Source organism: Humulus lupulus, chromosome 3 (assembly GCF_963169125.1).
Source record: "Humulus lupulus chromosome 3, drHumLupu1.1, whole genome shotgun sequence".
NCBI classification, from domain to species: Eukaryota; Viridiplantae; Streptophyta; class Magnoliopsida; order Rosales; family Cannabaceae; genus Humulus; species Humulus lupulus.
The window spans coordinates 236142329-236214417 of NC_084795.1; the positions used below are offsets into that span (position 1 = coordinate 236142329).

Consider the following 72089-nt stretch of genomic DNA (forward strand, 5'->3'; position numbering starts at 1 on the left):
TGGCAGCCGTACTCCCTTGAGGTCGCCCCCTAGTCCTCCGTGGGGGTGCCTGGACTTCAGTAGCTCATCTTGCCATCTGTTCATTTAGCCGTGTAGCTTCAGCTAACTGTTCACGTAGCCTACGATTTTTGAGCTCAAGTACTGGCACATATCTTTCGAGATTATAATAATCCTGCTCATTAGGTCTAGAACTTTGATTTGGTCGTTCTATAGGCTACAATGAGGCACTCTCCTTATCGGGAATCTGGTCCACCATTGGTTGTTTACCAGACCTTTGAGGATGCCCCTCGGTTCATGGAGTACGCTCCTCAGGGATTTCGGGGTAAAGGTCGCCCACTGGTTCCAAAAATGTTCAAGGAAATTATTGTTGCTAAGCGGGAAGCTTTATGCTAAACGGTAGAAAGAATTGATTAATGCTCTCAATGAGAGCACCAAACTGTTGACGTCGTTTTTCGTTAACTTAAATTATGTAGAGCAATTAAACAATTAAATATGAAGAAAAGAAAAGAAAGATGAGATTTTTACGTGGTTCAGCAGTTAAAATCTGCCTACGTCCACGAGTCATTTTTATTAAAGTCTGCGTTAAAACATCAAGAAAGAGCAATAATCACACATCGTTTCTGAGTCCAATTCTGTGCGTAAGTACAAATGACTAGATCCAGACTATTTATAGACCTGGTTACAATAATATCTTCCCACAAGTTTAGGGAAGTTACAACATATATTCAAATCTCAATTCAAATGAATATTTGAATAATAATAATAATAATACAACGTAAATGCATTATTTAAATAAAGATCCCATAAAAATAGGGATCCAATACATGGTTTAACCGAATCCAAAAGAAATAGGGATTTCCAAACAATTTTTTCGTGTGTATGTTTAATGCGTCTTTGAGCTTGAACACTGCTTCAACACGCTTTCGAGATCACGTTATTTCGAGCTCACCGTTCTAGTTGTCACCACCTGTTTACTCGACTAGTTCTTCGAATTCCTCCTTTTGGAGGAGACTTCTGCCTTCAAGCCTGCAATTCATGCTCGAGTGCTGATGACGTGGCACTGGAACTTCGTGTTTATCTATGCAAGTATAATTCCAATACTTATTAACTTTGAACTTACATTTTACGATCCTACATTTAAAGGCTTTTTATTTATCATCGAAATTTGGGTGTATCAAATATCAGTAGAAGAAATAAGATCTTCTTCCTTGTCAAGAATTATACATGATTTTGTAAATCTTAGAGAATCATAACTAGAAGGTGAAATAACTATAACTACAAGAAAAGGAAGAGTTCCTATTTAAAATAGATAAATAAATAAATAAAAATTGTGTAACAGAGATAGTTAGTTGCATAGTTTTGTTATTTGATTATTGTAAATGTTCCTATGTTAATGCTAATGGATTTTAAATTAAATAAAATATTGGTTAATAATTTAAGTGCTAAAAAATTTATAGTAGGAATTTAAAATAAATAAAATATAATAATTATAAATTTTAATTTCTAAAAATACCCTATCCAATTTTTTAATTAAAAATTTAATTGTTTAAATAATAAGTGATTATTATAAAACTTAATTTAAAAATAAAATAAATCATAATTAAAGATTTTATAAGGAAATAAAGTATTTAAAAAATAATAATATATGATCATGTTAATATCAGGTTAGAAGTCACTAATTAATATTAATTAAATATTTTTTCTTAACTATTCAGTTAATACAATTATTCAAAAGTAATTCAATGATTAAAATTATTGTAATCATCACGGGTATATATTTAGCCTATTGAGTACTCACCCATATATATAGATATATATAGTAGGGTATGAGTAAATTTTTTTATTTTTTATTTTTTTTATAGGATCGTAGAAAGCTAGATATAACAATATATATTTACTTTCACTTTTTTAATATATAATTACTTTCCAAACTACATAATGCAGGAGACTCATACCAGTAGTTGCATTGAGCATTTTTGATATAGAAAATTATGTTATTATCCTTCAACAAATGAAATTCCATTTAGAAATAATAATGGCAACATACCTAAGTACACCTATTTTACAATATACATATATAATACTTTTCAATGGTTACTACCAATAAATGTGTACTAATAATTATAATGAGGTGGCAACATATAGTAACTTGATATAACAAATCATCAACAGGTAAATATATTTTTTTCTATATTAATTTCAAATTTAGTTAACTTTTTTTTGTCATAATTAATGTTGTTTTCAACAAATGAGAGACACTAGCTATATTTATAAATTAACATGCATTTGAAAAATGAAAAATTTATAATATTATATTTTCATAATAAATACATATTTTTCATCAGGAAACTCTTTCAAAAATTTAAAAAAATCAAAATTTATTTTTAAAAATATTAATTAATAATTATAAATATGTAGTATTGATTTTAATCTAATAGTTAATATTAAAGTAATAATTTATGGATATTCATTAAAAGTGTATATATATATATTTATATATATAACTAATAGAGTAATAGGCAAAAGATGATATTGAATCAATATGTGCTTACTGTTATTACCTCAAAAATAGGAATTACAATGAAAGTCCCAAGTATGAAAGTTAAAAAAAAAAAAAAAAAAAAAACTCATTTTTCAAAATAATCACACTCTATAGCTACTGCAACTATATATTGAATAAGGCATTTGATTGGCACGATGAATATCAATATAATATGTATATTTATATACAGATTCCAATACATTTGCAATATACTTCTACAAATTTCATCTACATGTATATATATATATGTAAGTATGAATAATCCACCAAATACGTAGACAAATAATGTATTTCATTGAAGAAAGACAATATTAGAGTACCTATATAATTATTAGTTGACCAATACATACAAATTTATTTTTCTTTTTTTCTTTCCGAAAGGATGGGAGTATATAATCGATTTTATTATTAATAATATATACATATATGGAAGTATACAACGCATTAGACTCAAAATGTCTTTTGGCAAAAAAATTGAATAGAACACGTGAACTACTTATATGTAAGTGGCAGTCCCTTTAATGTATCAAAAAGGACTGTAACAAAACTGCGATGGGGTAATGAAATCCTGTTATGCTAATTCTCGCTCTTTCCATCAACTCTACATTGAGTAAGCAAAGCTTTGCCTCTGCCTCCACTATTATCAGATAAATAGATGAGAAAACTAATGTTTTGTATGGTAAAATTTTTGTTTTTGAATTTTTTAAACACGAAAATGAAAATATTAATTTTATTTTTTTATTTTTAAAAAATAAAAATATGTTTAGCAACTATTTTTGTTTTTTTTTTTTTTAGAAAAAATAATAACTATGTTTGATAACTTTTATTTTTATTTTTTGTTTAACAATATAAAATAAGGTGTTCATTTAAATAATAGAAGAAAAAAAAGTAACGAAAAGTTGAAAACCGTTTAAAAAGAATTTGAAAGTAAAAAAATTATATTTTCAAAATTTATTGAATTTTAATTAAATTTTTAAAAAATAATAAATAAAAATAAAGTTACTAAATACTATTTTATGTTTAATTGTCAAACTTTTAATTAATTAAAAAAAATTATTTTTTTAAGTGTTACCAAACCAATACCTAAATAAATGAGAGAATTTGAGAAAACAAAGAATATGAAAAGTAGATTATATGGGCTGCCACCTCACCTCCCCAAAATAAATAGTAATTAATTAATATTAATAATAAATAATTGATTAAGAATTAAAATAAGATAACTAAACAAAAGTGAAACAAAACAGATTTAAAAATTATTATACCTCAAATTAAAACAAAACTTTACATAATATGTATAGATGTACGATAGTAACATATATAACAAATGTAACATTATTATGTTGAAGAATTAACAAATTAGTTTAAAAAAGAAAATAAATAATCAAAAGAGCAGTAAAAAATAATTAAAATAAATAAATACAAAGCTAAATGATAGTAAAAGAGAAACGTTAGTATCAGTGTTTAGTCCAAAATTTTTCATTAATGAGTTGTAAAAATCTAATTGAAAAATCAAACTTAAATTTATAACATAAAATTTTCAGATCTTACCTTTCTCGCATGCACTAGACAGGGTCTGGATAAAAATATATAAAGAACAATCAATACAAAGATAAAAAATTTACAGCAATATAACTTGTCTTCTTCAATTAAGATTAATAGTGTGAATTTGAATAACCAACATACTTTTATATATATATATGTCATTTGAACTTAGGGAAGACACCAAGAGGTGGCAAGATGATCTATATGGGTAGTTGTGCACATTTTCCATCACTTTCTTGAGAAAATAGAAAATCTGCAACAAAAGATTAGAACGTTATAATAACTCACTCTCAATACTCAATAATATTACTTTGGTTTGTATGGCTAATGAAACTTGGTAGACCGCCATTATATATAGCTTACACTACTTTATCATAGTTACCTTTTGAAATAAAAAAGAACAAAACAAAACTTCTTCATAATCTTAAAAGTCCTGTATATAAATGAATATTTTTAATGAGAATGTTGAAGATTTGCCTCATTTTTATACAGTTGTTGCGGCCTGGATCATGTCTAGTTGCGGCCTCCCATACAAAGAGTAGTGGCTGCAATCAGGATTGTAAGTGGTCGCGGCTTGTGCCCATGTCTCAACATGTGTTTTGGATGTCTCGAGATTTCTGGATTTTATATCAAAAATCAGTTTTAACAAGATTTGTTGATGTCGCTAGTTCTCTTATTAGAGGTATATTTACCCATTTTGTTCAGAAGGTTTGAGATCGAATCTGAGAGTGCATTTTGTAATTGAGAGAGATTTCTAGAGAGAGAGATTAGTTCCAGGGTTTGTAACTTTCTTCTAATTGTTCTTGATACACAATTAGGGTTTGAGAGTGGTTCTTTAGATCTTTGTACATTACATTGGTGGCTGTAATCTCTTCTATTTTTATTGTAACGACCCGGATTTTCAAGACTCGATAATGCGGAAATATAAATGTTTTCATTTAACAAAATGTCTCAAAAACCCATAGAAAAAAAAACTTTTTTAAAAAGTCGTATGGCCATACTTAACATTTAGTTACAAACATGTTTTATAAAGAGTAGAGTGAGCCTAGTTTAGGAAAATTACACAACATTTCCAAAAAATAAAACTGCTTCCCAAAAGGTCGGTCCACAAGTACATTTGCAAGGAAGACTCCAGCGCTCACTGCTCTGCCTTGCCCTTGCTCTTACCTACAACATGAAACAACTAGGTAAGCGAAAACGCTTAGTAAGATCAACCTTCAAACAAAGCAGGTAGAGAAATAGGGATCCGGACCCATCCGAACCCTACACAATCAATTTCAAGAATGCTAAAGCGTCCTGGCAAACTTATGGTCATGCCTGATAACCAAGGATAAATTAATTCATATCTAGATAAAAAAAAATCCTGCACTCAGAAAATCCCAGAACAAGCAGATATATTATATCGCAACTAATTCTTACCAACAATTATATCCCTGCACTCAAAAAATCCCAGAGCAAGCAGATATATTATATCACTATATAATTCGAGACCAACGCTCGACAATTTCCAACAATTCAGGCGTAACGCGCCCTCCAACATAATTGCTAATCTGTAAAAAAGAGAATCGAGTCTCCACACTAAGATCTAGCCAATAAATATCCTCAACAATGGTAACTATCGTGTTACCTAGGGCATCGCTACTTATCCAAGAGTGTAATCCAATTTACACGGTTTTACGGAGACTTCTATGTTAATCATTGGTGCTGGTGAGCAGTTGCCCCTAGGGTGTTCAGCCTAACTCAATCTTGGCAACCCCTAGTATCTCTAGGTACTCTCACTGAATGGCCAATATTCACGGCTGCTATCCGGGAATAACTTATCAGAGCACTTGTTCGGTTTCTAACCGTCCAATGATTAAGTAAGCATGAGGGCCCTAGGTCCCATTTATCTTGGCGCCCCTAGGTTTAACCAGCTTATCCTCATCTCATAGCCACCCGTCGCGGTAATGAACCGGACATAAATAAAATCAAGCAGTGTGACGGGGATCAACCGTCTAGGATATGACGGACTTCTACCGTTCATATTTTCTAAATCAGCACTCACTAGACTAACGTCTCTAAGCAACTTTCTATGACAGCCTATATATATGCATGTATCCCTATACTAACATACAAGACAATAATCATTTCATGTTGCAGCCATACAATATAAGTTGACTTACTTGGAGTCCTTAGCGCTCAGCAGGTTTTCACCCTCCAACGTTCAGTCCAATTACGCTTAGCCAATACTGTAGTTATCCATACAGTATACTCGGATTAATTATGGCACTCATAATTCATTATTATTATTTTGGGCAGTTTGGTTATTTTAATAAAAGTCATTTGTAAGGATTTATAATCCTTATTTGGTTTTAAACCTATTAAGGAAAGTCATACAAAATATTCGAGACTAAACCCTAAGTCTCGGGGAGACCTATCCTAAGGTCTCGATACCTAGGCTCGGGTATCACAATGGTATTTCCCCACAACCCGCTAAAAATCTTATTCTTTCAAGGTATCGCTATTAACCCGCACTTTCGACTAGTCGGTTAAAATATGTAAGATTTTAGCCGGTATTATATCCAGAAAATACAAATAAATTCCTTAATTATTTTTAAAGAAAATAAACTATTTAAATTTTCCTTTTAGTTTTCTTAAGGTTTTAATATCTAAAAACTGATTTAAGAAAATTGCCTAATTTGTCTTAATTAGAAAAACCGTTATAAATTTCTCATCTTGACTAATTAATTTTCCAAAAGCAATCAATCAATTTTTACTTACTAGAAAAATAATTCATTTAATTATTTTCTCAAAATATAGGGTTTTAAACCCTCTTTTAATTTATTAACTATTAATAAATTAAATCTCTTATTTTTAGAAAGAATAAAAACTCTTTAATAAAAATAATTCATTTAAACTCAAAGGGGTAACTTTAGTGAAAATATGATTTCAAGACTTACCAATTTATATCTTGAAATAAGCAAAATTTTACTTTTTACCTTATGTTCCAAAATCTCATTTTTACACTAAGTGTGAAAAACCTATTTTTCACATTTTTAACTACATACTTCGTTAGTTCATAACATGAAATTTACTTACCCAATTGTTACCAAAATTTCTCAATTCCATTTTTGTTATGCCATTTAGGTCTTTGTAAAATCTTAGGTCAAAATGAGCATTTTTGATTGGTGAAATCATTTTCCAACAATGAGGTAAAAATGACCTTATTTTCATGTCCTTATTTTTTCTAAATTTTGACAGTTAATAACTTTCAAACCGTTCAATATTTTATTACCAAATTTTACAGTGGAATAATAGGTTATTCCAGAAATATGTCCACAAAATTTTAGAAATAACTGGGTTCATTTGCCCTATATAGTAGCTGTCTAAACTTGGTTCCGAAAATAAGAATACGAAAAAACAGTTTTTTACCTAAACTTTGAAATAGCATAACTTACTCATTTCTAAACATTTTTTTGTGTTTCAAAAGCTCAATTTTATGTACTCAATCTCAACAACATCACAGTACAATTTAATTTTACAAAAACAATATACAGTGGCTGCTTGACCCCTTGGAAGTCACAGCTCAAAACATGTTTGTTTTAGGTATCCTACAAAACCCTTGGGGGTTTTGGTTCCCATTTTCAAAAATCAATACACATGCATCCTAAATATTATTAAACAACTAACATAACCTCATTACATCACCAACAAGAAACTTTAAGCATTAAATATACTAAATCACGCTTAAAACTAAAAACCCTACAACAAAATCATCAAAAGTAAACTTTTTACCTCTTTGGTGTTCTTGCTTAAGGTTTGGACCTTCCTATAAGCTTTGACTCCTTCAAAACCTTTCAAAAACCCTAACCAAGTTCCCCCAACAACATAGTTAATTAGCTATTTGAAACTCTATGCTTAAAACTTTACAAAAGCCTAGATTAGTGAAACTTTACCTTAGGGAAAAATACTTCCTAGACCAAGACTTAGCCTCCAAGTTTTCCTTGGTGTTCTTGAGGTTGAATATTGAGAGAACACTTTGAAAGGTCTTCAAAAATCAGATGAGTGAATGAGATAGGGAGAGTGGTCGGTTCTTAGTGTGGGGATTGCTCACAAAACTCTTCAAAATATCACAAAGTACTTAAGTGCTTTTCTACCCACTTGCCCACTTGACTTCTTCATTAAATGGGATTTAATATTTATAATATTGGGTTCACACCACTCTAAAACACCACATGGCCGGCCACCCTCTTTATTTTATCTATGTTATATATAATTTTTTTTTTATAAAGGTTAATAAAGGTTTCATAAGAAGAAAAGTCCAAATTGGCTTTTGACACCTTTTTCACTTTTATTAAGTTTTAATCACCAAACTTAACATTAATTAATTAAATTAAATGTCTCTCACATTTAATTTAATTAATCACATAATAAAATTTAACCTAAGGTCCATTCATGGAATAAAATTCCTCATTTCGGCAAAATTAGGCATTTACCACAAAATGCCTTAAAATTTCCATTTTCTTTTAGGTTTATTATTTTTGACCAAACTATAACTTTTATGAATGTATTTTATGCCCAAAATATAATTTCCATAATTTTTCATTTTATTTTCCGAGATTTTTACCCGATCAGGGTTTTTGTGTCGGTCCAGGACCGAAAGTCTTATCTTGACTTTTAAAATCACAAAATTCATATTTTGGCTAGCAATAACTCATGGAATACTTCCAAACAAAATATAATATTATTTAAATAATATTCTTAACCCGGGGGAAAAATCCCGACTCGAGTCGTTTAAAGGTAACCAAAAACGTAGGACGTTACATTTATAGTGAATTTCGTCTAGGGCTTTGCCCTGCCTTGGATGTAGGTAGCAAAAGCATCTTGCTTTTGTCTACTGAACCAAGTAAACTTGGTGTTATGTGTACAAGTTTTTGTTCTGGTTTATTGTGTTCATATTTCATCTCTTGTGATTAGGTTTAATCCTAACATACTAGTATCAGAGCTAGGTTGGTGTAATCGGCTGGAAGATTAAAGTTCTTGGTTCAAAGGAGACTAGTTCTTGGTGTCAAAAAGTGGGCTCTACTAGAAGAAATTTTCATTGAAGATTTCCTGGTCAGAAGATCCTTCAATCATGTCTAAATTTGAAGTAGAAAAATTTGATGGCAATAACAATTTCAATCTATGGTGACAAAAGATGATGGCACATTTGGGAAATCTCGAGTTGAATGATGCTCTTGGAGGTGAGTCCAAGATGGGGGATTCAATTAAGAACAATGCTGAGATTCTCAAGAAGGCAAGGAACACAATCATTATGAGTTTGACCGATTCAGTTCTAAGAAAGGTAATCAAAGAAACTTTTACTTGTGAAATGTGGAATAAGTTAGAACAATTGTATATGACAAAGGCTTTACCAAATAGGATTTATTTGGAGCAAATGGTTTCAAGATGGATGAGAATAAATCCATTGATGAAAATACAGATGAATTCACTAAGTTAGTTTCAGATCTAGAAAATCTAAAAGTTAAAATAGATGAGGAAGACCAAGCTATTTGTCTTTTGAATTCTCTCCCTCAGCAATATGACCAACTCAGGGACACTATTAAGTACAGCAAGGACACTTTGACTCTAGAGAAAGTGACAGGAGCTGCTTACTCCAAAGAGCTGGATCTGAAGGATGATGGCAAGAAATCCAAACAAAATGGAGAAGTTTGAGTGTTAGAGGAAGCTCGGAGAATAGGGGAAATCACAATAAAGGAAAAGGAAGGTCTAGGTCACAGTCAAGAAATGGTACTCAAGGATCAAAGGATTGTTGGATTTGTAATAAAGAGGGTCATTACAAGAAGCAATATCCTCAATGGAAGTCTAACAAGGAACAAAGGTCAGGAAAATAGACTTTTGGAATCACAGCAGCTGTCTCAGATGAGTTCGGTACAGTCGATGTTTTGACAGTCGTTTCAGATGTTTTAACAGTCAGTAATGCATATTCAAAGGATGAGTGGATCTTAGATTCTAGGTGTACTTTCCATATGACACCAAGAAGGGAATGGTTTATTGACTACAAAACAGTTTAGGGAAACAAGGTACTCATGGGCAACAACCAGGCTTGTGATGTTGCTGGTGAATGGAGAATAAAGCTAAAGTTGTGGGATGGTACAGTTAGGATTTTGATTGGGGTTAGGCACATTCTAGGGTTGAAATGGAATCTGATTTCTCTAGGGCAGCTAGATAAATCAGGGTGTTCTTACATAGCTCAAGGTGAAGTTTTGAGAGTGGTAAAAGGCTCCATGGTGGTGTTGAAAGGAGTTCTTGAACACGGGTTGTATGTTCTACAAGGTTCGACCATTTTGGGAGAAGTTAGTGTCTTGGTTCAAAAGGATGATCAAACAGGATTATGGCACAAAAGGCTAGGACATATGAGTGTTAAGGGTCTGGTAGAACTCGCAAAGCAAGGTCTTTTAGATAAGAAGAAAATTTCAGATTTGGAATTTTGTGAGAATTAAGTGTTGGGCAAATCACACAGACTCAAATTTGCTATTGCAGTTCACAAAACTAAGGGAAGTCTGGACTACATTCATTCAAATCTATGGGGTTCAGCACATGTACCATTCTCACTCTCTAAGTCTCAATATTTTATATCTTTTATTGATGATTATTCTAGGTGTTGATGCAACAACTTTTGCCTTTCTATATCTGAAGGTATTTGCCAACGAGTTCTAATTCTCCAGTTTTTATCCGATGATGAAGGTTACTTTGCCGTCCATTGAACCGTCGGGGGTACCTGCAAGAAAGACACTCCGATGCCTAAGTCAGATTTTTTTTTTATCCCTTCATTTGAATAAGAGTTCAGTATTTATAGAACAAGAATGTGAGGTGGTTAGTTGGTTAAGCTAACTCCCTGATTGGTGGGGGAAATAACTGAATTTCCCCCCAAAATGTATTTGGGTCAATTAAATATGCAAAGGTTAGAGGTGAATTTCCCCCCAAAATGTATTTGGGTCAATTAAATATACAGAGGTCAGAGGCGCAGATCGCCTCTGACCCACGGCTTCTGCCTTCGGAGCCTCTGCAAGATCAAAATGACCCGTTTTAATATACTTAAAACGGAAAAGGATTTTGGGCCGATCATTTTGGGCCCAACCGATGCCCCCCGCCCAAGCTTCGAACGGACGATGCATGACTATTCACTCGAACCTTGGGCCGACTCTTCAACGACAAAAATTTCGCCCAAAGCTGTCACTTCCCGTTAATCGAGGCGGGCCGTAGGCGCACGATCATATAGACCCCTGACATGTATCATTTAGAATTCAATGCAGGCACAATTACAAAGTATTGCACTCGATTAAGGCATTTTGTTTCCTATTTTGTTAGTCCAGTTCAAATAACTTCATTTTAGCTTTTCAGAGAAGAACTTAGAGAGAAAAACCCTAAGATCGGCCGTCCTTCTATTCTCATAGCCAACCTCCCAATTCTCCTAACCATGTCTTCACATTCATCTCCTGAGCCTATGGATTGCGAAGGATACAAAGCTGCATATGAACGCATACGCAAGTCGTTTGATATTTCAGATAATGTCACAGTCCGAATGCTCACGGATTTTGAGCTAAATGAATGGAAATTCAAAGATGTGGTCAAGCCCAGCGAGATTTTCATGAGTCTGAGGCACATAGAATGGCTTCGTTTTCCTCTCCCTGCTCTGCTAGTGCTGATAATTTCAAATTCTGGAGCTCACATTTCTCAATTTCTCCCAAATTCTATTCAATCCATAGTTGGCGCTCAGATGATTGGAGCTCTTAGGAATGTTGACATTCAGTCGGATGACATCTATGCATGCTTTACTAAGTCGACTAACAAAGCGATAGAAGGTAAACCCTGGAAGACCTTCTATCTTCCCCCCAAAAAAGACCGAACAATCTTCACTGATTTTGAAAACTCCCATAGGAATTGGGACAAATATTTCTTTGCAATTGGAGGTGCGTGGTACCCTGAATTTATGCCCCAAGAAATTTTCCCCTTGGCCAGGGTTTTCATAAAAGGTGAGTTCTGTCTTTACTTTGTCTCTCTCTTCTTTCGTGTAAGCATATTGCGTCTGAATGATTGTCCATTAATCTGGTCCTATGTACTGCCATTTTATTTTATGTCCCAGATTTCGCGTGGCCTCAGATCAGCATGAGTACCGAGAGACAAAACCTGCTGACAGAGAAAGGGCTCCTTCATGAGTCCAAAGAAAACGCCATTAGCATCAGCGGGGTAATGAACCCCTATTGTATGCAAATCATGACTCAGCTCTGCTTCAATGATCGAACTGATCTTGGTGCTATGCGGGTCAGGACACAGAAGGGCGACATGTCCCTCGCTTAGATCACGGCTACGTGTGCGAAGCAGTTGGGAGTGTTCTTGAAAAAGTCCCCCCTGCTTCTTCGATTCTGTCATTATCAAAAACTGAGTATGAGAGGGCGTGCTCCGAGACCTTTGCCGCATGTGCCAAGCACCAAGGGATCCCTGAGAGCAAGAAGAGAGATGGCTCTGACTTAGCTTCTGCCGCAGAATTTTCCCCTAACAAATCTGCTTTGGCACGCAGGTCTTCTCGTATACACAGGTGGTCCTCTACGCCTTCTGATGCTCTGCAGGTCCAACCCCTCCAACAGGTGCCTCTGCCAAAGGACGCCCTGGGAAAGAGGAAGTCCCGAGAGGAATCCTCTGAGGAAGACTCGGACGATGGAAAATGCATTTCATCCAAGCTTTGGATTTCAAAAGGCTCTGCTTCTGCCGCTAGAGGCTCTTCTCTGACAATCCCCAAGCTTACACCAGGGAAGTTACAAATTGGGCAAGCTCTGTCCTTACCCAAGAAACCTCTGGGGTTTGCCCTCGTTGATTCTTTACCTTCATCATCCTTTTCTTCTACTGCACTGGGGTCCTCCCTGGGGGAGGGTCCAAAAGGCATTGTGCCCCCTGCGGCTCTGCCTCCTGTAATGGTCAAATCGTCAGAGGTGGCGACTGTTACTGGGGTGCATGGTGATTTTCCAGTAGAGGCGAGATCTCCTAGCACTTGTGCGAGGTCACAGAGGTGTTGCCCTCTGCCTTAGTTGGGGGGTCTGACATTGGCCACAGGCAAGGATCAAAGGGGAGATGCCCTTCTTCTGCCTCTCGTAAGAACCGTCTTTTAGAGGATGCTTTCAGGGGCGACTCTGAGTCTATGAGCAGTCTTTATCAGCTAGTCGATGCAGGCCAAGTCATTACACCGGAGACCCTCTTCGTATGTCAAAAATCAGGAGCTATCGAGGTCGCAGGTGGCCATAACTTGGGTGTTGATGTTCACATGACATTTCCTGTAGCTTCTAGGTCTCATTTAGGAGAGGTCATCATTGTATCCCCGGAGGGTACAAGTAATTTTGAGTCGCCAAGTGATGTCTTCTGTAGTACAGACGCCAGTGTATCTGCCAAGTGAATTGGGTGACAATGTTGGAGAAGGGTTTCTTGTACGTCCCTCCATGCCACATCTTTCTGGAATGGGAACGGCTGCTTTGATATTTGATAGCATTATGGTGTCATCGCTAGTGAGAGGCGGGGAACCGGTTGCCCCCATTGCTCCTGTTGCTGCGCTAGCAGGGAGAGAAGCAAATGACAGAGTAGTGAGTGTGCCAGAATATGTGTCTTCTGCGTCAACAGAGGTGATGGAGGAGATGCTGCGCATCAGTAGACCTCATCTTCATGCAGAAGTTGTTGGGTCGTTGAGTGGTCAAGGTGACTTGCTTCAACAAGTGCCTGACCACATATGGATGGTAAGTCTGTGTAATATGAGCATGGGTGCCATGTATGTGCGAGAGTGAGTATCATGTGGTGTCTGTCCTGTTTGATGTTTGACAAGTATAGTTAATGTTTTGCAGAGCTATGTATGCGCTTCTGCTGCTAGAAGGGAGTATGCAGCGGCTGTTTAGAACAGCGCTAAGATGGTTGAGCAGGCGGCCATGCTTGAAGAGGAGCGTGCGGGGAGAAGGATGGCCGAAGCGAACCGTGATGTGCTCGTGGAGACCATAAAGAAGTTAGAAACGTAGCTAGCAGAGGTGAAAGAGAAGGTGGTGGCCACAGAGGAGAAACTAGTAGGTTCTGTTGGGCTAGAGTTAGAGCATGACAAGTTGAAAGCTGACCTAGTGGCTATGAATAATAAATGGATGGAAAAGAGCTAGTTCTGCGCACAGCACGAAGCCCGAATGGAGAAGCTCGATAACATGATAAACGATTTGCAGGAAGATGTAGTGTCATTGCAGACAGATAAAGAGATATTAGAGAAAGAGAAGAAAGTGTTGTAGTAGAAAGTGGGGGTGTTGGAAATGAATGTTGCTGATACTTGGAAGCAAAAGCTGGAGGTAGAACTCCATTTAAAAGATAAGTTAAAGGAGAAAGAGGGAGTCGTCGCTAAAATTGAGCGACAGTTAAGGGAAATGGCTGAGGTGTGTGCTTTATATATTGGTATGGTGATATTATGGTTGATTGTTATGTTGCATGTTTTGATTAGGTGGTGGGTTTGTTTTGCAGAAGGCAGAAGAGACGGCAGTAGAAGCCACGAGGCTGCTCATCCGAGATTGTGAGATTACCGAACATAAGTTCCTGAGGATTGCCGAGGTAGACACTGTAAAATACCTGGATTTGGCACTTCATAACAAGAAGCAAACTCCAGAGGAGAAATGGGCTAAGCTAGAGATGTACTGTAAAAGCATCGACATGAAAGTTAGGGAGTATAATGTCGATCAGTACCTCAATGAACTCGGCGATCTGCAAATCACCTACCCAGCACAGCATCTTGAAAATTGAAGCTGAAGGGCAACGCCTTGTGCTCAATTTATACTGCAAGTGGGGAGCCTATTTAAGAAGGCAATACCGCAGGGCAGGTGTCCTCTGTTGTCGTGTCAGAGGGTGCCAGCCAAATAGTGATGGAGCCTGCTCCAATCACAGAGGCAAGGCCAGCTGGTGAAAGAGGTGCCATAGAATGATCGACACAGTTTTTTTTTATGCTTGTATATGCATGTTTAGCCTTCTTTGTTTGTTATTACTTGGACAATTGTAGATGTAATGTGCAAAGTATTAATACAAATTACATAAATTCATTCATGTTCTTTGCCTGGTTGTTAGTGAATGTGTTTTTCTTAATATATTGTAGCAGGTGAGAGTCAGTTAATGTATTCTGATAAGAGACCTCTCTTTCAAGAATCTAAAAGAACCTTTGCTTTGGCCTTTGGCGGATCCCGACGTCTGGTTTGGCTTCATAGACCCTTTAGGCCATTGCGCGTGACATACAGTAAGAACTCGTACAGATGGTGGGAGAGAATGCTCAGTTAAGTGTTCCATGAGTGATTTGGCATAATGTTGAGGCGATTGTTTGGTGCTGATGACATTTCTGTTTCAGGTGAACATCGTGATTGGGTAAATGTCTCGTTTTTTAGGTGGATCTTTGATAAGTCGCAGTTACTGTACTCGACGTGGGTGTTGAATGAGTTAGTGAGAAGTGGAATCCCGTATTACATCGTGCGAGCGTTATGGATTAGATCATCCGAAGCTAGAGAGTGCGATGGCAGAGTATACACATCGTGTTGAATGGGATTAGATACTCCCAAGATGTGCATTTTGTAAATTATGTTATTTGCATCTCAAGAGGGAATATAGTAAATAAAGTCATATTTTGTAAAAAACTAGGAATCATTATTAATATAACATATTTTGTAAATAAAAGCTACTGATTACTTGTGTTTATTGACAATGTATGTACATCTGATTGTCTAATTTACAAGATTGACACTGATTTTGTGCGTTTATTGCTAATAGAGTCGAGTGCGTAGGTAGTTTCTCTCTTATCATCTGCTGAAGATCATAATCATGGTATTTTTGTGCTCTATGAAGTATTTTCTGTTGTTTTGCGTTGAACCCTTTGCTTTGAGAGATAGTTGTGTCGCGTTCTTATTAGAACTAAGTCGTCCCCTTTGGTGCATGAAAAAGCAATGTAGATGATTTACCATTTGCGAGAGGGAGTGATGTGGTTCAGCTCAGATGCAGAACGCAACATTCGAGGTTGGGCGTCGAGGCAGAGCTAAGAGAGGCAGAACCCTAGATCTGACATCTTTCCAGTGCACCTATACCGAGATGTATGTGGCAAGGCTTGCTTGGGTAGGCTCCCAATCCGACAGAGGCAGCCGTTGTACAGGACGTGGGTGCAACTGCGGGAAAAGTTCCTCCCAGCCTTGGATTGCTAAACCAGTTAGTGTGCACCAGGGGCAGACCCGAAGTGGGGTGTCTGATGGTTCTGCAGCAGTAATCAGGGCAGATTAAATTGCATGGCGGAGCTCATCGCAGCAAAGTAAGAGGGCAGGGTAGATGGTGAAGTGTACCTTGGATGGTCAGCCAAATTCGCATAGTCAGGCTAGATTAGACTGCGAAATGGCTGGCCTTAGCTCCCCATTAGCTTAGTCAAGTCAGATTAGAATGCCTTTAGGTGAAACCCAAAATGTTGTTTGCAAGATAACGAGTGGAGTGGCAGAGGCAACATGCCTCTGTATGTATCTTGCGTGGTCGAAGTTACCCCATTCTTCTTACCATCCATCACTTTCCACATGCTAACAAACATTCCCTTTTTACTGAGGGACTCTTAAGTTTAGGAAATGGCTACATGGGAATTAAAAATTCTTGCCGCGTCTCAGCTAAATGTTAAATGGATGAAAAACCTATAATCACAAGTGTCCCGATGGTCGCTATTTATAGCAGAAGTGGTAGGTAGAGCTAAGCGCGCGTGAATAATGTTGTTTCTCATATGGGTAGGTAAGGATATATTAAAATATGTATTTACTAGTAGCTCTTAGTGCGGAGTAAGTAAAATGATAGTTGTCACATGCGTGTTCTGTTTATGGCACGACAGGAAAGATTCCTCAAGCAAAATTGTGTCAGCAAAAATATATTAGAGTAATGCTAAAAGGGAAAGTTGTTTTATTACTTTCGAATTATAGAGTACAACTATCAACAATAATATTGTTTCAAAGACATTGAGTTCCAAGTACGAGGTACATTTGTGCCATTACGTACATTTTTAAGAGTATAAGATCCTCGCCCTAGCACTTCTGTGACATCAAAGGGCCCGTCCCAGTTCAGCTCCAGCTTCTTTGGGTTGCCAGTGATTTTACGCAGAACCTAGTCTCCCTTCTTAAACATGTGTGAGTGGACCCTTTTATTGTAATAGCGTTCTGCTGCCTTTTTGTATTTTTCGTGTCCTACTTGTGCTGTTGTGCGTAACTCATCTAGGAGGTCAAGGTTCTTTGTTAACTGTACGCTGTTTGTGGTCGGATCAGAAGCTATCTCCGTCTGAAGCGTCAATAGGCCCACTTCTGTTCCATACACCATGGCGTAAGGAGACTCGCCCGTAGAGGACCTTTTTGTCGTTATGTATTCCTATAACACCTTTGGTAACTCTTCTACCCACGCGCCTTTTTTATCTTCCATGTTTTTCTTAATGTTGGCAAAAATGACTTTGTTGGAAGCCTCTGCTTGGCCATTGCCTTGGGGGTAGGTGACAGAAACAAAACTCAATTTTATCTTGTATGTGTCACACAGCTCCTGTACTTCTGCATTTTGGAACGGGGTTCCGTTGTCCACGACTATTTCCCATAGTATCCCAAATTGGCAGATGATGTGCTTCCATATGAAGCTATGGTGTCTGTTTTGCTCACCGTGACGTACGCCTCTGCTACAACCCATTTAGTGAAGTAATTGGTGGCTAACAAAGCGTACCGCTTTCCTCCAGTAGCTCTGGGCAGTTCCCCCACTACTTCCATCCCCCACTTTGCAAAAGGCCAAGGTGCGATGGTGGAGTGTAGAACTTTAGCGGGTTGATGGATGGTGGGTGCAAATCTCTGGCATTTGTCACACTTCTTTGCATAGTCGCGCGCTTCTGTCATCATGTATGGCCAGTAGTACCTTGCTGTGAGTGCTTTTTGCGCCAAGCTTCGTCCCCCTATGTGGTTCCCACATGCTCCTTCATGGATCTCCTCTAATAATCTTTTAGCTTCTGAGGGACGTAAACATCAAAGATAGGGGCCATTATAGGATCTGCGGTACAACGTTCCATGGATAATGGAGTAGCATTGAGCTCGAAGGTGCAGAATCTTCGCGTCCTTTGCATGGACTGGTAATTCAGACTTGGTCAAGTAACGGATGATTGGATCCATCCAGCACTCTAGTTTTGATGAGATTGAGAAAACTTCCATAGTTCCTAGTGAGTGGCTTGCGGAAATTGCGGAGTGCCGAGAACACTCTCCTACAGAGGCTAGTTTGGCGAGGGCATCGACCTTCTAATTTTGTTCCCTCGATACTTGTATGAGCTCAAACTGATGGAATTGTTACTTAAATTCAGATACTTTTTTCAATAGTCTGGTCAGGTGGGGTGCCTTGGTGTCGAAATTACCGACCACTTGCTCTATCATTAGTTTTGAATCTCCTCTAACTTTTAACCGTCTGATGCCCATGTCTCGTGCTAATTCTAAACCATAAATCAGAGTCTCATACTCGGCCTTGTTATTTGTTGCAAATTTTTCCAACCGTATGGCTTCCTCAATTCTCAATCCAGAGGGTGCCTCCAATACGACATTGATTCCAGCTCCTTGAGAATTGGAGGCTCCGTCTGTGTGCATTGTCCACATCCATTCAGCTTCTGATTCCAGTAGTTCAGGTAAGGTATCTGGGGTAAAAGATTGTATCTCAACTAGGAAATCAGCTAGGACTTGGCCTTTCTTTGATTTTTGCGGCAAGAACCGTATATCATATGTCTCGAGTTCAATTGCCCATTTGGATAATCTACCAGAGAGATCGAGTTTGTTCAAGACCTGCTTCAGTGGGTAGTCTGTGTATACAATGATGGTATGACCTTCAAAATATTGTCGTAGCTTCTTCTTTGCCATAATTAGTGCGAGGACCAATTTTTCCATCATGCTGTAGCGCGTTTCAGTGTCTAGTAGCATCTTATTGCAGTAGAACACTGGCTTTTTTCGGCCTACGTCTTCCCGAAAGAGCATAGAACTTATGGCAAAGTGTGAAATAGACAGGTACAGGAAGAGATCTTCGTTGGGGATGGGAGAGCTTAGTATGGGAGGAGAGCTCAGATAGGCTTTCAATTCTTCGAGTGCTTTATTCTGTTCTGTTCCCCAGGTTGTGTTGGTAGATTTCTTGATGCATTTGAGGAAAGGCTAGCAACGATCGGACATGCGAGATATAAACCTGCTTAGTGCTATGATTTTGCCTGTCAGAGCTTGGATGTCTCGGATGGTCCGAGGTTCCTTGACCTCTAAGAGCGAGGAAATCTGGGTTGGATTGGCCTCGATGCCTCTCTAGCTGACCACATATCCTAAGAACTGGCCAGAGGACACCCCAAAAGCACACTTGGTTGGATTCAATTTCATTTTATGGGCATCGAGGATGTTGAAGCATTCAATTAGATCTTCCACATGTGTAACACCTTGTCGTGATTTGACGACCATGTCATCGATATATACTTCCATGTTCCTCGCAAGTAATGAGGAAAAAAGTTTGTGCATCAGCCTCTGGTACGTTGCCCCTACATTTTTTAGCTCGAAGGGCATAACTTTGTAACAGTATAGGGCGCACTCTATGATGAAGGCCGTGTGGGTTCGGTCTTCTGCCTTCATTGGGATCTAATTTTATCCTGAGTAGGCATCAAGGAAGCTCATTCTTTCAAACCCTGCCGTGGCATCTATCATCTGACCAATTTTCCGGAGAGGGTAGCTATCCTTAGGACATGCTTTGTTTAAGTTGGTGTAGTCTATGCATACTCTTTTTTTTTTTCCGTTTTTCTTTAGGACCACTACAGGGTTGGCTAGCCAACTGGGATACAAGCATTCTTCGATTTCTCCTATGTTTAGAAGCCGCTGTACCTCTTCTTGTATGGCCTGGTTGACTTCGGGAGCAAACCTCCTCTACCTCTGTTTGACGGACGGGAAGCTACTTGATATGTTGAGGCTATGATTCATGACAGAGGGGTCTGTTCCTGGTATATCATGCGGAGACCAGGCGAAAGTCCCGACTCTGGTTTTCAGGAATTGGACTAGGGTCTGCTTTTCTTCCTCAAGAAGCTTAGCACTTACCAGCACTATTTTGGATGGGTCATCATCATCTATACAGATTTCTTCTAGATCATCAAGGGTGGTCTGGGGATTTTTGCAATCTTCCTCTACATCTATGCCTTTGAGACATGCTGGTAAGTCATTCTTTGATTGCTATTTGGTGGGGTTATCGTCAGGAGAGGAGGTGCCATAATCATTTATCTCTTTCAGGGTAAGGAAGCATTTCTTGGCCTGCTTATGACACCCTTTTATGTCGATTGTATATCAGCCGTTGGGCGAGTGGCACCACATAACTTGGTGCAAAGTGGAGATCACTCCCTGCATTCTGTGGATCCAACTCCTTCCCATGATGGCGTTGTAGCTTGTGACGGAGTCCACTATGAGGAAGTCCACTGGCAAGGTGCGTTATGCAGCGACTACGTTTAATCTAACGGCGCCTTTCGGGTATACCCTTTAGATGTTAAATCCCAAGATTGGTGCAACAGAGGGTCTGATCTAACTTTCTTCGAGTCCCGTCTTCTAAAAGGCTTCCTAGAAGAGGATATCAACACCACTGCCCCCATCGACCAAAACTCTTCCCAGCTGGCAATGGTTGACCTGTAACGAAATGACTAAAGGATCGTCGTGGGGTAGGTCCACTTCCCGCAAGTCGTCTTCTGTGAAGGTGATTGCAGAGGTTGGATAGCATCTGTCTTCCGAGGCGACAAGGTTGATGGTGTGGCCTAATGACGTGTATCGCTTCACCCTTTCCTTCATTCTCCTATGAATTTTGGATGCCTGTTCTTGTTCCTCGGTGAGCTCCATGATCCCATGTATCATGGGGATTTGTTTGAGAGGCTCTTGTGAGCTTGTGGAGGCCATATTTAGGGAGTCTGCTACTGGTGGTGTTGGGGCAGAAGCGGTGGTGTCGGGGCAGAAACAGTGTTGGGCTGTGAGACGCCGGGTCTGCTTGTCCCTTTAATGTACTGGGTTAATCGTCCACTTCTCATGAGGGCCTGGATCTGATTGTGGAGGTTATGGCACTCGGAGATAGTGTGGCCATGATCCTTATGGAAGAGGCAGAACCTGCTTTTATCCCTTCTTTCCATGGGAGTGGTGATTTTGTATGGTTCTCGCCAGATGGGTCTGTCTTTGTGTTTCTTCGTAGATGACCACCTGAGGGACGGTGTACTCGAAAGAGGAGTATCATGTTGAATCTAGATTTTCTTTTGGTATTTTCCCTCCTTTCGTGTGATCTATCTCTTGTCTTTTCCTTTTGTCGTCTCTTGCAGATGGTGGAGGAGGGTTATTTGCTGGTGGCGTAGAAATAAGGGCTGACTTTTTCTGCGCACGTTCCTGAAATTCCAGAACCCTAAAGATGCCTTCAGTGCGGGTCTGGATTTCTGCCATGTCATACAGTGGCGTCATGACGAGGTTTTCGTGTAAGAGATACCTCACTTGTAGGCTTTTGACGAAGAGGTTAGCCGCGGTGACTGGCTCGACATCGTGGATCTGATGTACGAGGTCAATGAAATGTTGTATGACTTTGGATGTTCATTTTCGCCTTGCTCGATTTGGTAGAGATCTGCCATCGTTTTTGGTGCTTCGCGGTTAGCATTATACTGTTGGAGAAAGGCTCTGCGAAGATCACCGAAACTGTTGACAGAACAAGGTTTCAACTGCCTGAACCATAGCAGGGCTGGCCCAGAAAAAGTTGTGGAGAAGACTTTGCATTGTATGGCTTCATTGTTGGCTTCCAAGGCCATCTTCTGCTGGAATTGGAATAGGTGATTGAGCCGGTCTCCTTTTCCATTAAATGCGGGCAGTGGAGGGATTATGAAGTCCTGTGGTTTGGGCTCATTCTGTATCCACTCTACAAAAGGCAATCTTTCGGTGGTCCTTGAAACCAAATCCATGTGTTCAGTAGCGTGAGCAGACTTCCCGTCTAAGAACTTCTGCATCACTTCTCACAGCATCTCTTCTTTCCAGCTGTCTAAGAACCGGATGGAGGGGGTACGGTCCTCGGCTAGTGCATCTTGCGTGGTCCGTGCTTGGGTCTGCTGGAGCCCCTTCTCAAAGCCTGGTTGGGTTGGTCTCGCGGGCTCTGCACCGGCTCGTGCATGTGCTTCGCAGCGTGCCACCCGTGGCTCCTCAGCCCCCTGGTGAAGACGAGTTGGAGAGGATGGTAGAGGACCTTGGGACCCTTCCCTGACGTGGTGTGTGCTTCTCCTAGGGGAGTCAGCCTGGACGATCGGAGCTTCAGTCCCTTCAAGATGGAGATTCTCTTTGTCTTGGGCCCTTCGTATGGCTTCATTTTCTTTTCGCAATTTGGCGATCATAGCTTCTAGCCTGGCCTGAGCTTCGGTCAGTGTCTTGATAGCTTCATCGGATCTTTGCTGACTAGTTTCCAGCAGTCGACACATCCTATCAATTTGGTCGCCTACATCCGTTGCTAAGGCAACCTTGGCGACGGTACCTGGTGCTCCGTTGTTCTTTGGTGGCATGGATTTTGTGTTTGGGTGAATCTTGATTGCAAGAAAAGATTTCTTAATTTGACGATGCGGTTAGAGAGGGAATAAGCTTCCCACGGACGGCGCCAATTTGTTGATGCAACAACTTTTGCCTTTCTATATCTGGAGGTATTTGCCGACGAGTTCTAATTCTCTGGTCTTTCTCCGATGATGAAGGTTACTTTGTCGTCCATTGAACCGTCGGGGGTACCTGCAAGAAAGACACTCCGATGCCTAAGTCAGATTTTTTTCGATCCCTTCATTTGAATAAGAGTTCAGTATTTATAGAATAAGAATGTGAGGTGGTTAGTTGGTTAAGCTGACTCCTTGATTGGTGGGGGAAATAACTGAATTCCCCCCCCCCCCCAAAAAAAAATATATTTGGGTTAATTAAATATACAGAGGTCAGAGGCGATCCACGGCTTCTTCCTTTGGAGCCTTTGCAAGATCAAAACGACCCGTTTTAATATACTTAAAATGGAAAAGGTTTTTGGGCCCAACACTAGGAAAGTTCAGTTTTATTTTCTTAAAACTAAAGATGAGGCTTTTGAAACATTTAAAACATGGAAAGCTTTAGTAGAAAATCAAAATGGTAAAAGAATACAGAGACTTAGGACAGATAATGGTTTAGAGTTTTGTAATGAAGAATTTGACTCTTTTTGTGCTGAAAATGGAATAGCTAGACATCGTTCATGTCCTAAAATGCCATAGCAAAATGGTGTAGCTGAGTGTATGAATAGGACTATAATGGACAAGGTTAGGTGCATGTTGAATGGTTTGTGGATGCCAAAATGTTTTTGGGCTGAAGCAGCGGCTACAGCTTGTTATTTAATAAATAAATCACAATCTACAACCATTGATTTCAAAGTTCCTGAAGAACTTTGTTTAGCATATGTGCATGTAAGTCAAGGTAAACTCAATCCTAGGGATAAGAAAGGTTATTTTTTAGGCTATCCTAGTGGGGTTAAGGGTTATAGAATTTGGCTAGCTGAAGATAAAAAATGCATTATTAGTAGAGATGTAATATTTGATGAAAATGCATACTATAAGACTAACTTGCAGGTACAAGTTCAGCAAGCCACTGAACAAATCGAGGCTCTAAACAAGTCTCAGATTGAGTTACAAAATCAAAATGCAGGTATGGATGCTAATCAAGGTGGAGCAAGTGATCAAGTTGAAATTGAACAAGAAGGTGACGAAGAAGAAGCTGAAGAAGAAATCATGAGTCTTGAAGAACATTTTGAAGATTATGTCTTATCAAGAGATAGAGTGAGAAGGCAAGTTCACATTCCTATAAGATATGCTCAAGCAGATCTAATAACATTTGCTCTAAATGTAGCTAATATTTTGGAAATGGGAGAGCCAACATCATTTCAAGAAGCTAAAAATAGATCGGATTGGCTGAAGTGGAAACAAGCAATGCAAGAAGAAAACAAATCTTTGGCTAAGAATACGACTTGGGTATTAGTTCCTAAGCAAAAGGGACAAAGAGTGATTGGTTTTAAATGAGTCTTCAAGAAAAAGGTCAGGATATCTGGTGTAGAAGAAGCAAGGTACAAGGCAAGGCTTGTGGTGACGGGATTTTCGAAAATTGAAGGGATAGATTTTCATGAAGTTTTTTCGCCGGTGGTCAAACATACTTCTATAAGGTTGATCTTAGCCATTTCAGCTATTCAAAATCTAGACTTAGATCAATTAGATGTCAAGATGACCTTTCTACATGGTAGTTTGGAGGAAAGGATCTTAATGACACAACCAGAAGGTTATGAGCATTAAGGTGATGAGGAAAAAAAAATTCAACAATCTCCAAGACCATGGTATAGGAGATTTGATGAGTTAATGGCAAGGAAAGGTTTCACTCACAGTAAGTATGATAGCTGCGTTTATTTTACCAAACTCATTGATGGTTCATTCATTTATCTCCTAATATATGTGGATGAAATTCTTATTGCATGTAAGCATAAGCAAGAGGTTCAAAAGCTTAAGGAGATTTTAAATACTGAGTTTGATATGAAAGACCTAGGGCCAGCAAGAAGAATTTTGGGTATGGAGATCTTTTGAGATAGAGACAAGGGCATTCTTACGGTTTCATAAGTGGGATACATTGAGAAGTTAGTTCAAGTGTTTGGACAACAACAAACAAGGCCTATAAGCACTCCAATAGGTGCTCATTTCAAGTTAAGAGATGTCAAGGAAGAAGAAGAAGAAGTGACAACAACTGAAATGAAGGATGTCCCATATTCAAATGCAGTGGGTAGTATGATGTCTGCTATGATAAGCACTAGACCAGATATATCATGAGCAAACCAAGTCTAGAACATTGGAAGGCTGCAAAATGGTTGTTGTGGTATTTAAAATCCTCATCACAGCTGAAGCTAAAGTACGGTAGAGATGAAATGGCAAGTACAAGGGTTGTAGGCTACTGTGATTCAGATTTTGCATATGATTTTGACAAGAGAAGGTTCATTTCAGGTTATGTTTTTTCATTGGGAGGAATACCATCAGTTGAAAGTCAAGTCTGCAGCATGTGGTGGCTTTGTCAAGCATGGAAGCGGAATACATTGCCTTAACTGAAGCTGTAAATGAAGGAATTTGGCTCAAAGGGTTGGCTAGTGAACTCAAAATTGAGCAAGGTAAAAATGTTGTATTTTGTGACTCCCAAAGTGCTATTCATTTGTCTAAGAATAATATGTTTCATGAGAGGATGAAACATGTGGATGTCAGACTTCATTTTATAAGGGATATCATCTCCAAGAATGTAACGCCCTACCACCTTAGAGCCGTTATTAAGTGGCTTTAAAATGTGCAATTAGCTCGCTAGACGAGGTTTTAATAATAAAAGTGTGATTAAATAGGAATCTAGGCTGTAATCTTTAAAAGTACTCTATTTTGTTAAAAGTTTAAGAGTTTAACATTCGGGATCCCAAAATGAGATTTGTAAAATATTTACAATTCAAAACAGATGTTCAGATGACTAATTATAAAAAACATAACATATGCATATCATATAACCACTATAACAGATAACTCATATCTAGTCAGACAATCCATAAGATTTAAACACATACACGGCCATGCTGTCCCAGAAGTGTTACCAAAGCCTGGGATCTCGATCTACACCGTAAGGATATCCCATGTATCCATTGGGGTCTCACCCTAACCACGAGCACTCTATGTGCTAAGTGGTATTCCCGGCCCCACTGCCGTTCTCGGCCCTTCGCTGTTCCCGACCCTTTGCCGTTCCCCCTGCTATTACCACATTTAGTAATCCCAAATAATAATCAAGTATAAAATCATTCATTTAGAGCTACACCCTAGCAACGATACAATCTAGGGCCGCGCCCTACAACAATACTATGGGCCCAAGCCCTGTTCTATGGGTGCTATAGTTTTCTTACTTGTATCTCGAGCTTCCCGATGCACCAAGGTCGTGAGCACGGTCCTCTAACCTGAGCCTCTCCGGAGACCTAGTCACAACACATATAAAACATCCTTTAATACTAACCAATCCAAAAACACTTCCCGGGACCAATCCCACACTCTCGGAATCCCCAAATTCCTAAAACAATTCATCGGAAACATCCCCCGAACCCCCAGAGCAAAAGCTCAAAATTGCAAAATTCCATGTTCTGAAACTAGCCTAGCGCCGCGGCGCCCAGCAAGTCAGAAAGCCTTCCCCTGTCTTGAAGCAGCCTCGCACCGCAGCGCCCAAGAACAGGGCCGCGACGCTCCTTCGCGAACCCAGAAATCTGGGTTTTCCTCTGCACTTTCCCCGAGCTAAAACACTCCCAATTCAACCCAAACACATACCTAAACCCCAAAATCAGTTTAAAACCCCAAATAAACCATTTAACAACCTATAAACATCATAAACCAGCTCAATCATAAGAATCACACCCAAAATCCACCCTTTGGTTTCAAATTTCAGAAACTCAAACCAAGACTTGAAAAACTTAACCCATGCTTCAATATACTCAAACCACACCAGAAACGAAAATTCAAAGGTGACAAAAACTCTTACCTCGATCAATAACTCAGCTTGAGCTTCTTCCAATCCCAGCTTTAGACCAACTCCTCTTGATTATCAAGCTGAATTCTCATAAAAACCAGCCATAACCATCCTTAAATTTCCATTCTTACTTTCTAAAATCAAGCTTAAAACTCAGTAAAACAGAAGCAATTCTTACCTCATAACAAATCTTGATTCTTTTTTGGCTTCAATTACTTCAACCCACCTTAATTCCTCTCCTAAATCTCAGAATTCCCAACTCCCTTCCTTTCTTCCTTTTCTTCTCTTTTCCTCTAGGTTTCTCCCAATTTCAGCATAAACAAAGCATATGACTAAGTGTAATACATATTCCCTTTTTCCTTCAGCTAAAGTAATCTAAATCCCTGCCAAATTACTATCCTATCCTCCCATAGTTATCCTCTCCTAACTAAACCTCAAGGGCACTCTTGTCCTTTCACTTAGATTACAATTCTACCATTTTTCCATCTAAACTTGTTACTCTCAGCAGTTACTAATGGTTACTCAGGTTACCCAATCACCAATAACCATTAACCACAAATTCACAACTCAATTCATGAAATTCCTCAAAGTACCCCTAGGCTCCTCCCGAGCCGGGTATCAAATCCCGTTGTGACTTTTGAGTTATCTAGCCCTCTAGGACCGTCTCGGCACGTGCCTCACATTAATAACACCACACTCACGTGGTGCAAATCACATAATACCATTGACACATTTACGCCCTCAGCGGGCTAAGATTACCAATTTACCCGTAACATACAAACGGAGTCCACATGCATATTTATACCACCTAAACATGCATTCTAATCACATATTCATTCAAATTCACATATATAAACATGTTAACTCATTTATTGCCCTCCAGGCATGCTAATCATGGTCCTAAACCTTATTAGCAGATTGGGGTGTTACAATTATCCCCTCCTTACAAGAATTTCATCCTCGAAATTACCTGAACAACTCGGGATGCCGCTCCCGCATATCAAATTCAAGCTCCCATGTCGCCTCTTCAACCTTGCTGTTTCTCCACAGCACTTTAACTAAGGCGATGGTCTTGCTACGCAAGACTTTGTCCTTTCTATCAAGGATCTGCACAGGCTTCTCCTCGTATGATAAATCCTGATCCAACTCCAAGTTCTCATAGTTCAACACATGAGTAGTATCTGATACATACTTCTGAAGCATGGACACATGAAACACGTTATGAACCCCTGATAAAGCTGGAGGCATCGCCAACCGATAAGCTACCTCACCAACTCGTTCCAGAACCTCAAAGGGGCCAACAAACCTGGGGCTCAGCTTTCCCCGAACACCGAATCGTTTCACACCTCTCAGGGGTGAAACTCTGAGGAACACATGATCGGCGACCTGAAACTCCACATTCCTGTGTCTCAGATCCGAGTAACTCTTCTGACAACTCTGGGAGGCGAGCATACGAGCTCTAATCTTCTCAATTGCCTCATTGGTCTTCTGAACCATCTCATGACCTAAATATCTTCTCTCACCTGTCTCATCCCAGTGTATCGATGACCTGCACTTTCTCCCATACAGCATCTCATACGGAGCCACTCCGATAGTCACTTGATAGCTATTGTTATACGAGAACTCAATCAATGGGAGATATCTGCTCCAAGATCCCCCAAAATCTAACACACAGGCTCGTAACATGTCCTCCAGTATCTGAATTATCCTCTCAGACTGCCCATCTGTCTGAGGATGATAAGCAGTACTGAACCGCAACTGTGTGCCCATTGCCTTCTGCAGGCTCTCCCAACACTTGGAGGTGAAGGTGGGGTCTCTGTCAGATACTATCGACCTCGGAGCACCATGAAGTCAGACAATTTCCTTCACATAAAGCTCAACGTACTGTTCCACAATATAAGTTATTTTCACAGGTAGAAAGTGGGCAGACTTAGTATACCTGTCTACAATCACCCACACCGAATCATGCTGACCCACGGTCTTCGGCAATCCAACAACAAAGTCCATGGTAACATCCTCCCATTTCCACTCAGGAATCCCTAGGGGCTGCAACAACCTTGCTGGCCTCTCTACCACATCCCTCTTCATGCTTGACCACCAGTAAAAAACTTTCAAGTCTTGGTACATCTTCATAGTACCCGGGTGTAAAGAGTAGGGAGTGGTGTGAGCCTCATCTAGAATCTCTCGTTGAATAACTGGATCAATCGGAACACAAACCCGTCCTTTGTACCTCAACAGGCCCATCTCTGAGATAGAGAAGTCCTTAGTCATTCCAGCTAGGACATTCTCCTTACGTTCAACTAACTGGGGATCCATTCCCTGTGCTTCCTTAATCCTCTCAAGGATCGTGGACTGGAGAGTTATGTTGGCTAACCTACCAACCACTAACTCTATACCTGCTCTGGCCATCTCCTCAGCTAGTCTGTCTGATATCTGTCTCGAACTATACAACTGACCTGGGCCCTTCCGGCTCAATGCATCAGCCACTACATTAGCCTTCCTAGGATGGTATAAAATGTCACAATCGTAATCCTTTACCAACTCTAGCCACCTCCTTTGGCGCATATTCAAATCTTTTTGGGTAAAGAAATACTTTAAACTCTTGTGGTCGGTATATATCTCGCACTTTTCACCATACAGATAATGCCTCCACACCTTAAGCGCGAATACCACTGCAGCCAACTCCAGAGCATGCGTGGGATATCTCTGCTCGTACTCCTTTAACTGCCTTGATGCATAAGCTATTACTTTCCCAGCTTGCATCAGCACACATCCCATACCTTGTCTAGAAGTGTCACAGTAGACCACAAACTTCTCATTATCTGTCGGCAGACTCAACACTAGTGCAGTAATCAATCGCCGCTTCAACTCTTTAAAGCTATTCTCACACCGATCTGTCCACACATACTTAGTCTTCTTTCTTGTCAACTTTGTTAATGGGGTAGAAATTCTGGAGAATCCCTCAACGAACCGTCGATAGTACCCTGCTAACCCAAGAAAACTTCTGACCTCAGGAACACTGCTCGGTCTAGGCCAATCTCTCACTGCCTTTATCTTACTTGGGTCAACCAGTATCCCCTCCTTACTAACTATATGGCCCAGAAATGTAACTTGTGGTAACCAGAACTCACACTTGCTGAACTTAGCATATAACTTGTGCTCCCTCAGTCGCTGTAACACCAGGCGCAGATGATGCTCATGCTCTGTCTCTGACTGGGAGTACACCAGTATATCATCGATGAATACAATCACAAACTTATCCAGGTATTCCTTGAAAATTCTATTCATCATATCCATGAAAGTTGCTGGGGCATTGGTTAATCCAAAGGACATAACCAGAAATTCATAATGCCTGTACCTGGTCCGAAAAGCTGTCTTTGGTATGTCCTCCTCTTTAATTCTCAACTGATGATAGCCCGACCGAAGGTCGATCTTTGAGAACACCGTACTCCCTTGAAGTTGATCAAATAAATCATCAATCCTAGGCAGTGGATACCTATTCTTAATGGTCAGCTTATTCAACTCCCTGTAATCAATGCACATCCTAAGCGACCCATCCTTCTTCTTAACAAATAGTACTGGAGCACCCCATGGCGAGAAACTCGGTCTGATGAACCCCAAATCCAATAACTCCTGTAACTGAATCTTCAATTTTTTTAACTCTGCCAGAACCATTCTATAGGGTGCCCTGGAAACTGGCTCTACCCCCGGTGCCAACTCTATAACGAACTCAATCTCCCGCTGTGGCGGCAATCCTGGCAAGTCTGCTGGAAATAAGTCTGGAAACTCATATACCAATCTGGTTTCATTCGATTCCATTGTCACCACCTTAGAAGTATCTACAACACTCGCTAGGAATCCTATGCAGCCTTCCTGCATCAGGTTTCTAGCCTTCAGTGCTGAAATCATAGGCACTCGCGGTCCATTCACCGTCCCCACAAATACAAAAGGCACCTCACCTTTTGGTTCAAAAGTCACCATATGTCGCTTGCAATCAATCGTTGCTCCATACCTCATTAACCAATCCATCCCTAATATCATATCAAAATCATCCATATCTAATTCAACCAGATCAACAAACAGTTCCCTACCATCTATCTCTACTGGTAATGCCCTAACCCATCTCCTGGAGACTACCAGTTCTCCTGTTGGCAACAAAGTCTGAAAATTCCTAGCATACACAATACTAGGTCTACAAAGATGGTCTATCACTCTAGCAGATACAAATGAGTGGGTAGCCCCTGAATCAATCAATGCAGTATACAAAGAACCAGCACTAGAGATCTGACCTGTCACAACTGAGGGACTAGCCTCCGCCTCAGTCTGAGTCAAAGCGAATACTCTGGCGGGAGCGAGACTGTCTCCTTGCTTTGGCTCTTCCTTTTTAACTTGTGGGCAGTCTTTCTTCAGATGGTTGGCACTCCCACAGATAAAACATGCCCTAATCTGGCACTCACCCTGATGTCGTCGCCTGCACTGAGGACACACCGGAAAACTCCTCCAGTTGTCGCCACTGCCCTAACGGCCACCAACAGAACCCCGCACTCTCCTATCAGAACTAGGAGGAGTAAATGAATATGGAACCCTTCTTTTCTGCTCACTGGGGCCACTGCCCCGACTAGACCCAACGAAAAGAGGCACCGTCCTCCTGGCATCGCGCCTAACAGCGCTGTCCCTCCATATCTGATCCTCAGCCCTCTCTGCAGTAAGGGCCTTATCCACCGCTTGGGCATAAGTAGTAGTCTCTGGAATCGATGTAATATTCACATCACGGGCGATCATCACATTCAACCCCCGTATAAATCTATCTCTCCTGGCCGCATCCGTTTGCACTAAGTCTGGCGCAAACTTCGCCAGTCTGTCGAATCTCAAGGCGTACTCAGTAACTGATAACCTGTTCTGGGTTAGGTTGATAAAATCATCAACCTTCGCAGCTCGAACTGTTATGCTGTAGTATTTCTCATTGAAGATACTCTTGAATTCTTCCCATGTCATGACTGCAACATTCCTCCGCTGACTCACCACATCCCACCAGATGTGGGCATCCTCCCTAAGCATGTAGCTAGCACAAGATACTCTTTCACTTCCCTCGACCCTCATAAAGTCTAAGATCAAGGAAATCATGTTCATCCATTGCTCTGCCCGCAGTGGGTCCGATCCACCCTCAAAGGTAGGAGGTTGTTGCTTCTTGAATCTTTCGTACAAGGGTTCCCACCTATTCTCAGTCACAGGCTGAACTGGCACTGGCGCCACATTCTGCTGTATTGGCAACCCTGTAACCTGTGGAGGGGCCTGTTGCCTCATCTGACGGAGTTCTTCCTCTTTTCTCTGCAGTCTAGCCTCCATTTCGGGCAATATATATTGCCAGTTCTGTGGGGCAGGTGGAGGGTCCTGACCCTGATTGTCATCCTCAGCCCGACTGCCGCGGAGTCTAGATGATTGCCGAGGCATTTCAACTATATGCCTGCAATCAGTGACACCGCTCATCAGGCATGGTAACAAGATCCAATTCCACCACTCAATCTCAAGAACAAACCCAGATCAATCAACCCAAATAACATACAAACAACACATAGCACACAACGGGCCTTGCCCTAACATTATGCATATGTTATTTCACTCATCATGCTCTTTATAAACTAAGCAGGCAAACAAGACATTCAAATACATAGTGAAGTATATTAATCAACCATACCAATCAACCCTGAGTCGAGATTTTCAGTGGCAACGTGCGTACATGTTCGGTCAATCTACAGAACCAATAAACCTTGGCTCGCTTTGATACCAAGTTGTAATGCCCTACCACCTTAGAGCCGTTACTAAGTGGGTTTAAAAGGTGCAATTAGCTCACTAGACGAGGTTTTAATAATAAAAGTGTGATTAAATAGGAATCTAGGCTGTAATCTTTAAAAGTACTCTATTTTGTTAAAAGTTTAAGAGTTTAACATTCGGGATCCCAAAATGAGATTTGTAAAATATTTACAATTCAAAACAGGTTTACAGATGACTAATTATCAAAAACATAGTTTAGTACAGCCATTTCTCAAAATGCCCCCAACCAAAGCAGTTGGGCAGGCCAAACATGTACGCGTCGCCCCCACGCTCTCCGTACTCATGGCTGTTGACTTTCTCTTTGCCCTTACCTGCAACACAGAGCACTTGTGAGCCGAAGCCCAGCAAGAAAACTCATACAACACATAACATATGCATATCATATAACCACTATAACAGATAACTCATATCTAGTCAGACAATCCATAAGATTTAAACACATACACGACCATGCCGTCCCAGAAGCGTTACCAAAGCCTGGGATCTCGGTCTACACCGTAAGGATATCCCATGTATCCATTGGGGTCTCACCCTAACCACGAGCACTCCATGTGCTAAGTGGTATTCCCGGCCCCACTGCTGTTCTCGGCCCTTCACCGTTTTTGGCCCTTTGCCCTTCCCCCTGCTATTACCACATTTAGTAATCCCAAATAACAATCAAGTATAAAATCATTCATTTAGAGCTACACCCTAGCAACGATACAATCTAGGTTCGCGCCCTGCAACAATACTATGGGCCCAAGCCCTGTTCTACGGGTGCTACAGTTTTCTTACCTGTATCCCGAGCTTCCCGATGCACCAAGGCCGCGAGCACGGTCCTCTAACCCGAGCCTCTCCGGAGACCTAGTCACAACACATATAAAACATCATTTAATACTAACCAATCCAAAACCACTTCCCGGGACCAATCCCACACTCTCAGAATCCCCAAATTCCTAAAACAATTCATCGGAAACATCCCCCGAACCTCCGCAGCAAAAGCTCAAAATTGCAAAATTCAATGTTCTGAAACTAGCCTAGCGCCGCGACGCTGCCCTAAAGGGCTGCGGCGCCCAGCAAGTCAGAAAGCCTTCCCCTATCCTGAAGCAACCTCGCGCCGCGGCACCCAAGAATAGGGCTGCGGCGCTCCTTCGCAAACCTAGAAATCTGGGTTTTCCTCTGCACTTTTCCCGAGCCAAAACACTGCCAATTCAACCCAAACACATACCTAAACCCCAAAATCAGTTTAAAACCCCAAATAAACCATTTAACAACCTATAAACATCATAAACCAGCTCAATCATAAGAATCACACCCAAAATCCACCCTTTGGTTTCAAATTTCAGAAACTCAAACCAAGACTTGAAAAACTTAACCCATGCTTCAATATACTCAAACCACACCAGAAACGAAAATTCAAAGGTGAAAAAAACTCTTACCTCGATCAATAACTCAGTTTGAGCTTCTTCCAATCCCAGCTTTAGACCAACTCCTCTTGATTATCAAGCTGAATTCTCATAAAAATCAGCCATAACCATCCTTAAATTTCCATTCTTACTTTCTAAAATCAAGCTTAAAACTCAGTAAAACAGAAGCAATTCTTACCTCATAACAAATCTTGATTCTTTTTTGGCTTCAATTACTTCAACCCACCTTAATTCCTCTCCTAAATCTCAGAATTCCCAACTCCCTTCCTTTCTTCCTTTTCTTCTCTTTTCCTCTAGGTTTCTCCCAATTTCAGCATAAACAAAGCGTATGACTAAGTGTAATACGTATTCCCTTTTTCCTTCAGCTAAAGTAATCTAAATCCCTGCCAAATTACTATCCTATCCTCCCATAGTTATCCTCTCCTAACTAAACCTCAATGGCACTCTTGTCCTTTCACTTATATTACAATTCTACCATTTTTCCATCTAAACTTGTTACTCTCAGCAGTTACTAATGGTTACTCAGGTTAACCAATCACCAATAACCATTAACCACAAATTCACAACTCAATTCATGAAATTCCCCAAAGTACCCCTAGGCTCCTCCCAAGCCGAGTATCAAATCCCGTTGTGACTTTTGAGTTATCTAGCCCTCTAGGACCATCTCGGCACGTGCATCACATTAATAACACCACACTCACGTGGTGCAAATCACATAATACCATTAACACATTTACGCCCTCAGCGGGCTAAGATTACCAATTTACCCCTAACATACAAACGGGGTCCACATGCATATTTATACCACCTAAACATGCATTCTAATCACATATTCATTCAAATTCACATATATAAACATGTTAACTCATTTATTGCCCTCCAGGCACGCTAATCATGGTCCTAAATCTTATTAACAGATTGGGGTGTTACAAAGAAGTTGATTGAAATGGAGAAGATTGATACTGAAATTAATCCAGCAGATATATTTATTAATGTTGTTCTCGATAGCAAGTTCTAAGAGGCTTTGGACTTGCTAAAACTTAAACTGGATTAGTTTCAGGTAGTAAAAGGGTGCCTTAGTCGGATGCAAAGGTGGAGATTATTGAAGATTTGCCTCGTTTTTATACAGCGGTCGCGACCTCCCAGTCAGAGAGTAGTGGCTGCGGCCAGGATTGTAAGTGGCTGCGGCCTGTGCCTATGTCTCAACATGTGTTTTGGATGTCTCGACATTTCTGAGTTTTATATCAGAAAATCAGTTTTGACGAGACTTGCTGATGTGGCTAGTTCTCTTATTAGAGGTATATTTACCCATTTTGTTAAGAGGGTTTCAGATCGAATCAGAGAGTGCATTTTGTCATTGAGAGAGATTTCTAGAAAGAGAGATTAGTTCCTTCTCTAGGGTTTGTAACTTTCTTCTAATTGTTCTTGATACACAATTGGGGTTTGAGAGTGGTTCTTTAGATCTCTGTACATTACATTGGTGGCTGTAATCTCTTATATTTTCATAGTGAATTTTGTCTTGGGCTATGCCCTGCCTTGGATGTAAATAGCAAAAGCATCTTACTTTTGTCTACTGAACCAAGTAAACTTGGTGTTGTGTGTATATACTTTTGTTCAGGTTTATTGTGTTCATTTTTCATCTCTTGTGATTAGGTTTAATCCTAACAGAGAAGTTACAAACTTCAATAAAATACAATGTGTTATATATATGTATGAAAGTTATAAACCACTTCTTGGTTTCCTCTTAACTAATTAATTTAATTTTTTCTGTTGTGGAATAGTTTTTATAATTTAATGATGATGTTATTGTTGAGCTATTTGGTGGTTGGTGATTTATAATCTATTATTATATTTGGTGGTTGGTGATTTATAATCTATTATTATTTTTGTGCAGTTACGTTAGAATGACAACTAAAGGTTAGAAAATTAAAAAAAAAATTAGAAAAATGAGAAAATAGATAATGTATAAAGGAAGAAGCTTAGAGTGTCACCTCACCTATTCAAAGCTCTCATTTATAAAGATATACATATTATAAGTTTTTTAAGACCCGCATTAAAAAAAAATATACCTCTACATAGTAATAATTATTTACATAGTCAAATATCATTTTTGGTTCCTACTCTCTGTGTATAAAAATAATTGTATATAAAGATGTAGTAACAATTCTAAAAAATAAATCAATATGCCGAACAACTTTACAATAATTATTAGATTGTTAATTAGAATACAATTAATTTGTTCACAAAATTATTCTCATACAAATGTTTTACTATATAAATTTTATAATTTTTCAATTTCATTTATGTCAATCCAACTGTAACTCTTGATAACTATTTTGGTGGTTTTAAAGCAGAACTACCAAAATCCAACTTTTCATAAAATACCATATAAGGCATTATTCACATATTCAATGCGTTTGGTATGATTTTTGAATTTGTGGGAGTAGAGTTAGGATTTTAGATTAAGAGAATGTGAAACTCAAGTACTTAAAGGAGTTAAGATTACTCTCAAATCAATCTAAAAAATGAGACTCACTTGGAAACACAATCCCCCGAGCCATCAAAAATAAATTTACCAAACATAAGTTAGATTTAACATTTCCATTTCGACCAAAACAAAGCCCCATACCAAACACCCCCTACAAGAGTAGTTGTGACCATTGGCCAAACACACAAACAAACATGTATATATTTACTTTCCTTTAGTACACATATAGAGGAGAACTTGTTATTTTTATAGAAATCCAAAACAACTCCCCAGATCCTCATTAAGATTTACAAGAACTGAAAGAGCACCATGATCACAGAAGTTTGATAAGATATATAAATTACACTTACGTAAAGGCAACCACTTTTTTGCCTCTTATACCTTTATAGGTGTGAAGAAGAAAAAGAAGAAGGGAAAATATTTAAAACGAAAAGAAACAAGGAAGCAACATTCATTTATGACATTTGCAGGACTTGATATGTGTTTCAAAGAAGGAAGATGAGAGAACAAGCTAGCTAGGCATCCCTCTACCCTTCATGACATGCCTCCTTAGACCAGGAATATGGACATTTGTGATGTAATCTGACCAATCAATGCTCTCCACGTCAAACCCAAACTTCCTCCTTTCTTCCACGGACATGATATCCATTAGTCTCTGTGTATTGCTGTTATCAAACCTGGAGCAAAACATATCTGAACATAAGTACAATTCTTAGTATCAAAATCTACTATGTTCATCTGACCCTTTTCTTATTTAAATAGGGTCTTTTGAAGTACAAGCTCTCCTCTATCTAGCTAGTAACACATGGATAATGTAGTTGGTTTGGTTGTAATTATCTTACCTTCCACTATAGAAAGTATATGGCTCATAAATATTAGCCAAGTGCTTTGCTTGCTCCACTGATTTTCTGCAAATGATTTCAAGTTTCCGAGACAGAATTTTATTTGAGGAAGCCATAGACAATAACCCATTTCGTTGAACGGTATCTCTCCAAAGGTGTTCAGAGAAATCTTCCTTTGAGTGGAATAGCTTCATGGAAGGAACATGGATTGGTCTACCATTAGGATCAACACATGGTGAGTTGTTGTAGTGCTCGTAGAGTAGTCTAGCAAGGTCATGAAAGACTAGAGGGTTCACAACTGACGAAGCGATTTGGTAAACGTTAACATCTGGTTTTTGAGCCAATCCATGCTTTGCCATGGCTGCCAAGATTGCATTAACAACCATGTCAGCTGGAACCTGCCAATGGCCAAGTTAAGCGAAGCAGCTCCTTATTAGATTCAAGTAAAGCTGTATAAGTTCTGTGCTTGTTTTATAGACACATAAAAACCTATATTCAAAACATTTGACGGTATTTCCTTTTTTAATTTATTGCTTTCTTAGAAAATTAGAAACATGAACTGAGACTTGGAAATCTCACTCTTTTGCACTTAGCTAAATTCACGCCTCATCAGACAGCTTATTCCTATCTCATAAAATAAGAAAAAAGAGAAAAGGATTTAAAGACATGAATAATTTAATTACCACATCAAGCACTCCATTTGGGTCCACTAGGAAACCTGTCAGCTGTCCTTTACCATAGTATAAGATTATTGGATCCATCATCCTATGAGAAGAGAGAGAGTTATAAGGGTCTTATTTCAAAGCTTATAAAAAAATAAATACAATTTTACAGTTTTGGGAATGTAACCTATTTCCCTCCATCCATCCAGGGAATGGCTCTTTGAAAGTACTTTCAATGACACTGGGTCTGATTATGACTACTGGTACATCTCCCCTCATACTATCAATCATCATTTCTCCCATGGCTTTTGTGAACACATAAGTATCTTGCCATCCATATTGTTGAGCCCTGATTATAATGGTTGATTATTATACAACTCTAAGGTCTGGTATTGTCAATTCAGAAGCTAGTTATGGAAATAAAAAGGGAGAAACTCATTAGTCATTACCTTTCTAAACCCAACCCTTTCATCTTTTGTGCCAAACCATTGTTTTCAAAAGCTTCCTTTGAGTTCAAAGCCAGTTGTATTTCTTTTTCAACATCAAGTATGGGAAGCAATCCTGGTGGCGTTTCAGAAACAAAGTTCTCCCCTGAAATGGTTTCTCCTATACGAAATTGCTTTTCCATAATCTTTCCTTGTCTTTGTCCATTTACATAAGCTGCGTATGAGAAAAAAAGCCTCATTTTCAATTTTGTTTAATAAAAAATTGCAGATGCCATTATAAAAGGCATTTATATGGATTTGTCTCTACATTTACCTGTTGATACTTGCATGAAAAGCTTTAGTTTCTTACAATTCTTAGAAAAGTTCATAAGGTGACAAGGCCCTTTAGTGTTTATAGCCAAAGCAACATCATATCTGAAAAAGAAAAGTAGTAAGTATTTACCATTCCAACTTGTTAATATTGAGATTTCTCAGCACCATAACTTGGCACAAAGGAAACAAAATAACAAAACAAAAAGGCTTTACCTTTCATCAAATGTTGTGTTTGCTGCAGAATTCACAATGACATCTACTTCTTTCGCAATAGTTTCAGCCATATTGCCACTTAGTCCCAGATCAGAATCACATACATTTCCTACTACAGGAACTAATTTGCTCAACATGAATGCTTGATAAGATTTTCCATAGGTTTTCTGGAGACGCTTGAACAACTCTGTGTTTATGATCTAAAGTACAAAAGAAGTTAGAGCAAAGAGAGTATAACACTAAAAAACAAAGTCAACTATTCATTACAGCATTACACCCAAAATAAACAAAAGACCTACTTCATTTTTTAACCTTCCCATAGCAGCTTCCTTGTTATTGGCCTTGATCAAGAGATATATCTTACCAACATCAGGTACTGTCCTTAGCATTTTTTCTACAAGTACTGCATTGTTTTAACAAGGAAAGAGGATTAAAAGAAACACCCACATCAGATAAATCTTTCATATAAAAATAACATAATCCTATATCTATATAACATGAAAGTATAATATAGAAACGTACCTTTAGCAAGAAACCCGGTTGCACCAGTTACAAAAAAGCTTTTTCCTCGGAGAAAACTTACAATTCCAATACCATCATGCATTTCCAGGGAAGAGGTCGATTGTGATCCTCCAAAAGGGACCAATTCCTTCACTGCAATGTTATTCTCTGCCTGGGTTTTCCCATTGGGAGACAAAACCAAGCTCCCATTTTCCACAACCACAGCAGCTCCATGATCTGTGCTCATGGCAGAAGAAGCAGCTGCCGCTGCTCTTGGACTCAAAACAAAAGACGATGATCCACTAGTCTTTATGACATTCCCACCACCTTGGCAACGCACCAAGCTCATATTTTTCGTCCTCGAAAGGCTACAGCCACGCTTTTCAGGCACTCTTGCAAGTACAGCAGGAGAAATGGAAGAAGAGTTCAGGAACAAAGCTCCCATGATCATAAAACTAAGTGGGAGTGAAGTAGAAAAAAGTTTAAGAAAAAAAGAAAAAAAAAAAAGGTTGACAAACTATATGTGTTTTAGATAAAAATTGGGCTTGACTTAGTTTGAGGACTTTAGCTAAACACAAGCTGAAACAAAGTGAAAAAAAGCAAGTAAACTAACTGAGTTCTAAAATATAAGAGACGGGTTTAGTTTAGTTTGGTTTTGAAGAGAAAAGAAAGATGAGCATTGTAGGAAGGAAGAAAGAAAGGTGGGGTTTGGATGTAAAAGAGGAGTGAAGAAATAAGATGAGGATTAGGTGGAATTAGAATACCGAGATTTATAGGAGAGTCTTGCTGTGTCATGACAAGGAAGGCTCTCTTTCTGCCACCTTTTGGAGAAGAAATTTCATACTTACCCACCAACGGCTAAGATGGCGGGAACTCTCTTTATTTGACTTCGCTGACAGACTTCTTTGCCGATGTGGGATTTTTTAGTAGGTCACATAATTTAATGCAATAAAAACAGGGGAAGGAAAAGGGTGTGAGTGGTGGAATTGATTTTGGTGTCATTGGCTTACTATAATGACTCTTATAACAATATTTTGTGGTTATAATTTTGTTTTTTATTCGTAAATTTAAATTATTATTTATGAATTTTATCATGAATATTACATGTTATTTGGTCAGCAATCTTTGAGTGGTTAAACCATATGTTTCAACTTTTTTGAGAAGTGAGTAGAGAAAGTTAAGAGTGTTTAAGAGCTGCGGAGACATTTTCGGTTTAGGTTGTAGCCTCTAACTTAATATTATGCATCCATCGGGTTAGGTTTTCTATGGCACAATAATCTTGTATAATAATAAAACATACATACTTTTTTTAGGGGAGTCATATTATCACTCAAAATATTATATAGCCACCTATTTTTTTTCAAACTAAATTAATTACATATTTATCTGTAGTTAAAACCATAAAATATATAATTGTAATTTTTAAATTTAACTTATAGTAATTTAATTTTAATTAGTACACCCGGCCCATTCTATAAAATCAAATATATTTCTTTATAATTATTATTATTATTTTTTTATGAAAATGAGATATTCACACTTTGGTTCCATCCAAAGAAAGAAATAGTTTAGTTAAAGCATGTGCAGCTCCGTTGGCTACCCTAGAACAGTGGTTGACAATTACAAAATCTAAAAAATATGAGAAACGCAGCCCAGTGGAGAAAAAGAGTTAAGTAATCAACTCTTGAAAACTCATATATATGCAGTCGGTCTCAATTTAACTATAGAAGAAAACCACAAGCCGTCGCGTAACACAGTAGACTCTCCGACACGTACGGCAGCTGCATCCGCCACATGAGCCTCATATAATAAGCTGAGACTGGAGTTGACGACGAAGCAATCACAGTGCCGGTATCGTCAAGTAACACCACCTCAAATTCCACTCTGCGCTGAGAGCCAAATCCACAGCAGCATCAACGTTCTAGATAATTCAAAGCCCAATTAACAACCATATTAGCATCTTAAATAACACGTTCATGCACTATATTTTATTCCTTATATCATTCTCCACAACCATCTTTTCATTTCATGTTTAGAGAGTGTTGAGGTTGAAAATTTGTTGTGATATTTTTGAAATCGATATTCTTTTTCCGATAACTTCTACTCCCTTCTACGATTTGAATCTTGAATCTGCGAAGCTAATAAAAAGCGGGGGTTACCTGCAAGAAAGCTATCTCATAGTTAATTTATACTTTCAATTTGCTACTTACTTTAAACGCATCGTATTGGGCTATATCTTCAAGGACATGGTTGATCGGGCCGTGCAATGACTTTTGACCCGATCTTATATGGTATAATCAGTCTAAAGCCCAATGCAGCATTTTTTGGGTTCTAACAGAGAGTGTACTCATAAGTTCAAGTATAAAATAATTTAACATAAAATTTCACAATTGAGTAATTATCTAATGACCATGAATATTTGGTATTTTAAGGTGTCCAACACCATATGAGTGAGACCTTAAGAGTGGTTAGCAATTTCTAATATCATTCATTAAATTAAAATATGTGGGAAGAGAGAATTTGGATAATTTGGGAGTTACAGAATGAATAAAACTCAGCTAAAATCATTGCCGAGGGTTGTACATGTATATATATATATATATTCCATTTTACAATATTAGAGAGTTTAGTGAGCCAATTAGCTCAGTAAACGTATTACATTCTATAACAGAATTTGTATAAGAAATCTTCTAGACACTGATTCCTATCATTGTGTAATCACTGTTGGTGTGATTTCATCAGGACCACAAGATGATGATTCACTAATCATTTCTGTCACTTGAGTTGGATGCTTATGTTAAGTCACCTGCTGACTATGAGTCTTTAACACCACCCCTCAAAAGAAAGGGTGAATGCTGAAAACTGAGTTTGACAATTAGAGTCCCTTTGTGAGACAATCGATTATTTGGTCTGCTGATGGCATGTACACGACTTCAAGCTCCTTTCTCAGCACTTTATCTTGAACAAAATTGACATCCAATTCGATATGCTTCGTTCTTGCGTGGTGCATTGGGTTTGAAGCAAGTGCAGCAGCATTGATATTATCACACCATGTCACTGATTTGCTTGGCAGTGGGAAATTTAACTCCTTTAGCAATGATTCAATCCATGCAATCTTGGCTGCAACGTGTGCTAGAGCCCTGTACTCGAATTCTGTACTAGAACTTGAGACAACAACTTGCTTCTTTGATGACCAAGACACTAGAGAGTCTCCAAAATACACACAGTAGCTTGCAATCGATCTTCTATCATCTGGACAGCAAGCCCAGTCGGCATCGGAGTATCCTACTATGCTTCGATTGCCACTTTCGCCAATATGAAGACCATTATGGACTGTTCCTTTCAAGTATCTTAGTATCCTCTTAGCTCCACTCCAATGTGTTGTTGCTGGTTCTTGAAGAAACTGACTCAAATTATTTACTGGAAATGAAATATCTGGCCATGTATGACAAAGATACTGTAAAGCTCCCAGAAGGCTTCTATATAACGTGGGGTTGTTGAGTTTGTCTCCATCTGTTGAAGATATGGGTTTGCCAACAACCATAGGAGTGGGGCACAGTTTCAGATTTGCCATATTATACTTGTGCAACAACTCCTCAATGTACTTGTATTGTGTTAAGTAGATACCTGTTGTATCTCTAAAAACTTCAATGCCAATGAAAAATTTAGTGGTCCCAAATATTTCAAAGTGAAGCTTCTATTTAGTGCAGCAATAAACTGAGATAATTTCCTTGTATTGTTACTAGTAACAATGACGTCGTCTACATAAATAAGGACCAAGATTATCACCTTGTTTTGATTGTAGAAGAATAGGGAGTAGTCTGCCTTTGAATTCTGGAATTTCCATTGCAGTAATGTTTGTTTTAGCCTCTCAAACTAGGCTCTTGGAGCCTGCTTAAGCCATACAATGACTTGTGCAATTTGCACACATGATCAGGTTTGTTTTTGTCCACAAAACCTTCAGGTTGGGACATATACACATTCTCTTCCAAATTCTCATTCCAGAAGGCATTGTTGATGTCCAACTGTCGAATAGGCCACTGTTTGGACACGGATATGGTGAGGACAATGAAAACTATGGAGACTTTCACGACAGGACTAAAAGTTTCACCAAAATCTATGCTTGGTCATCGGTGAAATCCCTTGGCAACCAGCCGTGCCTTGAACCGTTGGAAAGAGCCATCAGCGTTAGTTTTAAATTTGAAGACCCACTTGTTTCCAACTAAGTTATACTAATATGAGGCAGGGACAAGGGACCAAGTTCCATTAGTTTGAAGTGCCTGAATTTCCTACTGCATAGCTGATTTCGACCCCTCAATGGAAAGTGCCTCGGAGACAGAATGAGGCTCTGGATGGAGAGAATGCCATTGGGACTGAACCAAGTATACCTAGGCTTGTATATACCATCCTTAGCCCAAGTAATCTTGAGAGGGTCGAGGAGGTACTGGTATAACAGGTGATTCTGGGGTGGTCATGACTGTGCTGTCCTTGTTAACATTAGACTCACTAGAAATAGTTGCAGGTTGTGAGTCACCAAAATGTAAGGGAGAAGGAGCAGAAAAGTTTACCACAGGAGAACTCACCAATGGAGTGGAAGGACAAGGATATGCTGAAGCAGGGAACTAAGGAGAGGCAGACCGTGATGTAGTAGGCATGGTTGGAGAGGGACTAAGTGCTGGATGAGAAAAATGGAGAGTAAACCAAGCACTAGGAGACAAGTTGTTTAGGCTGATGGGTATTGAGAAAGCCATGTTGAAAAGGGAACTCCATTTCATTGAATGTGACATGAAGAGATATGTAGACCCTACCCGTGGAGCTGAGACATTTGTAGCCCTTGCAAGTCTCACTAAAACCCAAGTTGACGAAATTTAGTGACCGAAAGCTAAACTTGTGATGTTGGTAGGGCCGTAGGCAAGGAAAGCAAGCTACACCAAATGTTTTAAGAAATAGGTAGTTAGGTTGCTTATGGAATAGAAGATAAAAAAGAGGCTTGTTGTCGAGAATTGGTGTAGGAAGTCTATTAATAAGGTACCACAGTTGTGTGAAAGGCATCTACCCAATATTTCAAAGGCATAGCAGCCTGAGCAAGTAAGGTAATTCCCATTTTCACAATGTGTCGGTGTTTACGCTCGGTTCTCCCATTTTGTGTCGAGCTGTGTGGATAGGAGTGTTGAAGTACTATCCCATGGTCCTCAAGAATTTTACTAAAGGATTGCTATTCCCTTCTCCAGTCAGTCCTAAGGGTCTTGATTTTTCGGTCAAACTGGTTCTCAACTAAGGCTTTGAAATGAGTGAAGGCAGCTAAGGCATCAGATTTAACTTTGAGTGGATACAACCAAGTGAAACGACTAAAATCATCTATAAAATGAATGTAGAAACGATAGTTTGTGTTGGACATAACTGGAGCTGGGCCCCAAATATCGGAATGGATAAGCTCTAACACATAATTAGCTTTGCTTGAGGAAGTAGGAAATGGCAGGGCATGAGATTTTCCAATTTGACAAGCATCACAAAACAAGGATTTTTCATTAACTGAAAGTTTTACATTATTAACAGCCAACACTTGGTTGAGAACACGAGAGAGAGGATGGCCTAGACGCCTATGCCATACATCTTTTGTGGAAAATAAAGACTCATCGATCACAGATCGATTTACATTAGGTGACGACACATTTGTAATACTAGTAAACTAAGGAGACAATGAGATTGCGCTGATAGTTGAGGTAGGTTGTGAAGAAGGTTAAATGGATGTGGTGTCAAGGTGGTATGATCCATCTCTAAGTTTCCACGTGAACAACACCTTCTTTGAGTCCTTGTCCTTCACAAAACAATGATCAACAGAAAATTCCATTAACACATCATTATCAGTAGTCAATCGAGATACACTCACAAGGTTTTTTGTTATTTTTGGACATGTATTAGATGCTTCAGATGTAAGGGACCATTAGAAGAGGTAGATAAAAAACCAGAACCTATATGTGAGATTGGGAGTTGAGTACCATCACCAACAACCAATTTATCCTTACCACCATAAGGAGCCTGTTGAGTCCAGTGACTAGCATCAGTTGTAAGGTGGTTACTCGCACCACTTTCCGCAAACCATGCTTCATGGTCAAGAGCACCAGAGGAAGCAACAAATGCCGAAGGCTTCGGAGAAGAGGACTAAGCTTGGCAAGGGTCGGAACCCATGAAGGACTCATCAAACCGATTGTAACAAATAGTGGCACTGTAACCATACTTACAACATACTTGGCAAGTGGGTTGTGACGCAGATCTAGAAGTTCTCCCCCCTTGACCACAGGGCTGAGATCGTGGCAGACTAGATTGAGAGGTGTGACCCCCAGAAGAAGCAGTAGGAGGCGACCGTTTTGGACCAGGAGACACCTTGGAGGCAAGATTATCAATCAGAGAAGTGGAATCAGGCAAGAACTTGGACGAGAGAGCACCCATATGAGCAAGGCGACTGTCAAAGTTAAGAAGAACATCCTTAAGTTCAGGCCACGAGATAGATGGGTGAGCCTCCAGCTTAACAACAATCGATAGGTATTCAGAATCCAACCCATTCAAGACATTGGTAACAAGATGGGACTCAGGATAAAGGCTGCAAGCAATGGCTAGAATATCAGCCCAGGAACGCATCTTGGTGAAGATAATCAGGCATGGGTAAGCTACCTTTGTGAGTGGTTTGCAACTTAGTGCGAGTTTCATCCATCTTAGACTTAAAGTAGGCGCCATAGAGAGTCTCCAAGGAATGCCACATCCCAGCGGAAGTGTACACCCCATAACGTCAGAGACAATGGTCTCTATCATAAAGCCATAAAGCCAACCCATGAGAAGTTGGCCATGGACAATCCAATTCTCAAAGTCAGGATTGGGAAGGAGTTCAGAGCTACAAGATTCATCACTGAAACCAACACTGGCCAGAATGAACTCCACGAGACAGGGTTTCATCCCATCAAGGTATTCGTAGAGACGATGTCCTTGGATAATCGTTGACACCATGGTTTTCTAGAAGGTGTAATTGGTCTGATCAAGCTTGAGCATAAATGACTGGCTTAACGTGCTGCCAAACAGGGAAAGCGGAGAAGCGACACTGTGAGAGGTGGTAGCCGTTAGGGCCAGGGGAGCTGAGGGAGTTGAAGGAAAACTAGGAGCAGCGGTGGAAGACACTTGGGAGTAATCACCGGTGGATGACATGGTGGCGGTAGCCGGAAAGCTCTGATACCGAGAGAGAATTTGGATATTTTGGGAGATACAAAATGAATAAAACTTAACTCAAATCATTGGTGAGGAGTGTACCCACACACACACACATATATATATTCCATTTTACAATATTACAGAGTTTAGTGCCAATTAGCTCTATACAAGTATTACATTCTATACCATAATTTGTTACAAGAAATCTTCTAGACATTGATTCCTATCATTGTGTAAATAGTGCTGGTGTGATTTCGTCAGAACCACAGGATGATGATTCACTAATCATTTCTGTCACTTGAGTTGGATGTTTATGTTGAGTCACCTGCTGACTGTGAGTCTTAGCATGGGATTTGATATTGAATTGCATCAATAACAATATAACACTTCACACGGTGTTGGGCATCAATAATATCCCTTCAGCAGTACTCTTATCTAATATGGAAACAAGTTTACTAATTGCAATGGGCGTACATCAAAGATACATACACTACAAGAAAAGAGGTCTACTGCAACTATATCTATTGCGATGACTCATGTGTTGTCGCTTAAAACCACGTAAAACTACAAAATATTGTGAATTTCATCTTTTTTTTTGGGAACATACAGTCGCTCCCCAAATAATGGCACAATACGATGGCAGGCAGTCAATTTTGCCTCTAAAAAATCTTGGCTTGTCGTTACTGTAGGGTATCGAAAAATTTGGTGGGACATGGAGAAAGTTTGGCAACGTTGGGCGGGGTAAAGGGAAACCTTGATAAATATCTGCAGTCTATAGTGACGGCATAATAAATAGTAAGGTTTATAGTGAAAACTAGTCATCACTATAGACGTGTGATATAACTCATTTACAGTCATGTTAAGTGACATGACATCATTTAAGGGAAATGCGACAACCTATAGTGATGATGCCTATCATTGCTATAGGGTCTATGAATATAACAGAAACATAACCCTTCTTTTCCTCATTCTTGTGGTAGACGAATTAAATATGTTGTGGGATGAAGGAGTTCAAACTAGAGACGCTACAACAAATAGTGTATTCAGAATGCCTGCAACACTATTATTGACTATCAATGATTTTCTGACCCGTAGTAGTTTTTTTGGTTGGAGTGACCAAGGATATATGGCATGTCCTACATGCAATGAAGACACTCCTTTGTTGCGTGTACAGAAGGGGAGTGCGTACTACTGCCAACCGAAGTGCGCCGCCCCCGTCGTCACCGCCGATTGACAACATTGCGGAAATTGCGAGACTATGACAGCAAGTTGAGGAATTACTGCAGCGACAACAGGCTCAGCCTCAGACTCAGCCTCTGCCACAACCACAACCACAGCAAATGGCTACAGCACCCCAACAAGTTGGTCCATATGGGGGATGGCCAATGGTGAACTATGCGTCATACCTAGCTCAGCACATGGAGCCAATTTATGAGCGGTTTCGTAAGCAACACGCTCCAAAATTTGAAGGGACAACAAACCCCTTCGAGGCAGAAGAATGGCTTAGAAATATGGAGCCGATCCTAGCGCACATGAATCTCGGCAACGCGGACCGCATATCCTGCATTTCGTCTCTGCTCAAGAAAGATGCTAGAATATGGTGGGGCTTAGTTCAGCAGACTCACGATGTCGCCACCATGACTTGGACCAGATTTGTGGAGCTGTTCCATAAAAAGTACTACAATTCGGCAATCATCGCTTCAAGGGTCAAGGAGTTCGCTGGTCTGAAGCAAGGGAGTTTATCAGTAGCGGAGTATGCTCGGCAGTTTTACCAATTAGCCAAGTTTTCACTAGAAATGGTTCCAACTGACCTTTTGAGGGTGACCAAGTTCGTTAGAGGACTTCGACAAAAGATTGAGCTAGGGGTAAGCTAGCAAACCCGAGAAATACTACCTATGCTGATGTTCTAGAAATGATAATAGAAGTAGAAAGGCTTCAGGCGAATGCTACTAAAGAGGAGGCCAGTAGGCCTGAGCCTAAACAACCAAGTCAACCTCAGAATGGTCGGAACAACCACAACAACAATAACAATTAGTCTAGCAATAATAATGGTCAGAAAAGAAAGCAGATGGACAACAAGCAGTCCGACAACGATGAAAGGGCATAGACGAACAATGGAGATAATAGGTCGGGTTATGTAGAATACCCGTAATGTGCTAAGTGCCAAAAGAAACACCCTGGTGAATGTCGTGCAAATACCAAGGAATGCTACATTTGTGGCCAGGAAAGTCATCAGAAGAAGGAATGTCCATAGCTCAAGCCAGAAGAGAAAAGGGATAGCAAGATGGTTCCTGCCAAAGTCTTTGCCTTAACCCAGGGAGAAGCCCCTGCTAGTAATAAAGTGGCCACAGGTCAGATTCCTATCCTCGATAGTATATGTTCTAGTATTGTTTGATTCAGGAACAACATACTCGTATATCTCGTTAGGAATGATAGAGAAATTAGACAAACCTTGTAGAACTAGGTTTGTGACATAGTTGCCTTCGTGTGAAAAAGTAGTTCTATCATCACGAATCGTACAGGGCGTACCGATCAAAATTGAGGACATAGAACTAGAGGAGAACTGATAGAGTTGGAGATCAAATACTTCGACGTAATACTGGGCATGGATTGGCTAGTAAGGCATGGCGCAACCATTGACTGCAGATGTAAGCAAGTCATGTTCGAGACTCCTGACGGTCATAAACTATGCTATATGGGGAAAATGTAGGACTACGTACACCGCTTATTTCATCTCTCAAAGCTTAGAGGATGATAGAAAAAAGGATGTCACACATTCTTAGCCAACGTCACAGATGTGGTAAAGGAAACACCACTAAAGGTTGGAGACGTTCGCATTATAAAGGAATTCCTAGAGGTATTTCCTGACGACTACTAGGATTTCCGCTGACACAGGAGATAGACTTCACAATCAAAATAGTACCGGACACTGAGTCTATTTCAAAGGCACCATACCAGATGGCACCGACCGAACTTAAGGAGTTAAAGACGCAGCTACAAGAATGCTTAGACTTGGGTTTCATTAGACCAAGCCATTCTCCATGGGGAGCACCAGTTCTATTTGTGAGGAAGAAGGACGGAAGTATGCGAATGTGCATAAATTGCGACGAGCTGTATAAGGAGACAATTAAGGATAAGTACCCGCTACCCTGAATTGACGACTTGTTTGATCAACTTCGAGGGGCAACTGTGTTTCCAAAGATTGATCTACAGTCCGGGTATCACCAGCTCAAGGTACGGGAAAAGGATATTCCCAAGATGGCTTTTAGAACTCGTTATGGACATTACGAGTTTCTAGTTATGTCTTTTGGCCTTACCAACGCTCCAGCTGCATTCATGGATTTAATGAATAGGGTCTTTTGGACAAATTCATCGTAGTATTCGTCGACGATATCTTGGTGTACTCAAAGGACGAAGCTGAGCACGAGGACCATTTAGGGATTACCTTGTTACTTTATGCCAAGTTTACAAAATGCGAATTTTGGCTTTCGCATGTAGCGTTCCTTGGGCACATAATATCCAAAGAAGGAGTTGTTGTAGACCCATCTATGATAGAGGCTGTGAAGGATTGGCCAAGACCTAAGAATGCATCCGAGGTAAGAAGTTTTTTGGGATAACAAGTTATTACCGGAGGTTTGTAGAGGGCTTTTCTAAGATAGCCACTCCATTCACCAACCTGACCCGGAAACAGCAAAGGTTCAACTGGACGGATAAGTGTGAAGAGAGCTTCTAGTTGCTTAAGGATAAGCTATGCTCAGCACCAGTACTTTGTGTATCGACACCCAGCAGCAAGTTTGTAGTCTACTGTGATGCGTCGAAGCAAGGATTGGGTTGTGTGCTGATGTAGAATGACAAGGTGATAGCCTACGCCTCAAGGCAGTTGAAGGAATACGAGCAACGCTATCCAACGCACGATATGGAGTTGGCAGCGGTGGTCTTTGCATTAAAAATTTGGCGCCATTATCTTTATGGAGAACGGTGTGAGATTCATACGGACCACAAAAGATTAAAGTATTTCTTCACTCAAAATGAGCTTAACATGAGGCAGCGCAGGTGGTTAGAACTAGTGAAGGATTATGACTGTGAAATCCTATACCACCCGGGAAAGGCAAACATAGTTGCTGGTGTGCTAAGTAGGAAGAGCTATGGAAGTTTAGCAGCGTTAGCTGGAATAGAAAAGCCGCTACAGCAGGAGTTGATCAATGCTGGAATAGAAGTAGTCATTGGTAAACTGGCTAACTTGTCCATCCAGTCAAGTCTGTTAGAAGATATACGGATCGGGCAAGGGCATGATGACACATTAGTAGCACATGTGGATGCAGTTAAAGAAGGCAAGGCCACGAATTTCTCAATATCACGACAGGGTTTCTTGAGATATAAGGATCGGATATGCGTGCTGAATGATCAAGGAATTAAGATGAAGGTTTTAGAAAAAGCGCACAATACCTCATACTCAATTCACCCATGGTCAACCAAGATGACTCATGATCTTAAGACAGTGTATTGGTGGCCAGGAATGAAGAAAGATGTAGCGGAGTATGTGTCTAAATGCTTAGTATGCTAGCAAGTGAAAGCAGAACATCAGTGGTCTACATGCTTATTGCAACCACTTAGTATTCCAGAATGGAAATGTGATGACATAGCTATGGATTTCGTGATGGGATTTCCACGAACAAATTAGCAGCACGACTCGACTTGGGTACTAATAGATAGATTAACCAATTCAGCTCATTTCGTGCTTGTCAAGACTTCATACACAGCAGACCAATACATAGACATTTATATTCTAGAGATAGTACGACTGCATGGAATCCCTAAGACTATAGTGTCCGATAAGGGATCGGTGTTTACATTGAGATCTTGGAGTAAGTATTTGCCACTAATAGAATTCTCCTACAACAATAGCTACCAGAAAATAATCGGGATGGCACCCTACGAGCTACTTTATGGAAGAAGGTGTCAATCACTGTTGCATTGGGACAAGGTAGGAGAAAGACAACTACTTGGACCCGAAGCTGTTAGAGAAGCTCAAGATGCAGTAGCGCTGATTAGGAAGCGTGTGCTCGCTGCTCAGAGCCATCAAAAAATTTATGCAGATGCCAAGCGACGTGATGTGGAATTCAAAGTAGGAGATCAAGTCTTCTTAAAGATATCTCCTATGAAAGGTGTGAAGCGGTTTTGGAAGAAAGGCAAGCTTAGTCCCCGATTTGTAGGTCCTTTTGAGATATTGGACAAGGTGGGAACAGTTCATATAGATTAGCCCTACTACCATCTTTAGCAAATAGTCATAATGTATTTCACATCTCGATGCTGTGTAGATATGTGTCAGACCCATCTCACGTCCTCAAGTATGATACGATAGCACTTCAGAACGACTTAAATTACAAGGAACGATCGGTTAGCATCCTAGATAGAAGGATGCAAGAATTACGGTCTAAGAGTTTTCCGATAGTCAAGGTCCTATGGAGTAATAGTTCTAAACGGGAGGCAACGTGGGAGTTGGAGGAAGACATGTTAGCCCGGTATAAGGAATTGTTTGATAAGTAAATTTCGGGGACGAAATTCTTTTTAGTGGGGGAGAATTGTAGAGTTCCATAATATTTAGTAGTAGTAGTAGTAGTATGTTAGATTTTGTGGAGATATTAGTAGCCTTGTTTGTGGATTAGGTTGTTACTTAAATAATTAAATAGATTTTCCGTAACTTTAGGGAACTGTAACTTCCGACCTATTTTTGACCCAGTTATATATAATGCATTTCGAAAAATAGTATTTCTAAAAAGTTGTAGATAATTGAATTAGCTTTCTAACGGTATAAAGATGGTCTAAATCTAAATCCTACATCTCCAGTTATGTTGATTTTACTACAAGTGAGTTTAGAGTTACGAGATTAAGGAAGTTAGAAGTTAGGATTCTATTTTATTTAAATTTAAATTTGGATTATAGTTATAATGAAATTAATTATTTTTTTAAAATAAAAGAAAGTTCTAGAAACTCTGGAATCTTCCAAAACCACTAAGAACATGACACTTCTCATAATCATGTTTATTTAATGATTTAATTATAAAAGAAAGTTCTAGAAACTCTAGAACCTTCCAGAACCACTAAGAGCATGACACTTGTCATAATCATGTTTATTTAAGGATTTAAATATTTTTTTTAATAGGATAATTTCACTCCTCAAACTCTATAAATAGGACCTAGTACCCACCCATTCCTCTCATTCTTCAAGCTGTGATCAGGGCCTCTAAGGTGCTAATGTTACCATAGAGTGATAAAAACTTGGGTTGGGATAAAAGCTTTGTCATTATTAAGCTTTATAAAATACTTGGGAAGTGAGGTTTAGTGCATTTCGATATTGAAGTTAGACCAATCCATAAGGTCAACTAAGGTATTCCTATTCTTTAAGTCCATTTCTTTAAAATTCTTTAGTTTTCTTAGTTTCTTTTATTCAGATCCTAACTTTTGTTATTGGTTCTTGATTAGGTTCTTGAAACTTAAAGATCTTTCTTAATAAGTTTCTTCTTAAATGTTTATTTTCCACATTTATTCTTTACTGTTTAGAAATACTCACCATTCTTATTGTTGGTTTTAGGAGTGTTCCAAATCCTGTCCTTGTTCTCATATCCCGGTTTTGGTAAGGAAAATAGGATAGTGTTTATATGCTTATATGTTATGATATGCTTATGTTATAATATGTTATGTGTTATGATATATGATTATGTCTTGTAGTCCTTGGGGCTCATTGTTGCTTAGCTAGCAAACCTCAATGTATTTTGAGGCTAGAAAACCCCAAATGTTTTTATGTTGCTTAGGGGCTTATAGTTGCTTAGCTAGAAAACCTCAATGTATTTTGAGGCTTATAGTTGTTAGCTAGCAAACCCCAAATGTTTACCATGATCATGAGCTGTAATAGATGTTTTATAGTATATGATTTTGATATAGTCTTATGTTTTATGTTTATGTTGCATGTGCTAGTAGATTTTCCTTGCTGGGCATTAGGCTCATTCCTTTATTTTTTAATGTATGCAGGAAAATAGTTATGGCAACGGAATGATTCTTGGTAGCTTGGTTTGTGTATTAAGGATGAAGGGATTCGATGGACTGCATGAACGATTCGAGGACGACGTTATTTTTAGTCTTTTTATTATGTTTTTTTTATGTATTTTCTGCATTTAGTTTTGTAAAAAATTTCATTTAAGTTTAAAGTTATGTTTTTTTTTTAAACAATGGGATCCCATACCCCTCATTTATGTATTTCAACTTTTACTTTAGAGTTTTTAATAAAGTTGTGAATATTTCTTATGTATGTTTTCTTGAAAATAGTGTCTATGTATAGTATTTTTAATGGTCCAAAGTCTTAGAATTAGTTGGGGCGTTACATTTCATTCCTAGTTAATGGTTTTCTTTCTGTGTGACATCACCATAACCTCGACTAGAAGCAAGCTTCGCTCCCAAAAGTTAGAGAGAAGGAAGTATGCCCAGTGGAGGTTCGACGTTGAGGTCCTGTAGGTCCAGAGCACTTGTGGGATCTGTTCTGGCCATAGCCCTATAGCATCCTCTAATAATTTCTTTAGACTCGCCTTAAGAGTTTTATTTACAGCCTCGAACTGCCCATTGGCCTATGGGTATGCCACAGAAGAGAAACTCTTATTTATGTCGTATTTCTCGCAGATATTCGTGAATAAATCACTATCAAACTTAGTTCTGTTGTGAGACATGATCTTCTTTGGGAGCCTCAAACTACATGCTATGCTCTTTATTACGAATTCCAACACTCTCTTCGAGGTTATAGTTGCCAAAGGTTCCTCGACAGCTTCTCTTCTTTGTTTTCCTTACAACTTTCTTCTTTGTTGCTTGGGGTGTATTCCTGCCTAAATTTAGCGTATGCATGATTATGCTATGTCTAATTCCCACCTTATCAGCATGAGACCAAGCAAAGACATCGATGTTACTTCACAAAAGCTCGATCAGGTTCCTTTTCTGTTCGAGACTAAGGTTTTTTTTTCCAATTCTTACAATTCTAAAAGTTTCTTCCTAATCGAGTATTACCTCTTCCAGGTCCTCTAAAATTTGGAACACTGACCTCTCTTCACCTATTCGTCCATCAATTTCCTCTTGTTTGGTGACCTCGACCTCCATCACCTGAGGTTCCTCTACTTCCTCAGCAGTCACCATTGCCTAAGGTTCTCCGACTGCCTGAGTTGTGATATTCACTTCATAGAAATGCTATAGCATTCCCTGGTAGTAATTTGATCTCTCCTTACTGTACATACCCCTGTAGGCGAAGGGAACTTCATGGCCAAGTGGCGAACAAAAGTTATGGCTTCAAACTCTATAAAAGAAGGTTGCCCTAGAATTGTGTTACAGGCAGTTGGGCAATCGAAAACGATGAACTCAAGCATCTTCATAATAGCTCTTGTTTTGTCACCTATAGTTACCACGAGCTCAATTTTTCCAATGGCTTTCAATCCTTCTCCTGAGAACCCATGTAAAGTTGTGGTTGAGGCCTTTAAATCTGTAACGGAGAGTCCCATCTTCTCTAATGTGGACATAAATTGCACGTTCACCCAACTCCCATTGTCAATCAGAATTCTCTAGACTATTCTATTGGCGAGCTGAACAGTTATAACAAATGGTTCAATATGTGGGAATTGAACATGACTTGTGTCCTCTTCCGTAAAAATGATAGGCTATTTTTCCATCTTCTGCTGCTTTGACTAGCGCTGCTCAGGAGTTAATACCATGTGATCATGGGTATTCAGCTCTTGGTCATATCTTTTATGGGCCCCATTACTCGTGCCAGCCAAATTAGGTCCACCAAAAATAGTAGCTATGTCATTCCCTTCAACAAGAGGAGGGATGATGGGGTTTTTTAGAGTTGGAAGGGCCACAGGTGGGTTTGCTTGATTTGCCAGAGCTAGCCGTAGATTCTGTGCGTCCTGTTGGTTAAAAGCTACCCGGTTTTGGGCATGATGTGCTAAAGACCCAGCCCGAATGAGAGTCTCAATCTCATCCTTTAGCTAACGACAATCGTCTGTGTTGTGACTGATGTTGTTATGGTAACGAAATAATTTGGCCAGATCTCTCTTAGCTGCTGATACTTCATGGGCACGGGCTTTTTCCATGGAAGATGAGTAGAGTTGGCTAGGTGGATATTTTCTCGTGTATCTATCAGGTTAGCGTACATGGTGAAAATTGAGGTATACTTACCCCTGGATTTATTCTTTTTGGACCCTGCCTTGTCACCTTCATTATTTCCTTTTCTTTTTTTATTATTAACCACCTGGTTGTTATGGGCAACTGGCTGAGCTAGGCTACAACGATGGCTACCACTCCAACAGGCTGAATGGAAACACCACTAGTTCTACCACCGTGGACTTTGCCTCCTCGAGGTTTATCCATTCTTGAGCTCGTGCCAAGAATTCATCGGTGTTCTTAACTCCTTTCCTTTGGAGCTCATTTCACAATTCACCTCCTACGGTGATTCCATATCGCATTGCCATAAGCTTAGCACTGTCATTAGTGTCTCTGGCCCGAGTTGCTATATTTATCAACCTATTTATGTAAGCCTTGAGGGACTGACCAGGTTGTTGTTTTATATTGGCCAAGGAGTTGGCCTCCATCTAGACCTCCTTGGCAGCCTAGAACTACTTCTTGATCTTTGATGACAATTGTTTCCAGGAGGTGATTGTGTGTCTTTTAAACTTGTCACACCACGTCTTGACTGCCCCAGTTAAGGTGGCTGGGAACAAAACACAATGTAGGTTGACATTGAAATTGTGGGCCCTCATTAAAGTGCCGAAGGTCTTGATGTGATTTGACAGGTCAGTAGTTCCATCATAAGTTGCCATATGTGGCATTTAGAAGCCTGGCGGATACGGAGCTGCGGCAATATGGGGAGCAAAAGGCTCGAGCTCCTCTTCAGAGACACAATCGTCCTTGTTTCTTTTGGATAGAAGGAGCCTCAATTGTTCCTCATTACCAGGTCATTTGGGAGTTGATATTAGCTCTCATCCCAGGTTGCGCGTTATTTGGGTTATCGTCTCTCCAAGCTTGAGCTTGCTTTACTGTGATGTTCCCACCATCACGCCTCATAGGAGGGTTTTCCCTTGTCAGAGTGTAACTCAACTTGTTGTCCCAACTTTGCTATCTTTGCTGCACGTTTCAGTGCTCACGCTGGTTGGACTAATGGTTAGAATGATTATTCTGGGCGAAGTTTAGATGATCTCTCAAATCAAGCTCCTGCCTTCGATAGTATGTTTTGGGTACACTTTCCGACCTTATTTCATGAGGGCTCTCCATCTAGTAACTATCCTCAGCAAAACTCACCATGCGCTGATGAGGTCTTTGAGCTTGATTGTTAACTCGAACTCAAATCCTAGTATGGAGAGACATAAGTGACCTCTCTATGAACAGAGTTTCATCAATCATTTCCTCGAGGAGGAATGTTTCCTCGAGCTTATGGAGGTGTTGGATGATGAATTGGGGATGGTAGATGCCTTATCGTTGAGGCCACCAACCGTTTGTCTGGGTGTACCAGCTAAGGTCATCCCTCATCCACCCCAATGTCTCTTATTGGTGGTGGTATTTCTACATCTCTTTGACCCTGATTATTCTCCGGGGGAAAGAGCTTGGGGATTTAGGGGAATCCCTATTCCCCTGGATAAAGTCCTTGCTCGCCTAGTTTGATCGGGATGTTTCTTGGTGACATGGGCTGCTTGTTCATTCCTATAAACATGCACGAGCTGACCATTTATTGGAAGCTATCCCGAGGGCACAGTGCTCGGAGTGGAGGTCCAAACTAAACAACTCACGTTAGCCTGACTGCACTTGTGCGACCTACTCCTTTGAGATCCACTAGCCTTCCTTCTGACATTAGGATTTGTTGTATGAAGGGGTAGTTGGGACATGGTGTCATCAATACATATGTTGGCGTGGGTGAGATGGCTCTTGAGTTGAGCATTATCCTGCTCAACAAGCTTTATATAATAGGTAAAATCTGGGTTGTTATGGTGAAGCTGTGATGATGAACTGCCTGTTTCAAGTTGGTCATCATTTTGGCCTTGGGGCTGCTTTCCAGGATGTTTGGGCATTGAGGTACCATCTTTAGCATGGCTAACAGCAAGGAATTCTCCCTGGTCCCTAGGTCTCTCTGACTCATTGTCACGTGTAGACCGTCATGTTGCCACCATGGTTGTTGAGTAGATGTTGGAGTGAAAAATTTGTAGAAAAATTCGAAAGCCTAATTAAATTCTCAATGAAAGCACCAATCTGATGAAGCGGTTTTTCGTCAACAGTGAACTAAAAAGTTTAAAAATGAGGAATTAGGCTTTAAATTAAACTGCAAATAAGGACACAAGAATTTACGTGGTTTAGTGATTAAAATTCACCTAGTCTACGAGTCTGTATTATTCATCTCTGACAAAATTGTTTATGAAAATTTTAGCAGAGTTTTAGCATACAAGATTTGAATCCATTCCCTCTCTATTTATAGGGGTTCAATGGACAACATTCAGTGATCGTTTACATGAGTAACGTACAAGTTTGAATAACTCTCCAAACGTACAAATAAATGTAATAAAGACATTAACTGCCTAATATTATACATTTATCATGTAGAGGTTACAACAGTTACAATATGTCTTTAGTGCATGTAACGTCTCCGAGACCTTATGAATTCAAGCTTGTGCATTCCAACAATTTATAGTGGGCTAATGCCTTTCCCTTTTTGGAGGTTGTTCGCAGGCTTCAGCGACTTAAACATCAAGATGCTCAAGTTATGACTTGGGCGATCTAAGGAAAGTGTTGGGTGACCTCCATGATATCTAATCGATTCTTACTGGTGATCTTACCACTATAAAATGTTCTAAGGATTGAATAACGTTCATTAATTTCTTGCCAACTCTAACGCGAAAAAGACACGTGAACTCGTTTTTTTTTTTAGGTACAACACATATATTTAGTTTTTGATCTCTATCTTCTTGGAAATATAATGATAGGAAAATTCTATGGTTGGGACACTACTTTTGTCCCTACTGGTAAGAGTATCTTTGATTTTGACTCGTGGGGAAATTATATGTAATGCCCTAGGTAGCCAAGACCGTTACACTGTGTTTATAAAGGTGCAAGACTTGTTAATCAGGTCATTTAGTTAGAAACGTGTTACAGAAACTATAATTGAACTAGGGTTAAAAGATTTTGGTCGTAAAAGATACATTTCATTTAAATAAACATTTCCTACATGGGATCCCAAAAGAAATAGAGTTTAAATGACAGTTTAAAAAATTCTAGGATATATACAACTACTGGCCACTCTAAGGGTAAAATAGACATTTTAGGTTTTCCTGTCCCTGTACCATCTCTGGACCGTGGCAGCCGATCAGCTGACTATGTACATTCAGCCCCAGAGCTCTCCAACTCAGGATTGGTCCACCTTGCCCTTGCCTTTACCTACACCACGCAACACCCGTGAGCCAAGGCCCATCAAGAAAGCCATGTTACAGAGCATAAATGATAATCAACAATCAAATATTTCACAAATCATCACTTAGTTATACAACAGGTCATATTGTCCACATAATCAAAGACATCAAACTATAAGCCAATAATCAGTCATCCAGAAAACAAACTTGTCACAATCATCAGTTAAACAGCAATAAACACATCACACAATATCCAGGGTCGACGCCCTTAGGTCGCACCCTCTGATTATCCCACTGACTCTGGCTCGCTTAGGCCGAGCTCAGTGATTATATACTTAACCTCAGCTACCAATGGCCGAGTCGCGCCCTGTGCGCAATTATTGATTCCATCACTCTTAGGCTATTTACCGCATGTCCCCGTGGCATAATACCATCTTATGACATCACATACAAATATAGGAAACTCTTAGTCCCAACATAATCACAAAACCGGGTGCAGTTTCTTACCTTTGATTCTGATTGCTTTGATTAATGAAAACGACCTTCAAGCACGATCCCGTCCGAGCCCTAGTGTACACCTAGTCATAACCGTAAAATAGAACCATCATTAAACCTCAATTCCATAACCTAACCTGAAGACCAATCCTGAGCACTTGGGAAGCCCCAATTCCACCAAACGGGGTGGTGGAATCAAACCCCGAGCCCCCGAGCGAAAACCCTAAGAAAATACCCAAAAATCTATTTCTGAAGGCAATGTAGCGCTACAGCGCCACAAGGTGGGCGCTACAGCACTACAAAAAGAAACAAAATCCCCTAGAAAACCCAGGCATAGCGCTGTAGCACTCTACTTCTAGCACTACAACGCTATAGATAGCACCAGAAATCCCCTGAGGTTTTCCTTCGAATTTCCCCGAGCCAAAACTCCATAAATCCCCTCCAAACTTCAACCACACTTCAAATTAAGCCTACCATCCACTACATCTCATCCCACATGGCCCAACAACATCAAACTTGGCCACATGCATCATTAAACACAGAAAAACAAGAATTGAGTTTGAAGCTAAAAAATGCATCAGAAAAACCAGAAACAACCCAGAAACTCAAATGATCAAGTTCAGAATTGTTACCTTTAATGGAGAATTTGACCCTAGGTTTCCCTCTATGCCCTTCCCACCTTTAGCTCCTCAGTTCCCAAAGCTCAAATCCCTTAATTTCCATCCAAAGTTCAAGTTCAGAAATCAACTCCAACAAAACTTAGAAAACTCATTAAAACTTTTAAACTTTACCTTAATTGGGTAGCTAATTCCTGCTAAATCTTCTCACTTCACCAAGAACCCAAGCCCCAAGCTCTAGCCTAAGCTTCCTCTGAGTTACAACTTCAAAAATCCTCAAGGAGAGTGAGAGAGGCTGTGATCGATAGGGAGAGAAAAATGAGTCTATATATTTTTCTTCTTTCTTTCTTCCTTTTCTTTCCTTAAGCTTCTAACATATTCTACAAATCCAACTAATTCTAAAAAGTCAGAAAGACCCTTATCCTCTTTTTAACCATCAAATGACCATTTTTCCCTCCCATTAAAACCTAAGCCTTTAAACATTTTAAGGGCATTTTGGTCATTTGTTCCCAATTCTCGCTAATTCCTCAAGTGTCCCTAATAATTACTGCTTAAATCCCATCACCTAACTAATCACCAATTATTTTCCTCAATGTCCAATAGTTTCCAATACATTTCCCAAATTCCCAGAAATACCCCCAGACTCCCCCGAGCCGAGTATAAACCCTTGCTGTGACTATTTCGCTAAACCGCTCACTTGGATCGCCTTGAGTCACAAGCTACAAATATATCCACATAATAATGTTGTCTTAACAATTTATCATAAATAATTACATTTATGCCCTCAGCGGGCCAAAATTATGAATATGCCCTTATAATCTAAACAAGGCCTACGCGATACTAATACTCATAATCATGCATCTCATATTATCATATAAACATGCTTATCACATAATCATGCATTAAATAATTTAAATCACATATAAACCAATTATGCCCTCCTGACACACTAATCAAGTCCCTTAAGCCTTATTAGTAAGTTTTGGGTCGTTACATTATAACTCAATTTTTGAAAATGATAGTATACTTTGTAGTTATAGTAGGCATCCCACCAAGTTTTGAAAAATTCTGAATAATTTACGGTATGGAAAAACAAAGTTCAAAATAGTGAGTTGCACGCAGATAAAACAAAAAAGCAAGCATGTGTGCAACTAACTGTTTGAACCATATTTTCAGCATCGTAAATTATTCAGAATTTCCATAAAACTAGTGGGATGTCTTCAAAAATTACAATGTACATCATTATATATATAAAAAAAATTGGCTTATAACTTGTCCTTATTGGTAGAGGAAAAAGTAGCACCCCCACTACGAAATTCCCCTGTATATATAATTAATGTATAAAACAATAAACACAAAGATATTGAATTAACCTTATTATTTTATACACAAAAATGGTAAAGTTGATTAAAACAAAAGAGTAATTGGTTGCGAAAGTACCTAAGTTTTCATAAAATAGCATTTAAATACCCAAATCTCTTTATTGATGGCATAAATAAATTCCGTCAACATTTCTTGACAATTTAGGTAACTAACATTAAATTTTATGTCAAGTGCCAAGTATGTGTCTACGTGGCAATACATGATTGGTCCACATTTAATTTCTTTAAAAAAATTATTTAAATTTTCAAAAGTATTTTAAAAAATGACTTAAGATATAATAATTTTTTTTAAAAGATAGTAATAATAAAAAAAAGATTTAAAATTATATATTTATTTTATTATTCTTCTCCTCTCTCTTCGTGATGATTCTTATTCTCTCTCAATGGATGCTTCTTCTTCTTCTTCTCTTTAATGGCACGATGTGTCTCTTAGGCAGAGGTGGGGATCCGGGCAACAGCTGAGGTTGGGATCTTGGCTGAGGACCAGAAGATTTAGGCACAGTTCTCATCGCACATGCTAAAAAACCGAGGGTGTGCTTCACGAAAAGATCTAGGGTTGGGTATGGTGCCAAGAAAGAAAACTACATCTATGTGAATAAGAGTTTCTCCAAGCTCAAAGATCCTGGGACCATTGCCTTGATCGAATCGATTGTTAAATTCAACTCACATCGCAATCGTAGTGTCCAAAAACATGATGTTGATTTTTATGTCTGGGGAGACCGAATGAATAATCCAAGATGTGAGCATCTGATTATAGTGTTGTCAAGAATTGAAGAGAGGATCAATTGAAGGAGGTTGAGGAAGAGTGCCATTAAGAAAGGTAGACTTGTTCTTGGCCACAATTGAAATTTTTGAAGTCCCAATGCCATTATAAAAAATTCTTGTCTGTTAATGGAGGAGAAACAAGTATTAAACCTGGATGATCTCCAATGCCCAAGAAATATGGATTATTGGCATCTTAAAGGGCATGTCATTCATGAGTTTCTAGGGAAGAAAAACGATTTGATGCAAAGGTTTGACCACCATTGTAGGTAAGATTGTGCGAAGGCGTAACATCAGTGATTTGAGGATCTTGGATCAGAGGATTGCAGATTGGAGGATCTTGGATCGCAGTGGAAGGCCTTGTTCGTGTTCGAGCTATTGATCGTCGAACATGGAGTTTAGAGATTTTAGGGTTTCTTTGATATCATAATAGATAGAAATGAATTGATTTTATTAATATAAAATCTAATTAAAGATTTACAATAGTGAGCCTTTATTTATATAGGCTAATGATGAGATTAACAAAATGTTAACAGTAATGACTTACAATTAACTAACCTAACTGTCTAACAGACTAACTAATAAAGATAGTTTAGATAACTAATCTTCTTCTAATAAACTTTTTGAGGAGTGTTGGTGCTGGTGCGACTCCATGGCCGTGCGTCAATCTAATACACATTGATGCCATTTTTCAACGAGTGTTGGATTTTGTGTAGTGTATAAATCTTGGTTTGATTGTGTGAATTCATAAATATGAATATTTGTTGTCTGATTTTTTTTTTCCTTCATAATTTGAAGATTAGTTCTGAAATGCTTTGCTGGATTTAAAAGATGAACACGAAGAGAGGAAGATAAGCATCAATTTAATTGATTTTGTTTTAATTTTTCTTTCTTTGATTTAGTTTGAATTTTAATTTTCAATGATTTTTAATTTTAATTTAATTAAAATAAATATTTTATATCATTTTTTTAATTAGATTATCAATCTTTTTTTTTTAAATTTTTCAATATTTAAATGAGTTTTTTTAAGAAATTAAATGTGGACCAATCATGTTTTGCCACGTAGATGCATACTTGGTACTTAATAGAAAACTTAATGTCATGTACCTACGTTGTCAAGAAATGTTGACGGAAGGTATTTATGTCGTCAAAAAAATACTTTGGTAATTAAATGCTATTTTGTGAAAACTTATGTATTCTTACTGCCGATTACTCAAAAAAAATTTAAAAGTGAGAATATATAGAAGTGGAAATTTGATAAGAAGGAGAAAAATGATGGAATATAAATTAAAACAAAAATTTGGACACCGAAAGTCAACTTTAGTATAATCATTTAATTTTTTCTAGTAAGAATCTTAAAGCCATTCCAGTGAATGGTCACGACGATGTGGGTAACAGAGATGTTGAGCAAGTTGGTGAGTGACCACCTAATTCTCAAGCTGGAGGCTCATCCAAGGAGGTTGCTCCAGAGATTTCCAAAGATGTTGCTACTGCCGATAAGGATGGGCAGGATTTCCACTTTGTCGAGGAGACGTGCCCTATCAAAACCCCTCCTCTTACATGATTAGAGTTGCCTGGAACTGCAGAGGACTTGGGCGACCTTGTGCAGTGGAGTCCCTTAAAGCTTTGTTATGTAGAAAAACCTGGATTTCTTGTTTCTAATATAGACTAAAGTGGGTGAGGTTAAGATGAATGTGATTTGGAGTAGAATGGGCTTTCATGGAGCTTTTGTGGTTCCATTAAAAGGCAGTTCTAGTGGTCTTTGGATCACGTGGAAAAAATGTTTGAATCCTAGTTTGTTTTTCGTCTAATTATGTGATTGTGGTACAATTTCATGGCGTTAACTCTTTTCCTAGCTGGGTGTGTTATTGTGTTTATGCTCCCCTCCAATTAGAAATATAAGGAAGAGATTTGGGGATACTCATGGATCGCGTATTGATATCTATAACTCCCTTTGGTTGGTTATCGAGGATTTAAATTGTGTCTAGGATTCTAATGAAAAGGAAGGAGGAAGGTGGTTCTCTTTTGCTGAGGGAGTGCGTCTTAGAGAATTTATGAGAAAATCTGTTGTAGTCGATTTAGGAGGTGTGTAACAACCCAAAATCAATAATATGGCTTAAAGGCCCTGATTAGTGTGCCGGGAAGGCATAATTGACTTATGAGTGAATTTATTGATTTAATGCATGATTATATGATAGGCATGCTTGTATGATTATGTGAATGTAAATGTTGTTAAATGTTATATCTCTGTGAACCACATTATTATGTAGGTAAATCTGCAGCGTGCGACTTGAGGCGATCCCAAGGATCCAGTTAGCGGGAAGTCACAAAGGGGCTTAGTATTTGACTTTGGATAAGTCAGGGATATTGTAGGTATCAGGTAGTTATTTAGACTATCGGGTTATGGAAATAAATATATGGAGATATGTTTGAGGATAGAAAGCTTAGGTAGGAATATTGGGGGAAATTACTGTTTTGCCCTCGGGGACATTTCCCGTACCCCGAGCCTCGAAATTGACTTAACTGGCTAGGATTAGACTAAGTTAATAAAAAACAGGGGAATAAAACACAAACCAACCTCTTCTCTTCTCTTCTTTCTCCTTTCACTTTCAAGATACTACAGAAAACCTAAGGGAATATGCTGGGGAAAAAACTCTGTGTTTGAGCTGAATTCATGAAGGCTTAGCTTAGCTCAAACTAAGGGTCACTCAATCAAGACTAAGGTAAGAATTTAATTGTGTTTTTGGGTGTTAGAACTCTAAGTTTTTGGCTGAATATTAAGGTGATTATGATTTTGATGTTTAAGGGCTGAATTGAAGACAAGTGCTTGGGTTTTAGCACAGAGATTGTCAAGGAAGTGGTTCAGCGAAAGAGGTAAGCTCCAACTTTTAATTTAGAGGTTTAAGTTTGAGTTTTGCATGACTGGTTTTGGTGTTTTGAGTTGCTGGGTTTCAGAGAATCAAAATGGAGTTTTACTAGGTTTTTAGGCTGAATTTTTGTTGGAATATGTTGTTAGAGTCATGATAAAAGTTTTGTGATAAATGGGTGTTGAGTTAGGGTGCTTTGGAATGATATTGGATGGGGTTAGGATGCTAGAAATGGTGGATTTTCTCGGCACGAAGGGGAGGGTCGCAGCTCTATTCTAGAGCGCTGCGGCCCTACGAAGCGAGAGAGCCAGGGAGGCACGACCAAGGGAGAGCGCCGCAGCGCCCATGGGCAGGGCCGCGGTGCGTGTCTGCTTGCTGAGGGCCTTGGGCTCTGTTTTAGGGGCGGGCCACGACTAAGGTTCAAAGGCCACAGCCCTTAGGTGCATTCTTGAACATTTGGGGATTTTGAGCGCAGGAATCTAGCCTAGGGTGCTTGGGATCGATTTCACCACCGTGCTTGGTGGAATTCGATGTCCTGGAAGCTAGAATTGTACCCGGAAACCCTTATTTGAATATTGATGGAATCCAATACCTTGGTTGTGACTAGGTGTTAAAGCTAGGTGTCGGGAACGGATCGTGTTCGAGGAACGTCGCTCATAACCAGTGAATGCAGAAACTAAAGGTAAGAAAACTGCACCCGGTTGTGTATTTGTAATAGGACTAAGGGCTCCCTAATATGTATGCTTGAAAGGATGGTATTATGCCATGTAAACAGTGAACCAACGGCCTAAGAGTGCCAAGGGTTACATTAGCGCACAGGGTTACAACCAAGGCTTGGCCACTAGTAGCCGAGGACAGCTTATTATGCACTGAGTTCGGTTTAAGCGGGCCGGAGTTAGTGGGGTAAACAGAGGGTGTGGCCTAAGTTGTCGGCCCTAACTATTATGTGACCTGTTTGCTAGTTGTGATTAGTTGCATTATTGGTTATGTATAAGTGCTGAGTGGTTAATGTGGAGTATTAAGTGTTTGAACATGCTTAAAGAGTTGAATATCTGTTATTGTTGTCTGCGTTGCATATTATGTTTTGTTGCTGGGCCTTGGCTCATGGGTGCTACATGGTGCAGGTAAAGGCAAGGGCAAGCTTGATCAGCCCTGACTTGGAGAGCTCTGCGAGCTGAATGTACATGACCAGCCGCTCAGCTACCACGGTTGGGGTTTAGGCAGGGACGTGAGAACAAGAAATGTCTATTTTGCCTTAATATGGCTAATGGTTGTCTGTATTTTGGAGATTCTGTAAACCAACTTTTAAACTCTGTTTCTTTTTGGGATCCCATGTATAGAACTGTTTAATTATGTAAAGTATAACTTTTGAGACCAAAACATTTTTAACCCTAGCTCATACATGTTTTGTAACACGTTTTTAAATTAATGACTTGATTAGCAAGTCCTGCACCTTTATAAGTACACAGTGTAGCGGTCTTGGCTATCCAGAACGTTACAACTTGGTATCAGAGCGTCCTAGGTTTTAGGGTTCCTGAAGACCGGCTGGACATGTACATTTGCAGCTGGAGACAAGCTCGATTCAGGGTTTGGTAACGTGTATAGAAGCTTATATGCTTATATGTCTGAAATGAGTTATGAATGTTGTTGTTATTGAATTAATAGGAAGCATGAGATACTGATAGGGCCTGGCCCTTGACTGTTGTGTGAAAATATTAAGGCATGCTTATTAGCATCGCAGTGCATGTAAATGAATATTTGAGTGATTAACTGTAAATTATGTATTGGTGAATGCTCTTATCTTAGCTGGGGTGTGGTAATGTTGGGGAATGCTTATTAGCAGCCAATGCATGTGGATGGATGCCTATATATTGAATGCTTGTGATTTGCTATGTTCCTTTGATGGGCTTTGGAGAAGTTTTTATCTTGTCATCATGGTCTGACTGCCGAGTCGTTGACTGCAGATTGACTAGGATAACTATGCGTCCAAGAAAATCTACGCGACTAGTCGACACTAGGTCTGGGACCGGGGGTGATGACCAGGGCCCGATTCCTCCGCCAGTCCCTGAGAATTGGCAGCAACTCATGACAGATATGCAGGCTCGATTATAGAGCCAAGATGAACAGATTCGCCTATTGCGACAGCAGGCTCCATCAGGGAGCGCTGCCCCTATTGTACCGCCTACAGTGGTACCAGCTGTACAGTCTGGGGAGGTTGGGAACAGGTGGGAGTCGTTATATGAGCGGTTTAGGAAGCATCAACCTCCAATCTTTGAAGGGGGACATGATCCACTGAAGGCCGAGCAATGGCTAACTATGATTACTACTATCCTGGATTTCATGAGGATAGAGGGACATGATAGAGTGGCATGTGCCACGTATATGTTGAGAGAGGATGCCTGCATCTGGTGGGAAGTGGCTTCACAGACCAGGGACGTCACTACTCTGAGTTGGGAAGGTTTTAGAGACTTGTTTAGCCAGAAATACTATAATGTTGCTATCAGGGCAGCAAAATTTAATGAGTTTGTGGGTTTGGTGCAAGGTAATATGACTGTTATAGAGTATGCCCTAAAATTTGACAGGCTTGCGAAGTTTGCACCAGATCTTGTGCCTACTGATGCTGCTAGGCAAGAAAGATTTATCAGGGGGCTTAATGCTATGATAGCCCGGGATGTCAGAATAACAACGGTACCTGGAGGAACAAATTATGCCCAGGCCGTTGAGAAGGCTCTTACCGTTGAGTAAGGGGAGAAAAGATTTGGAGGGAAAGTGCGGTGAGGCGCGAGGGACGTAGAGTGGTGCCTCATTATTCGGGGACAGGTAGGGGCGGAGGCCCCAGTGACTTCAAGAGAAAGACTCCTGACACTTTGACTGCTGATGGTCCTGAGACAGTCATAGAAATAGCTGATCAAACGCCAGCTTTCGTATCCATGATGTGGGCATTGATTTATCAAATCTCTAAACCTCTCCCAGACCTGATGGAAAGTTTCATGGTCTTTCTGGATGAAAGTAGAGATTTGCCTCTTAAGGCTGCTAGTCTTATGGGGCGGGAAATATTTGGCAAAGAATGCTTTTGTCATTTCGTCCCATGTTCCGATAGATCTAGGCCTTAAGGAATACAACCAAATTTTTGCTTTGTCTTTGAGTGAGAAAGGAAAGAATTTCAATCTCACAATGTTTGTGACATCAGAACAGTTGTTGGATGTAGCCACCACCTCTTCGAATTCCCGTATATGCACGTACGGACTCTCATTTTCCAACCCATGAAAGGTTGGTAAGAGGTTAATCATGCCGGGTTTGAAATCAAAATTTGGCATATTGTTGGGATACATTATGCATGAAGGTGTGGCTGTACGCGTAGGATGTAAATATTCCTGTAGCATTCTTGGTTGGACTTCGTCTTGATGAGCCATCGTGGGTGGTTCGGTAAGTCTCGGTGAATCGGAAGTGTTTGAACGAATGGAAGAAAACGACGAACTAGGAGAGTTTTCTAAAGTTTCTACTTGTTGTCTCACAAATCTCCCTAGTGCGTCTCTGTTTCGTGGCATAAATATTTTTTAGTTTGTAAGTATTATAAGCGCAAATGTGTAATAATGTAATAAGTATACACCAAAATGTTCCCAGGCCAATTGGAAAGGCTGCCAAGGTACCACTTTAGGCCCAAGAGCTTTTCTAGAACTCCCCAAGGTTCTTAGAAAAGATTGGAGGGTAACGCTAACACAGACCTTATTTAAGAAGTAATTTTTTTAAGACATAACAAGTTTGGTTTTTATTAATTTCCAAACTTACACAAATGTTCTCAATACTTTGTTTGATTTTTTATTTTTGATTTTTTTTTAAATTTTATGATTTAAAATTTTATGCTTTTTTTTCGGAAAAAAAAACCTAAATCTAGAAAATAAAATTCTAAACCTAAAAATAAAATTAAAAAAATGAATAAATAAAAAATAATAAATAAATAAAAATAAAAATAAAAATTAATAAGGAAAAATAAAATAAAAGAGAAATTAAAAATTATACTATTTTTTTTTAAAATAGAAAGAAAAAAAATTAACTTACTATGCAAACCTTTAATTGTAGAATTACCTCCCCGGCAACGGCGCCAAAAATTGATATCGCCCAATAATTCCTAAGCGGTCACAGTAGTAATCAGGCTATGTCGCATCCACAGAGAGGTAAAATACAAAATTAAAAGAAAGATTAGTAAATTAAAAATAATAAACTTTGGAAAAATGTAAATTTGAAAAAGAATATAAACATTAAATGAATAAAATCGAGGGATTCGAATCAGAAAGAGAGTATGGAAGACATAAGTTTCATTCATGCAAACATATATATATTTTAATAAAATTGATTCATTATACTCAACTATAATTCTACACCATTAATTATAGTTGGAAAATATATATAATAAAGCTCACCTTAAAATATGTTCTTTAATTAAATTATACTAACTTCTAATTTTAAAAACCTATCATATTATATACTTTAGAGCGACAAAATACCAATGGCAGAATGCAGTAAAAAGCATATAATATAACAAATATTCTAAATTAAATTAAAAACCTAAATTACATAAGAAGAGCATGACTAGACTTATGTAAAAGATAATAATAAATTTAGAATAAAAATTAGAAGAAAATAAATTTAATTGTAACAAATATATAGAAATGAAGAACAAAATAAAGAATCAATATATTAAAAATATAATATTAAACATGAACTCCACTCTAGCCTTTCCACAAGAAAATTTAGCCTAAAATAGGCATTGTTTTCACTCACAAAAATGTAAAAGAAAAATATGAAAAATAAGTGTTTTTCTCTCCAATACTCTCTAAACTCTCCTTACATAATCTGATATCTTTTTACCCCATTTGGTACCCTATTTATAGTGTAAATAGGACTAAAAAACGTGTAAAACCGTGTACAAAATAGTGGGAAAGTGGCATAAAAAACTGGTGGAAGTGGGGAAAATGTGTTGAGCCGTGGGGGACAGGGGCTGATTGTGGTAGGTGGCTGGTCAGGTACATGGGAAACAGGTACTGACGACGTGGGCAGGTGGCAGCTTCTTGTTGGTTCAGGTGGCTGGCGCGTCAGGTGGATGGGACGTGGCGTCAGCGTGTTAGCGTGGCAGGTGCGGCGTCAGGCGGCTCGGCGGCTTCTTCAGCGGTTGGAAGCTTGGCTGCTCAGCTTGGAGGCTCGGCTCGGCGACTCGGGTGGACGAATGGCAAGCTGCCATGTGGCAGCGTGGGGGAGCAGAATTTTGCTTGGGCTTTGGCTGTTTTGGGCTTAATTTTGGGCCATTCCATCTTCAAAAATGCCATTTTCTTCATGATTTCTTCAATTTTAATTCTTTATTTCCTCTTTCTTTTTCTTTGTGTCAAAAATCATTTTATTTCCTGAAAATTAAACACAAATTAAATTAAAATTAATATTTTCAAATATAAAATATATGACAATAAATCCATGAAAATATTAATTAAAACTTAATTAATTTTACACTTTTAAGACTAATAAAATGATATTTTTGAGCACTAATCAGCTTGTTTTGTGTGCGGAACAGTGGGGATTTTGACATGATTCTGGGGATGGACTGGTTGGTTAGATATGGGGCTACTATGGACTACAGAAAGAAGATGGTGACTTTTGAGCCTGAGGGCGAGGATCCTTTTGTTTTTGTGGGTGCGGGTTGTGAACCCCGCGCACCCATGATTTCAGCGTTGAGAGCCAGAGACTTGTTGCAGGGAGGATGCGTAGGTTTTTTAGCCATTGTAGTGGATACTACTAGGGTTATGCCGGCAGGGCCGGGAGAGACCAAATTGTTGTGTGAGTTCTTGGACGTATTTCCTGAGGATTCACTAGGGTTGCCGCCGCACAGGGAGATTTAGTTTGAGATTGAGTTAGCACCGGGGACAGAACTAGTATCACGGGCACCATATAGGATGGCACCAGCTGAGTTGAAGGAATTAAAGATATAGTTGCAGGAGCTTCTGGATCTGGGTTTCATCATACCTAGTTACTCACCCTGGGGCGCTCCAGTATTATTTGTTAAGAAGAAGGACGAGACGTTGATGATGTGTATAGACTACCGAGAATTGAACAAGTTTACCATAAAGAATAAGTACCCTTTACCAAGGATTGATGACTTGTTCGATCAACTGAAGGGAAAGACGGTGTTCTCAAAGATTGATCTACGATCTGGTTATCACCAGCTGGGGATCAAAGATGAGGATATACCAAAGACGACCTTCCGGATGCGATATGGGCACTATGAGTTCTTGGTCATGTCTTTCGATTTGACCAATGCCCCGAAAACTTTTATGGATTTGATGAATAGGGTGTTCAAGGACTTCTTAGATCAGTTCGTTATTGTCTTCATCGAAGACATTCTAGTATACTCCAGTTCAGAGGCAGAGCATGAGCAACATCTTCGACAGGTTTTACAGAGGTTAAGGGAGCATCAGTTGTATGCCAAGCTTAAAAAGTGTGAGTTTTAGTTGCCATAGGTGAATTTCCTTGGGCATATAGTTGGTGCAAAAGGGATTAAGGTGGATCCGTCCAAGGTGGAAGCAGTGAGAGATTGGCCGAGGCCAAAGAACGCCTCGAAGGTGCGGAGTTTCCTTGGGTTGGTAGGTTATTACATGCGGTTTGTGGAGGGATTCTCAAAGATCGCTTCACCGATGACAGAATTGACAAGAAAGAATCAGAGGTTTGCTTGGTCAGAGAGGTGTGAGAACAGTTTCCAAGAGTTGAAGTGACGGCTTATTTCTGTACCTGTGCTGAGTCTTCCTTCGGAGGAAGGAAAGTTTGTGGTTTACTGTGATGCATCGAGGATGGGTTTAGGCTGCGTGATGATGCAGAATGAGAAAGTTATAGCCTATGCATCGCGGTAGCTGAAGGAGTATCCTACCCATGATTTGGAGCTGGCGGTAGTGGTATTCACACTGAAGGTTTGGCGGCATTACC

At 39.4% G+C, this 72089-nt stretch overlaps 3 protein-coding genes and 1 non-coding gene across 4 annotated transcripts; 1 reads left to right on the forward strand and 3 right to left on the reverse strand.

Annotated features, from left to right (window-relative positions):
• Positions 1–17700: 17700 nt before the first annotated feature.
• On the reverse strand, positions 17701–19059 carry LOC133825478 (uncharacterized). Its single transcript, XM_062258410.1, has 2 exons — positions 18507–19059; positions 17701–18110 (listed from the first exon to the last, which is right to left on the reverse strand). Exons 1-2 carry the CDS (start codon positions 19057–19059, stop codon positions 17701–17703), a joined length of 963 nt encoding a protein of 320 aa, XP_062114394.1.
• Positions 19060–36639: 17580 nt separating this feature from the next.
• LOC133821571 (fatty acyl-CoA reductase 2, chloroplastic) lies at positions 36640–40163 on the reverse strand. Its single transcript, XM_062253785.1, has 9 exons — positions 39400–40163; positions 39177–39280; positions 38878–39077; positions 38666–38766; positions 38356–38566; positions 38094–38255; positions 37928–38009; positions 37245–37642; positions 36640–37079 (listed from the first exon to the last, which is right to left on the reverse strand). Exons 1-9 carry the CDS (start codon positions 39827–39829, stop codon positions 36914–36916), a joined length of 1854 nt encoding a protein of 617 aa, XP_062109769.1. The 5' UTR covers positions 39830–40163; the 3' UTR covers positions 36640–36913.
• A 2090-nt stretch (positions 40164–42253) lies between these two features.
• On the reverse strand, positions 42254–42952 carry LOC133825479 (secreted RxLR effector protein 161-like). Its single transcript, XM_062258411.1, has one exon. It carries the CDS (start codon positions 42950–42952, stop codon positions 42254–42256), a length of 699 nt encoding a protein of 232 aa, XP_062114395.1.
• A 25096-nt stretch (positions 42953–68048) lies between these two features.
• Positions 68049–68155, forward strand: LOC133827715 (small nucleolar RNA R71). The gene has a single exon (XR_009890367.1). It is a non-coding gene; the product is annotated as a small nucleolar RNA R71 (small nucleolar RNA).
• The last annotated feature ends 3934 nt before the right edge of the window (positions 68156–72089 follow it).

Bases quoted from the DNA above. Each gene is read 5' to 3' on its own strand.
- LOC133825478 (XM_062258410.1), bottom strand. From the start codon at position 19,059: ATGCTACTAGACACTGAAACGCGCTACAGCATGATGGAAAAATTGGTC. The intron at 18,111-18,506 runs GTAATTTCGACA...TACGTCCCTCAG, and splicing joins AATGATAGAGCAAGTGGTCG to AAGCTAAAAGATTATTAGAG.
- LOC133821571 (XM_062253785.1), bottom strand. From the start codon at position 39,829: ATGATCATGGGAGCTTTGTTCCTGAACTCTTCTTCCATTTCTCCTGCT. The intron at 38,767-38,877 runs GTAAAGCCTTTT...TTTCTTTTTCAG, and splicing joins AACACAACATTTGATGAAAG to ATATGATGTTGCTTTGGCTA. The intron at 38,256-38,355 runs GTAATGACTAAT...CATTATAATCAG, and splicing joins AAAGGGTTGGGTTTAGAAAG to GGCTCAACAATATGGATGGC.
- LOC133825479 (XM_062258411.1), bottom strand. From the start codon at position 42,952: ATGGCAAATCTGAAACTGTGCCCCACTCCTATGGTTGTTGGCAAACCC.